Source organism: Lacerta agilis, chromosome 9, assembly GCF_009819535.1.
Source record: "Lacerta agilis isolate rLacAgi1 chromosome 9, rLacAgi1.pri, whole genome shotgun sequence".
In the NCBI taxonomy this organism is placed as follows: domain Eukaryota; kingdom Metazoa; phylum Chordata; class Lepidosauria; order Squamata; family Lacertidae; genus Lacerta; species Lacerta agilis.
In genome coordinates, this window is record NC_046320.1 from 49,811,724 (window position 1) to 49,883,812 (window position 72,089).

Here is a 72,089-nt window from a genome sequence, read left to right on the forward strand (position 1 = left end):
AAGTAGGCTCAAACTATGCGTATTTGTTGAAACACGTCCCATTATTTTTAAACTTGGGCATAATCAAGATATGTATCTGAATGAAAGCTTTTGGGGAAGATGATAGGATCTTGGCAGAAAGGCAGCTGTCACTGTGGATTGCTTGCAGGGCTTTGGTTGTACCAATTATGGTATTCTATTTTGGTGCTGTGCAAATTGGATGCATCTTCCCACAGCCCCAGGATCAGATGGGAGACATATGACATAAAAAGAAATGCCTACACAACTGACATTACAGGGGTGTGTCTCACAGGAGCACAATGAACTCATTTGGATCACTGCAATGGACTGCATGTTGGGCTGCTTTTAAAAATGGCCCAGAAACTTCAGCTGGTCCAGTAGAGGACAGCAATAATGTGGGACTGCATGATTTGAATGGATGACACCAGTGTTTTATTCTCTGTACTGACTCCCAGTTAGGGGTGGAGAGGAATTTGGTTCAGCCCACATTTTATAGCAAGCTTACACAATTCACAATTTCTGAGATACTGAACTGAGATGCACATATCCTTCAGAATCTGCACTTCTCTGAATTTTGTGGTTTAGTTTTCCAACCTCAAAATGTGTATATTGGGGGTGAGCTCCCATTGCTCAGTCCCAGCTCCTGCCAACCTAGCAGTTCGAAAGCATACCAGTGCAAGTAGATAAACAGTTACTGCTGCAGTGGAAAGGTAAACAGCGCTCTGGTTTCCGTCATAGTGTTCTGTTGTGCCAGAAGTGGTTTAGTCATGCAGGCCACATGACCCAGAAAACTGTCTGTGGACAAATGCCGGCTCCCTCAGCCTGAAAGTGAGATGAGCGCCACAATCCCATAGTCGTCTTTGACTGGACTTAACCCTCCAGGGGTCCTTTACCTTTTTACTTATATTAGGTGAAATAAAAATGCACTTAATTGTGAAAATGACATTAAAATGCATTGTATTAGGATAATTCCTTGCTACCACTTGTGCATTGGGTAAAATTGAATACAAAAGTGTTTATATTAGGAGAAATGCACACAAAAATGCTAATTTACTTTCCTTAAGGACTTAAAAATTAACAAATTCACAAACTAATTCTGAAATGTGGCAAACTGCACTTGAGATTGGAAAAAAATGATACTGACAGATTCTTCCATTCCTACTCCCTGTCCATTTCCAGACCTAATCAAAACTTTTAATTAATTGGAATCAAGGATCCAAAGTAGGGTGAGTGAGGTGAATGCCTCAGACAAGTGATTCTGGGTGTCATGAAAGGGCTGCAAATTACTATTTAATTTATTACTGTAGCATGTTTACTCCCACACAGAGACGCTTGCAGAATTTTCTGTTTTAGGTGCCAAGAATAATTTGGCCAGGTTTGGGTATTATGACTTTGACTGGGGTTTTTCCTATATTTCTGCTTCAGGCAGCAAAATCTCTTGGGCTGGCCCTGGGCCCACTAGAACAGTGAATCTGGCCCATTGATTTGCTTTTGTTTGGATAACTCATGAGGAAGCTGTTATCCCTGTGTTGCCCCTGCACTGTTTCCAGACACAGAAGGAGGCAACCAGGCACGGGAGAGATAGAGAGCAGCTATGACAATAGACAGTGGTACATGAAAACATACCTTGTCAAAAATCTTCCTTTTTGGTGCTTTTGCATGAAACAGGAATCAGGAGTGAGATGTGTTTCCAGTTTGCCTGCTTCTTTTGCAATAGGTGAAAAGAGGAGGTGCTGTAGGAAGATGTGTTTGGACACATTTGTGCTGGAAATGCCAGTGGTTGACTTCCAAACACTTGCATCAGCGGAAAAGCTTTTTTTAAAAAGATACTTGTGTGATCTCTTATGATATGGCTAAATATTATCTTACCCAACTTTTCCATAACTTGTATATGCTTATAAGAAGGGGTAGCTAGCTTGCCTTTCCTTCTTACTATGAATACTTATCTGTCTGCTTATTTTGTCTCACTATTTGTAACTCACAGCTGTAGTTACAGTACATCCTGTTGTGGGGGAGAAAGGGAAATTCCAAGGCACAGTTACCACCACTTACTAATCCTTGCTGGCTTGCTGTCACCAGGGTTGTATGTGTGTGTCCTCTAGTGACAAGGGTATCCAGGAGCACCCAGAAATTTCAAACCTGCTCCTTCAGGAGGCAATTGACCAATTATCTGGACTTCAGAACCACCAACCCATAGCACATTTGTCTTGCCAGGATTCAGGGTCAGTTTGTTGACCCTCATCAAGCCCGTCACCCTCAGGTCTTGGTACAGGGCCTTGTGTTTGTTGTCCAGTTCACAGTTAGTCCCTTGGTAACTGTGTATTGGAGCAAAATATTTTATCTGAGTAGCAACCTCGAGCAAATGGGGTGATCAAATCCTGTGCTAGCTGCAGCATCCAAGTGACCTTCAACAGTAGCTCAATGTTCAGAATATTGGAACGGTAATCCCCGTCGGAGGTCGCAAACATGGATGGCTCTGCTGCAATCTACATCCAAGAGAAACAATTGTACGAGCCCAGGCAGATGGGAAATGTGCTTCTCATTCAGCCTTCATAGATTGAGAGAGAGGGAGAGAGAACATCCGAAACAAATATTGCCTCTTTTGCTTCTTCAGCTGCTTTTGAAGAAGAATGATAGGCAGACTTATAGCGTTCAGTGAACAAGCCCTGCTCAAATTAAGCCATGGGGATTTTTATTTTGAGAATTTTAATTTCATCATGATTGATATGCTGCAAGATCTTACGAACACATGCAGAGAAAATGCCTTTTCTGTCATTAAATGGGGTTATGTGACTAGATCCATTTCTGCCTTCTGCCCCAGGATACCACCAACATCTCGGTCTGATGCTGATTCTGTTCTGCGCCTGAGAATTCCATTTATAAGTTAACAAGCGAGGGCTTGTGAGAAATTGTGACACTTCTTCCTTCCGTCTGCCTTTTCTTGAATGCTGTTCTGACTCCTGAACATGCTGCCTCATTGACTGGACTTAATGGCAGTGGTGTAAGCAGCAGTGCTACTTAAATCTTCTATGTACCCCTTGTTCTAGGTCAAAGTAAATGAAACTTGGATAGGAAAATTCCACCCACATCAGCCAAGTCAAATCAGAACAATAATTGCTAAAGTAGTTTTCCAGGCTTATAATTAGTAAGTAGAGATAAACCTCACATGTGATTAGTTGCATCACCTGTCAGAACATCTTTCATTTCCTTGACAGTCCCATAATATCAGAACTCCTCAAAACCTGGACTATATTTACCTTTGGAGCTGCTTGATACTTTATATAGGACAGGAGTGTTTGCTATGTCTACATCACTGTTACATCAATGCTTCCGGCAGAGATTTTTTTTTTTTAAAAAAAGCATATTTGTGAACTGCTCCAAGATATTTTGATGAAAGGTGGTATATATAATAAAACAGATAGACAGACAGGCAGACAGACAGACAAATAGTAGGGATGGACAAATCTGTCAATTTCACTTTCTCCATTTTTTCCAATCTTAAATTCAGTTCTCCACATCCGTCTGCATTTTTTTAAAAAAAAGATAAATCAGCATTTTTGTGCAAATTCCTCCTAAGGTACACATTTTTGGTACATTTTCCTTAATACAATGCATTTTTGTATGCTATATTTACTGATATGCACACTTCTCCTTAACACATGCTATTTCATGCACATTATTTGGTTGAAGAAATGTGGGTTCCCGGCATAGATCATTGTGTTTGCATGTTGGTTTGAGGAGTACAAGTTAGATAGTTTCTTACAACAATTCCAACAAAGTCAAATTTCTCTGCACCTCTAGCAGATGGTACAAGAGCTAGAGAATCTTCATTTTTTAAAAAAGTTAAAAGGACAGCTATAAAATGCAACACTGGGCTGAGTAGCATTGCTGGCAATATTATTCACTAAGAAGCTATATAAAGCATTAAACATACTGGTATTTTTTTTAAGTAGCAGATTCACACAGAGTCACTACAAGCAATTCATGTCAGTGCTGATTGAATGAGAGATAACCAGAGTCTTGTTTAAGCAAGCAGTCAGGAGAAATGCTAATTAGAAGTCATTTTTCTTTCTTCCCCCGCCCCCAGATTATTTTGACATTGGTTTGAATTGGTTGGCTGCCTTTACAGTACTTCCTATTTTGCATGCCCTAATGAGTTTCTTATACTGTTTCTCCTTAAATGCTGAGATTTAAAATGTTATTAACTTGCCCTTTAAGCTTGCAATGCCAACACATTGAGAACCATTGAAGAAGAGCTGATACTCGCCGCCACAGTTGCACAAGAATCACACCCTAAAAGTTCTGCATCTGCTAAGGTTTATAAAGTTTACAAACTAAATTATGAAATGTCCTTGGCTTTGGTCCAGCAGTGGTTCACAAAGGAGTCACTTCTGATCTCTCATATGTGCAAAACAGAATCGAGATGACTTCTTGGGAGTTTCAAATTTTGTGCTGGTCACACATTTTCTGCTGCAAAAAACTAAAAAGCTCACAGGGTAATATTCAGGAAACCCGAGGGAGTGCTTTTTCTTCTTCCCTTTTTTGCTCCAGGGAGCCACGTTATTCATGGATCATGTTTGGCAAACCCTGCTGATTCAATTGAGCAAATACTCAGACAACTTCCTGATATTTCCTGGGTGTAAATCATTCTGTTAGCCCCACATGACTGTAGGTGGGGCTGCGCTGAAGCTTGTCTGTCACTAGCATGCTGACATGGCATCACCTCAGGGTATCATCAGAGATGAGTCTCAGCACATTAGATTCCCACAGGTAGAGATAAGATCTTGTGCCATACAGAGGATTGCAGAATGCTCTGCATGCCCCCAAAGAGAATGTTTCTATTATGTGGAGGCATTGCCTATGGTAGGGATGTCCCTCCAGATATTGTTGGATGACAACCTCATCTCATCCCAGACCCTGACCATTGACCATGCTGGCTGGGATTGATGGGATCTAGAACGCAACAATAAATGGATTAACCATCATTTCCTTGGCTCTGGTTAAGTTCATAGTGGCCAATCAGGAGAGCATGTCCTCTCCAGGTGATCCTCTATTCCAGGCACGACCAACTCTCTAGAGACTGCGATCTACTCAGTAAATATAATAAAAATGGCAGTGATCTACCCAATGTTGACAAAAAATGGGGAAGCATTGGGAATAGTTGTTGAGCTTTTTTTGGGGGGTAGGGTAACAGATCATTGCTCAAACAACCACACGCCAATGTCCCTCCTTCCCCCACTCTGACAATGCCCCAGGGAACAAATGGGACATAGCGCCAGGGGCGGGATGTGACGCGATCAATCAGGAGCACCCAGACGAGCACTTCTTGAAATCCTGGGATCGACCTGGAGAACCCCAGCGGTCTGCCTGTCGATTGCGGTTGACCACTTGGACACATCTGCTCTATTTATTATGAATAAAGGATGGCAGCCCATGTCAATTTGAATTCAGTAAGCTATCTAAACTATGGTTAGGCATGAGTGAATGACACATTGCCCCTGATCCTTCCTTATGATTCCTTTCCTCCTATCTGGCAGGACGTATCCAATACCCATCAGGCCTATTGCTTTGCTTACTCTGGTATTGCAGAGGCTTGAGACTCTCAGAAGCTGGATGGAAAGAGACTTACCAATGGTGCTTGTGTGCACAAGTATGTTTCATTTCATGCTCTATCCTAAAAGATTAATTACCTAGCTGAGTAGAGCATGACCGAGTTCCTTCGGCTTTCATATATGTTTTTTTCCCTGTGGGAAGTGATCTTGTTCAAGTTAAGGATGTGTGCTTGATAACAGGAAATAAAAATAATAATTATCCCACTATAATAAACCTGATTACTGAAAACAAAATGCAATAATTGTCACAATAATTGGCAAGCAGGCCTTGAAAACTTATCAATCCATTGCTGTCTTTCCCTAAGAGTGTGCATGGCTTGTGAGGTTCAGAGCAGCTTTCTCATATTAATCACATATTTTGGATGTACCTAATACAGTGTTTTTTTCTGGGGGGATGCAGTGGTATGCATACCCCTAAACATTTTGTGAATCTAAGTTTGACCTCATTGAGGGGCAGTATTTCAATATGAGTAGGAAAATGAGAGTACCCCTAAACATTTTTAAAAGAAAAAAAGCACTACTAATACATATTGTATAATTTCTTTTGTGTATGGGAGCAAGCACCTCAAAAGAAACACACACACACACACACACACACACACACACACACACACACACCATAAATAAATAAATGAATAAATAAAATTATTTATTTAGGGAATTTCTACACTGACATCATTAACATCTATTAACCAGAGAGATATTGACCATCAAGGGCCCTACACACAGCAGAGGGAGCCCTGTTAGTGGTTCTGTTGCTGGGTGTGACTTACTTTGTTTATTTATTTCATAAAACCTATATACTGCTTTATTGTAGGAAAAACCTTAAAGGGATTCACAATAAGGATAAAACAATGAAATCATCATTTAAAAAAATTACAGCCAGAATCTAAAATAGACAGAAAGTTAAAAGCACTGTAGAATAGACCAACAAACAAACAAACAAACAAACAAACAAACAAACAAACAAACAAATAAATAAATAACACAATGGTTGACATTGACCCACAACAGGGACTTCTTGGTGGTAGTTCCTGATTTGTGGAATGCCCTCCCTGGTGAGTTGCAGCTACCTCACTTGCTATTAACTTCCATGAGGAATTTTAAAACTTTCCCCAGGCATGTGATGACTCAAAGATACTGCTCATGGCAACCTTGAAATCATCAGCTGTGAGAATATGGGGCTGTTTTATGAGTTTTCGGTTGTTAAGAAGGGTTTTATATATGTTTTTTATTTTATTTTGCATTGTGTTGTTTTATCACGCCACACTGGACTCCTTTGGGAGGAAGAATGGGATATACATATAACAGATAAATAACACAAACAATGGCACTTGATCCAAGAATCCATGTGTGCTACTAATTAGCAAGCTGCTCACGGTATGGAGCCACCTTGAACCTTCTTCCTTGCTGACAGTCATCTGCTCAACAGGGGAATAAGAAGTTCTGCAGATCAAAATCAGTGTGTCAAGACTTAGGATGCACATGGCTTTATTGAATTCTGAGTACTTTTCAAAGTTATATGTTAATTATTGTAGTTGTTTTATAAATGTAACATACACTTAAAATATGTTATGCGCAGCTGGAAAAAGGAAGAAAATGGCCACAAATGACTAATGACCTCCCGTTTATGTGGTGATTTCACCACCCTCCCCCTGCTTCCAAAATTCCAGATGTTGACAACTATATTTTATAGGGAACAAAACAAAACTATGTAAAGAAACTGCTGATGGGTTTTCCAGGTGAAAAAGATTTTTTTTAAAAACAAAACAAAATGTGCAACCTAATAGGTTCCATCTTTTTTCCACTACCAAATGTAAAAGAACGGTTGGTAAATAAATAGTATTTGCCTGTGAAGTAGGTTTTGCTTACATATCAGGTAAATAACTACTACTTCTTCTTCTTCTTCTTCTACTACTACTACTACTACCAGCACAAACAGGGTAGTTGGCTGATACTGGAATTTCACACAAATCTGCAATTCTTATACTATGCGACTCTCAGGAAGAAAATACAAAATATCAGCATGGGATGAAAAAGCCAACATTGGCAATTTCCACTCCTTTAGCCGCTGAAATTCTCTGACGTCATTATCTGCCGCTGAGTTATGAAAATAGGAAACTTACAGTATTCTGTATACCCAGGTGTACTATCCAAGTATTAACCAGCACCCCCCCCCCCTTAGCTTCCAAGATATGTTGGAGAATAACATAGACATATTATCAACATACAAATGACTCACAACTTGCACAGGGGTTATTTTCAAAGCCAAAATCATGTATAGTCCTAACAACCTGAGAACCACCCCAGCGCACCTGTCCCTAACTTTTTGAAGCCAATGTACCAAGCAGGACTTGCCACCCCCCCCCCCCGCAATATTGCAGGACTTGCAGGAGCATCTCAGAGCCTGTTAAGCAAGGCGGAGAGCTTAAAAGCTCTTTCCACGGTGGGAGAACTTTTGAATGCCTTGCGGACATTTAATTTGCATGATGTCAGCTGAGTGGCCGCCAAGTGCACAAAGCTGCAATTGCACAAGTTGCATGTGTGTATACATGATTGTATAATACATGGCTGTATACATGATTGTGGCTCTTATTTCATCCAACTCTTTTAAGTTTCAGAAAATAAGAAATCAGAATTGAGATGGTCAGCGTGAATACCATAGTCTCTCAATATGGTAGTTGTGGATTTTGACTCAAACTTGGCTAACTTAATCTTGGAGTCTGACTTCGGGTATAAAGCAATCCTTCCCTGTCTCCCTGAAGCTCCAAATTAATTTTCTCGTGTATTTAAGGTTAGGGCTTGTCCAGTCTCATGGCCCTAAATCCTGAAAACAATCAAAGGCTATCACAAAATCACAAGCCTTTGAGGTTTTCGGGGTAACAGATCTGCCACATTTGCTCCCAAAATAAGAAGACAACAAAAAAGGGAAACAACTTTATATTTATTATTATGGCAAAGCTGCTAGTTATAAATTATGGAGGGAAAAGAAAGGACTGAAGGATAATTGACTGAAAAACAAATGTCAGTCAGAGTAAACACAGCAGATTCTACTGAACCTATTTGCAAAATGTCAGAGGAGTTGTTTTCCTTCACAATATTTGTGCTGGTATAAAGGGACTGCAGTTTAATTAAATTTCCCCACTGACACTTGGTATTCCACTAGATGTCACTTTGAGATCTTGCTAAGATGAAGGACAGCATTCTGATTAAAGGATGCAGCAGTCTTGCTCCCCCACACCACCCAAAATGTGAAGTCTAAATTGCCTGAAAGTTAGATCTACTTTTGCCTGTTGAAAGCACTGGGAAATGTCCTAAAATATTTCCAGCAGAACAGCTCATGTTATTTTCCCATTGGCCGGAACCACTCAAGTGGGATATGATGTAGAAGGAGAACTAGAGTAGGGATCAACAATGTTGTGGATGTGCGCCCAATGAGGTCTTCCCCTGGAGTCCCCAAAGTTTATCAGGGACCCTGCTCACTAGCCCTTTGAACACTAGGTGTTGAGGGGGGTATCCTTTTTCTCCCTTGAAAAGTACATAGAGCTGACGTCAAAAGTTGAGTGATGCTCTTTCCTAGGTGGAATCTACACACATATAAAAACTGTTTTGAAAATGCTTTTTTAAAAAGCGTTTTAAAAAATATATTGGATTTTCCATAAGGCTCACCATCCAGTGTTACATTGTATATTGCACTTAAGACACACTTAAAACAGTTTATTTGCAGCTGTATAGCTGATTCTACTCCCTCTTTCAGTTCTATGGGCTTTTCAAGGCTCGAATTAATTCTGCTGGATGTGACTTTAACCTGATCCACTGAAAAACTAAGTATGTGTGCCTATTTTCTCTCTCTCTGTGCCCCTGTCTCTTTTTCTCACTGGAATGAGCCAGAGAAGCAGTGGGGGAGGGGGGAGATCACAATGGGTGGCACCCACAGCACTCGCTCAAAAATCCAAATGTGCCCATGAGCCTGAAAATTGTCTCAAGGAACTTGAATCTGAACAACTGTGACATACTGGGAGTTCTTACTGGAACTAAGACACAATCCAGCAAGGGAAGGTGTACGACAGAGAAGAACACCAGAACTGTAACTTTGCCATTAATTGCCTATGAGTAACTTACAAATGGTTCCCAGGAGGTGTCCCACCAAGACAGCTATAAGGGCAAACCTACTTATCCCCAAAGCAGCAGAACTGAGACATGTGCCTGCAGGACCATCCATCTTCTTGTAAGAGGATGTCCTATGGAGTTTAGCATACTATGAAAGGATGTCTTGGGCTCACGTAGAACAACTGGTCATTGATTGGTCACTGATAATTTTGTCATTGACTTAATAATGTGTGGACCTTCCTCTGTGGAGCAGGGGGAAAGTAATGGTGGGTGGGAGTTAGGTTATTGTATTTTGGAATATATTGTAAAGACTGTTGCCCTGCCCCATCTACCATGCTCTGATTGCTTGACTTCCTAGCCTTCCATGGATTGGAGGCTGAACTTCTGTAGTGGGAAGATCAGATTTATGAATCACATGGGGAATACTGTAGCACAGAGATTCAGCCTCCAACTCATAGAGGGCAACAGAGCTGAGTGGAGAGATGATGCTTGGGCATGGGGACAAGGGTTTTTGTGCTTACTAGCACAGCCTTGTAAAGAAGCCCACAAAAGTTACTGCCCTTCAAAGAGGCTATGAGCCTGTGTTTCCATGCTGGCTGTCAGGAAAAAAGCCCCCACCCCTCTTCAGACAGCATAGAAACACAGGATATTAGATTAGTAAAAAAGATTTAAAAAGCCTTCTACCAAGTAGATAGATAGGTAGAGGATGACCTCTTTCCACCAGACTACTCCATTTCCATGCTGGTCATAGAGAAAGACTTACTTGCTTCCAAGTAAGTGTGGTGTAGTGGTTAAGAGCGGTAGACTCATAATCTGGTGAACCAGGTTCGCGTCTCCGCTCCTCCACATGCAGCTGCTGGGTGACCTTGGGCTAGTCACACTTCTTTGAAGTCTCTCAGCCCCACTCACCTCAAAGAGTGTTTGTTGTGGGGGAGGAAGGGAAAGGAGAATGTTAGCCGCTTTGAGACTCCTTCGGGTAGTGATAAAGTGGGATATCAAATCCAAACTCTACTTCTTCTTCTATTACTAACACTGAAACTAAACAAGTTGACAGAGGAGGAATGGAGCAATCTGACTCTCTTCCTTCAGCCTGCACACTCACCTGTATGGAATTCTTGGTCACCTCTAGTAACCAAGTAAGTTTTTAAGTTACAAGGCTGAATTTGTAGGTTTTCTAAAAGTTCTGAAAATTGCAGCTTTATGCACACTTAGTAGGGGTTAATACTGTAGAAATCAAGAAGTCAAGTGGACTTGCTTCTGTGTAAAACTGCAGAGTATCTGGTTGTACATGTCCAACACAAGTAAAAAATAACACCCGATTCTGAGCTTAGCAAAGCTCATTTCCTCCAGCTCTTTGCAGCACCTGGATAGAGAAGAAAATTCATTTTAGTGGCTGTAAAGGGAAAAGCAGTGAAATAAAACATGGAAGCATGCTAGCGATTAGGTTTGCATTGGGTAATGTTACATTGGGTAATGTTATTTGGGTGTTGATAAAAATGGCAGAAATAAAATTAAGTACGGTCAGCTACTTGCTCTACGGATACACAGAAGAAAAGAGAGGGGAGGGATAAATCTCAGCTTGCAAGGCAGAATAACACCAATAAATGTGTCTGCGAAAGCTTGCTGCTCAGTGCAAAGGAAAATACATTTTGGCACAGCTAGTTTCTGGGTTTGGAACAAGCTCTTCCAATATGCCTGTGCTCAGCTGTTAAAATTGCATGCAATAAACAGCTGGGCAGCTAAGTGTCCAGGAAAAAAGTTTTTTTTTAAATAAAAAAAGTGTAAAGAAAAGAATATGCCTGTGCATTAAACATTCTGTGTTTTTCCAGTGCCTGCCAGCACAGCCTTCCGAAAGCTCTCGCAAGCTGCATTCTGTTTGTGCAGTAAACAAGCAGCAGCTTCTGCACCTATGCACATTTGTTTACTAAACACAAAGAAACAATGGAGTTCAATTAAAAGTAGATTAGTCGCACATGTACCGAAGCAACGTGTACTTAATAGACTATGGCAAATCCGACTCCAGTCAAATCCCCAGAGAGGCTGCTGCGGCATGTCTGTCTAGGCCTCGCTGGTACGCAACCCCCCCCCCCAACCACCGCCCCGCCAGCTACAGACTGAATGGTGATTCTGGAATATGTTAAGCTGAGCGTGTAATAATGGAAGGGCAGATGTTGTGCTAGCAGTAGTTTGCTGCAACTGTGCAGATGGGGTGGTCGGTGGCCATGGGATTGGAAGCATTGTCTGACGGGTCCGTTGCCATTATTGCCTAGGCCAGCACCATATGCGTCTTTGGTCTCTCTTGTGCCAGCATTTCTTTTCAGCATTTCTCTCTTTGCTTTTCAGCATTTCTCTCTTTGCCAGCTTTTCAGCATTTCTCTCTTTGCCAGCATTTCTCTCTTGTGCCAGCATTTCTTTAAGGGACCGCCTCTCCTGGTATGTCCCATGTAGGACCTTAAGGTCCTCAAGTGATAATCTTTTGGAGGTCCCGAGCAACAAAGACGTTAGGTTGGCCTCAACTAGGGCCAGGGCCTTCTCAATATTGGCCCCGACTTGGTGGAACAGCCTATCACGGGAGACCAGGGCCCTGCGGGATTTGGCATCTTTCCGCAGGGCCTGCAAGACGGAGCTGTTCCACCTGGCCTTTGGGTTGGTTTCTGTTTAATATTTATGCTTCATCTTTTATTGGTGGGTTATTTTGAAATTGAGACCTGCAGTTTTAATTGAATTTTAAATTTGTATTTTAATCTGTTATTTTAAATTGATCGTTTTTATGTTTTTTGTTGTGATTTTAATTGATGTTAGCCGCCCTGAGCCCGGTTCTCTGGCTGGGAAGGGCGGGGTATAAATAAAATTATTATTATTATTATTATTATTATTCAAAATCAAGGGCAATTGGGGGGGGGAGAGAGACAGCCAGTACCTAAAGAGAAAGAGCAGCCCAGTTCTCAGGGCCCCCATCAGAGCAATGTGTGGTTTGGGGCTACCATCAAAACCCTTTGAGGACCAGATTGGTAGTCAGTTGGCAAAGCTCCCCATTCTAGCCACTGATAAAGCACGTTGGGATAACATGGCTTGAGAGACAATTGATAGCAAGCCACAAACTTATCTGTTCTCTAGAAACATTTTGCTTTATAGTCAAGTTGTAATCTCACCTTTTCCTGTGATATCTCTTCGAGGGAAGCTGGTGTTAACTGAAATTCTGAAATCACATGGTAATTGCTTCAAATATTACTTTAAAGCAACAGGACAAAATGAAACCTTCCTAATGCTTCCGAAATGCCGACAAACAATGGGAGGAAAAGCTCTGCTCATGCGCAAAGAACTTCAAAGTGAAGATTTTGAAATGTGAACGATAGCAGGATTTGATTGTCAGCTCAGGCTTCTGAGTGGTTTTGAACACTTCTCTCACTCTTGTTACCTAGGAAAGAGCAGTAGACCATTGCCTGGATCCACTGGCCACTGCTGGAAGTGGACCTCGGTTTTCGTAACAGATTTCCATAGGGTGGAATCCAGTTGGTGTTCTTGCCCTCCTGGGAAGGAGTTTTGATTCAACAGAGGCATCTGTAATGGACAAGGATGGAAGGGGATTTCTGACAATTCTCCTTCTTCCCAAAGCCCATTGCACACTTAAAATTCATCTGCAGAAAGCTGGAGGACTCTGCAGGAGAGGGTGGGACATAGGGATGGAAAGATCTGCCAATTCTGGTTTCTCATTTTTCTACTCATAAGTTCTGTTTTCCACACAGTTTGCAATATTTTTTTAAGGACGTGATGAAAATCTGTCAACTTTTTAGCGTGCATTTTTCCTAATATACACAGTTTTGTGTGCTATTTCTCCCAGTATAAACATTTTTATATGATGTTTTTCACTAATATGTGCATTTTTGCACACTTTGCTTAGCTGGAAAACTGTATTGCAAAACAGGTAGGTAGCCGTGTTGGTCTGCCATAGTCAAAACAAAATAAAATAAAAAAATTCCTTCCAGTAGCACCTTAGAGACCAACTAAGTTTGTTCTTGGTAATTAGAGAAGTTGCAAATTTGAAAGGATGACCGTGTTTTGGTTCATCCTTTGTTTCAGAAAGTGTAAATTAAGTAGAGTCACCTTCATATGCAAAGTGAATCAAATTTCTCCCCCCTCCTTGCTGGGAGCTGGCACAAAGGGCTTCATTGTTTTGTTTGTGTTTAGTCGTTTAGTCATGTCTGACTCTTCGTGACCCCATGGACCAGAGCATGCCAGGCACTCCTGTCTTCCACTGCCTCCCACATTTCGGTCAGACTCACGTTGGTAGCTTTGAGAACACTGTCCAATCATCTCGTCCTCTGTCGTCCCCTTCTCCTTATGCCCTCCATCTTTCCCAACATCAGGGTCTTTTCCAGGGAGTCTTCTCTTCTCATGAGGTGGCCAAAGTATTGGAGCCTCAGCTTCAGGATCTGTCCTTCCAGTGAGTACTCAAGGCTGATTTCCTTAAGAATGGATAGGTTTGATTTTGCAGTCCATGGGACTCTCAAGAGTCTCCTCCAGCACCATAATTCAAAAGCATCAATTCTTCGGAGATCAGCCTTCTTTATGGTCCAGCTCTCACTTCCATACATCACTACTGGGAAAACCATAGCTTTAACTATACAGACCTTTGTTGGCAAGGTGGTGTCTCTGCTTTTAAAGATGCTGTCTAGGTTTGTCATTGCTTTTCTCCCAAGAAGCAGGCGCCTTTTAATTTCGTGACTGCTGTCACCATCTGCCGTGATCATGGAACCCAAGAAAGTAAAATCCCTCACTGCCTCCATTTCTTCCCCTTCTATTTGCCAGGACTTCAGGGCTCCAGGGGGAGCAAATGGGCAAGAATTGGACCAAGTGGATCTCTCAACTTCTTCCATGAATTGAAGGTCACCAGTTGGATTCCACGCACAGTATTTTCTTTGACACATGTCCCAAGGCAACAGGATACCAGATTTAACTTGTAGTCATATATTTACGTTGATTTGTTAAAAAGTGTGGGACAATAGTCCCATAGTCTAACCTAGAGTCCAAACTGGAGAGTAATCTCCCTTTCATCACATACTGTAATCTGCATGTATTTTTAGTTTAAGCATAATTCAGCGTTGTCTAGAATAGATGTCCCACCCCATTAAAATGTTTAAGAGTCTGCAGAATTGAGGAGAAAAACCAAAACACTCCAAAACTCTTTCCCGAGCTTTTGGCAATTTAAAAATAGACATAGCATTTGCTGAGTGAAGCCTGAAGATGGAGCTGTTGGCAAAGAATTCAAGGGAATTGTGAGACATCTACTGTAAAGCTCTAGAAATACAGGTCACATTTTATAGAAGCAAGCAAGGTAAGTTGCTTATAATGGTTACATTTGTTATAATTTCCAGCGGAAGCAAATATGTGTGGTATTACCCTAGACTAGAGTGAACAATCTCTGAGAGTAAAGGCTAGTTCACGAGGTTGCAGTGCTATTTGAAGGCACATTCACACAAGAAATGTTTCATTTGAACTGTGCTTTTCCTTTCACAGAGTTGGTTGTTCCTTGCTTGCAACATGTCTGAAAAACAACAAGCATCGACAATATTAATGGAGTTTGTGTGGCATGTCTCCTGGAATTTTCTCGTGAACATTTCATGGAGACAAAACTGGCCATGCCAACTGATCTAAAGATATCCCTGAATAGAATTCATAACATTTTGATGAGGATGAATGACAGCTATCAGGGCTCGTGTTTTGTAAGAACTTAGCAATGTGCTTATTCTCTGGCCCGTGTGGAAAAATGTACGACATGAGCCAGTGATACATGAGTGACATCAGCTACCATTTTCATGGTTCTTACAGATCCAAAAGGAGTCATCTCAACTGTGAAAATTGTTGCTGTTGTCATCACATTTATTGCCTGCCCTTCACTACAAGGCCCAAGGGTGGGTTACAGCAATTTAAAATTCAGAATTAAAAACAGTGAGCACAAATTGAAGTCACAGGAATAGAGTGGGCAGCTCCTTAGTGCCAATTGACTATGAAACATGGCAGACATAGCAAGAAAGCAATTTTTCTGGCTTTCCGTACATGATCTGTGAATGACATCACACAATAACATAAGAAGAGACCTTCTGGATCAGGCCAGTGTAGTAGTAGTAGTAGTAGTAGTAGTAGTAATAATAATAATAATAATAATAATAATAATAATAATAATAATAATAATAATTTGTTTGTTTGTTTGTTTGTTTATACCCCACCCATCTAGCTGGGTTTCCCCAGCCACTCTGGGCGGCTCCCAACAGAATATTAAAAATACGATAAAAATCAAACATTAAAAACTTCCCTAAACAGGGCTGCCTTCATATGTCTTCTAAAAGTCAGATAGTTGTTTATTTCCTTGACATCTGATGTGAGGGCGTTCCACAGGGTGGATGCCACTTCCGAGAAGGCCCTCTGCCTGGTTCCCTGTAACCTCACTTCTTGCAGTGAGGGAACCGCCAGAAGGCCCTCAGTGCTGGACCTCAGTGTCTGGGCAGAATGATGGGGGTGGAGATGCTCCTTCAGGTATACTGGGCCGAGGCCGTTTAGGGCTTTAAAGGTCAGTGCCAACACTTTGAATTGTGCTCGGAAACATACTGGGAGCCGATGCAGGTCTCTGGACTGGTGTTATATGGTCCCGGCGGCCACTCCCAGTCACCAGTCTGTTGTTGTTGTTCAGTCGTTCAGTCGTGTCCGACTCTTCGTGACATCATGGACCAGATCACGCCAGGCACGCCTATCCTTCACTGCCTCTTGTAGTTTGGCCAAACTCATGTTAGTAGCTTCGAGAACACTGTCCAACCATCTCATCTAGCTGCCGCATTCTCACAGTGCTATAGCACTTTCCTCTACTCTGGTTTCAAGCAACTGTGAATGACATTACACAATAGAAGCAGACTGCCTCCGACCATGGATTTGTCCTAATTCTCTTTTAAAGCCATTCATTCTGGTGGCCATCACTGCCTACTATGGGGAGCGATTCCAGCTATGTTCGGTGTGGCATATAGCTCAGTTGGTAGAGCATGAAACTCTTCATCTCAGGGTTGTGGGTTCGAGTCCCATGTTGGGCAAAACTTTCATGCATTGGAGTGGGTTGGACTAGATGACTCTTGTGGTCCCTCCCAACTCTACAATTCTTAGGTTTCCGACCGTATATCTGTAACTTGCTTTCTCAAGGTTGTGTTTGTTTCCCTCCCCTTTCCCTTTTATATACCTGCAAGGTAGGCTTGGTTAATATATGTGTTTACCGATAAGCAGCAGCACTTGTCAATAGATTGCCTGGCGCGAATCCCTTACAGACAGCTGCAGCACCTGGAGACAGAAAGTCAGGTTGTGCATCCACAGCAGTGACCACTGCGAGGAGCACCATGGTGCATCCGCAGCAGCGCAACTGGACGCCTTCATCTTCCCCGGCTGCAACAAAACATGTCTCTCCCATATCGGTTTCTACAGCCACAGCAGGTGCTGTAACTCTCCAATGGTTTGACTTCACCCTCGAAGGCACACTCTTCCATTGTCTCCTGAGACAAACAGATGCTGAACAACCACTTGTCAATAGATTGCCAGGAGTGGGGTTGCAGAATGCTCAATCCACTTGCTGTGTACTGGGCTCAGGAAAGTCTTTTGGCATTCCTGATCCTGTCCTTGAATTGGCTGCTTCACTCTGCCCAATGCTTGGGCTGGCCCTGCTGACGCAACAGCCATGTCTTACTGAGGATGCAGTGCTAGATGTGTGCTAAATCTTAATCTTTATTCCAAAGCAGCTGGCACCTTGCCATTAAATATGCATATCCACACCACTGTCAATCTTGTCTTAGTGGAGGATGTATAATTTACACATAATTTCAGTTTGTTGGGAGCATTGCTCTGATCAAACACATCTTAAAATTAATATAATAACAATTAGGGGAAAAACAAATCTAAGCTGTCCTCAGAGCCATTTGGAATAAACAGGCTCAACATCTCACTTCCAAACCTTGAACGGTGGGGCTCACTGCACTGCAAACTAGAATATTTTTCCTACCCCCATAAAGAACTGGGTCATATTGTAATGTCTTCTTCAAAAGCCACTGACTGCTAACTTCTTAACCATTTAATATTGGAGCAGTGCCATACATCTGAATGGGACAACTGGAGAAGGCAGCTTTCAGGATTATGGGGCTTTTATTCTTCCCATCAGTGTTACTATGAGGGCAAATGCACATCAGACCTACTCATTACTCTTTGCCTGCAACATCATTGGGCAAAGGGGCAAGTGGACCATTGCAGTCCAGGCATCCGGATGAGAAACCCCTATTTAGTGAGAGACTCTATCAAGCTGAATGCACATGATGCTGTATTTTAAATATAAAATTAAAAAGTAGGCTCGCCCTGCACCTTCATTGCATATCTTTAGGTGCCAGGTGAAATTTGGGCTGATTAACATGTGTCTGCGGAAGTGGGCGTTATTGGTTTGTTTTGCTATGGTTTCATGATGTTTATTTGTGTTTTGATTTTGTATTTTTATGTTGTGAACTGCCGTGTGATCTTGGATGAAGGCTGGTACACACACACACACACACACACACCTCGTAATAATTAAAAAATATATTTTAAGCTGTTTTGAGAATCTTGGTTAGTAGGTGGGGGATATATTTCCCTAGTTAATTAATCAGGGTGCAATCCACACCCACCCTGGTAGGGTTTTGTGGAGTAGAGGAGTCACCACTGCATGCACAGCCCAGCTGCTTATGGGAACTGTGGTGGAAGATAGTGGGCAGTATTAAGTAGTGGGTGGACATAGCAGACGACACAGTGATTCTCCAAGCAGCTCTCTTTATTCTCAGGCTGGAACAGAACTGAACTGAAGGCTGAGCCAGCCTGCTTATATATTACTCAGTAACATGCAACAGTAACAACTCTCTCTAGCTACCCAACCCGTGAACGGCACTCTCAATCCTTCATTTGCATGTGGACCTGAGTGAGAACTGCAGTCACGGTGGGCAGAGTGAAACTATATACACAACACCCCTAGTGGCCTAGGGTGAGAACTTCAATACATAACAGGAAGGATGATTGGGTCTGATCCCAGCTCCAGGCTGGTGCAGTGATTTGAGTCCAGATTGGGCCCAGTGCATCTGTGTGATGCTGCTCAGATCAGGCCCAATGCCAGTTCAGCCCCGCCTCTTCCCTATTGCAATGGGGACATCAGACCCGTCTTAAGGGGATCTGCCGCCCTGGCGCGGCTATCCCTCCGGCGCCCCCGCCATGCCGCCTCTCCGCCGCCTCCCTCCCGCGCTTGCCGCCCCTTGGGAGGGGGGTGGGCGAGCGGGGGGTGAGGGGCGTGGCGCTGGAGCGGCGCGGGGCTCTGCGCGCCCTTCCAGCGCTTCCGGGATGGGAGGCGAGGGCGGCCGGCTCGCGCTCCCGCGCAGCTCGCGCTCCGCGCGCAGCTGGACGGCGCGGCGCTGCTGGGCAGCTCGCGCTGCATCGGGCGGGCGGCCGGCTGCGCGCGGGAGCGCGAGCCGGCCGCCCTCGCCTCCCAGAGCCCCAGCTGGAGTGCTGGAAGGTCGCGCAAAGCCCCGCGCCGCTCCAGCGCTCCAGCTGGGGCTCTGGGAGGCGAGGGCGGGCGGCTTACAGCCCGCCTGCCCGTGGGGGCGGGGGCGGGTTGGGGAGGAGGAGCCCGGTATGCCGGCGGGCTCGCGGGGGCGCCCCTGGGGCGCCCAGCGCCCTGGCGCACCACGCCACCGGCTTCTATGGATGAGACGGCTCTGGGGGACATTTTTTTGCTGGTCAATGCTGGCAGAGAACCCACCAGCGTTCCTTCTGCCCTTACGTTCTGTGGCTCTTGGTTGCCAGATGAGGGGGGAGAGCTCAGCAAAGGGAACTCTGTCCTCTGTACAGCCCCCCAGCCCAGTGTGTGTGTGAGCCGCGGTGGGTGGGTTGGATTGCTCTGGCCACCAGTTTATGCCTTTCATGTATGAAACAGCCACACAAAATGAAACTCTCTAGACAGAGCTTCTGTATTATCTGGCGTCAACTCAGACACAATGGGTGGGTTGCCAGTTCCTGTAAGCAGATTTTCACTCATTGGATGCTCTCTGCCTGCAGCCCCCTGTGTTCTCTTCACATCCTTCCCTAGAATATATTCTTTTTCAAAAGCCTAATGAGAATTTTGGCCAGTTCTTGCAGAGATAAAAAGCTGTGCTTTGTTTAAAAGAGAACAACGTGGCTCCAGCCATTCATTCAAGGGCAAAGACCACCACATACGTATTGCCTGAAGGTATTCAACATATTACTTATTTGGGATGGATTACCTTGTCAAACTATAAACCATCACTGTCTTTTACAGTGTACTGCAAGTTTAGAGTTTTCAATAAATCAAAGTTCGTTCTCTCTCTCTCTCTCTCTCTCTCTCACACACACACACACACACATGCACGCGCGCGCACACACACACTCTATTTTCTGCCTTATAGGTCAGTTTTAATTAAGACATTTTAATCAAGTTCCAGGTCTGGTAGCGTAAGAATTAATCTTGGCAGTATTTTTGGATATAAACAAGCTGTCTGCTTTGTTTTTTTTCAATTTAGGTTTTAAAGAGCAAAGGATAAATAACATAAAAGATCGTCAACTCCACCTCTAATTATGAGACTTGACTAATTATGAAAGTTTTACAAAGTTTTTTTTTCTTTACCCCAAAATTAATAATTGCAAACACATCCACAGGCATTTTCAAGAAGGCCAGAGACAGGAAAAAGGACCAATAAATGGATAACAAAGAAATCATTTATTAAGCCAGTGCACCAAAAATAGAACTGATATGGATCTTCATTCCATCACCTCCAAATTCTTAATCAAAATATTTCTCTGTGAATTTTAATGTGAAATATTCTCTGGTGCTCGGATATTCTCCAGTTGTCCAAATATTGCCAATGGCCTGGTTTGCATATTAACCATGACCCAAACCATGGCTAAGTGTGAATGAGCAAGGATGTGAGGATGCAGAGTGAAAATTTTGGCTGCTTTGCTCCTTCCCAGGTCCGGCAGCTGCTGGGCAACCCAGAGCCCAATCATGGCTTGGCTAAGTGCTATGTGGGAATCCAAGCTCATGATCTTTCTTGGTCCAGATGGGCCATGGAGTTGTAGTCAAGGTTTGATCTTGGCTGGAGACATAACATGATCCTGGGTCCAGACATTCTTCTAAATCAAAGTATAGCTTATTTTGTTTTGACTATGGCAGACCAACACGGCTACCCAGCTGTAACTGGAACTATGGAAGGCACCACATTGAGCTGCATGAAATGGAAGTCCGGTATCTGAAGAAGTGTGCATGCACACGAAAGCTCATACCAAGAACAAATTCAGTTGGTCTCTAAGGTGCTACTGGAAAGAATTTTCTATTTTGTTTCGCCTATGGCAGACCAACACGGCTACCTACCTGTAACTAAAGTATAGCTTAGTTCAGGATAGTGTGACAGCAGCAGAAATAGGGGAGGAGTGAAGTGGCTGGTTGTTCACTCTGTCAACCCACATGCTTTCGTGTTCACCTGAAGGTCATGTTCACTTCAGAAGATATTTTACAATTCACAGCTGATTAGATTCCCTATGTGAAGTGTGCCAGAATCAAAATATTCAAGATATAGCAAGAAAGATTTGTATTTTTTAATCTGGGAGTTTAAAATTTCATGCTCAAAATGTGAATGCGAATTTTGCTTAGAAAACCTCTCATTTAAAAACAAAAGGCAAAATGGGAAGTTGCTGGATTTCAAATAAGAGAAAAAGTTAGCAAACAGCAAATATCTACCTTAGACCCAACACAGCCCTAGCTTATGCATTCCAGTTTGTCTTGATGGACATCATCTGCCCTTCGTGTGTTCTGTACTGTAGAAATATGCAGACTACAGCAAGTATCCAGTGAGAGAGAAGTTGTTTTACCTGATTTAATATAAGTACAGGAAAAGGATTGCTTTAAACAAATAAGAAATATCTGCATCGGGCCCATCTCCAGAGAGGGTGTGTGCCTTGCTTCTGTGGCTATCGCCAAGAGGAAGGAGAACCCTCTTATACCTGTAACACAGAGAGGTGATACTTTAATTCAGTGAAAACTGGGACTTTCCTAATCCCTGTTCTGATTAAGTGGGATTTTAAAGAGCTCTAGTTTGCAAGGCATAGTTCTTTTCCTTCCACACAGGATTCAGTAGTATCCATTCTCTGTCGTTCAAAAGGGAAATTAAGCCTCGCTAGCCTGAAGGGAGAAGTGAAGCCCTGCTAGAGATATGCAGGAAGTGGCCTTGAGTTAACTTTTCCATTATATTGAGACTAAATTTATGAACATAGGTTTCCACATATTTTTTCAGATTTCCAGGGCTATGCTTTCTTATTGAGGAGCGGCCTTTTGATTAACTCAGCTTCTTCATTTGTAGCCAGCGTTAAATTTATTGGCCTGATTTTTCAGCTGAAGTGTTTTATCAGTTGTCTTTTATGGATTTTTTAAAATAATAATAATAATAATATTGCTGATTATTAACATATTAATTAGATTGCAAGCTGCCATAGGCATTTCTTTTGAAAGGAAGGATAAAAATATTTTGAAGGAAACAAATAAAACAAACAATATCCGGAGATCTTATACTTTTATAGAGATAGTTATGTTGATAGATGCAAAACTGTTCAGAAATAAAGTGATAAAGGAAGCTACTTTCCCCTAAAATGTAAGTTTCCTTTTCTTTATCTCATGCTTTACAGACTACCGTACATCCTCCAAAAAGAGCTATGTCCATTTTTGAGACTATTCTTCAGCAGCAAGCTTAGTTCTGCCCCCTTTCATAACATGAGGACGTAGTAGCACAGAAAATGTCCAGTAGGAATAAAAATCTGGAATGGTGTGAAAGGATCAGTCAGTTTGGGTTCTCTCCATTTCCCATTTTTTCCAATCAAAAATTCAGTTCTCCACATATCTGCAATTTGCAAATTATTGTTTTTTACATCCTCCTAAAATTCTTCAGCATTTTAGGGCAAATGTCTTCTAATGAATATATTTTTTCAATGCAGTTTTGACTAGTGTGCACACTGCAAGCAACTTCTCCTAGAACTATGCATTTTTGTATATTATATTCTGTAATATATTCATTTTCTGTAAACATTGGTTGGAGAACTGTATTGTAAAAAATTGGATAAGTGAAAATTTTGAAGGACGTCCGTTTTTCAGTTCTCATATTGTTTCTGGAACATGCAAATTTGATAAATGTGAACTGAATTGATTCTTGCCCCATCGTTACTCTGGAGGAAAACGGGGTTGCTACCATGGAAGAGGACCTTTAGTTTAAGGTAAACTTTGTGCTATAGCTACCTTGGCCTTTTGGCTGAGATCAAGGTTAATTTGTGCTACTGCTAAAATAACTGAATGTTATGTCTAATAAGTCGAAGATGAGAGTTCACAGTGGTGTCAGGGCCAATAGCTGACACAAATTATCCCACAATTGTTCATAACACAGGGTCTACAAAAACATTTGTAGATGCTGACCTCCAACTCAGCATGCTATTTCCACTGACATTTGACCCTCAGGGCACTTATACAAGCTACAGTGATTCCTTCAGGTTGCTACATCCAATTTTTTTTTTTTAGCTTTTCTAATGCAGCCTCATAAGGAAAAGCAAAACTCACTTAGGCTCTCATACAGATAATTTACACAGAACATTTTGGTGGGTAATTCTGTGTATGTTAGAATACCATGAAAAGCACATGCCAAAATGTAGTTGCCTCCCAAAATTGACATAACATCTGCAACCCACCAGAAGGCATTTGAAGAAAACCTGTGATTACATATATAGAATACTCTGGAAAATGAATGATTTAATGCTATTAATGGCTACAAGCCAAAATGGCTGTGTTCTACCTCCACTGCCAGATTCTTCACTCTAAGTTTGAGCATAATAACTAATCCTATCATGGCACCCAGTTATACCAATACCAATAGTGACTGAAAGCCTGAAAGCACTTTTCATGAATTGCCCTGTTGAAACCTATAGGTATTATATTTAATACTTATGCAATGGTTTCATGATTGTGGCCATTTGGGGCATGTTGAGGCTGCTGCATGCCTTTGTCATTAGTCTTAAGTGTGGGAATGGGATGCTCTTCTGGGTAGATTAACATTTCTAATCCTTTGATTGAATAATATTAGTAAGACTCAGAATCCATACTCTCCAACATTTCTCCAAATAGGGACATTCCATTCCATAATGATATTTATACTATTTATACCCCTCACATCTTACTGGGTTGCCCCAGCCACTCTGGGCATCTTCCAACATATACAAAAACACAATATAACATTAAACATTAAAAAACCTTCCCTATACAGGATTGCCTTCAGATGGCTCGGGGGTCAGATAAATCCATATCCTACAACATTTCTCCAGTGAAAATAGAGACGTCCTAAGGAAAAGCAGGACATTCTGGGATCAAATCAGAAACCGAGACTGCTTCTCTGAATCAGGGACGTCCCTGGAAAATAGGGACACTTGGAGCGTCTGAGAATCAGTTCATAACTCTACTGACAAGGAAGAGGATGAATTCCCCTACCCAATAATACTAGAGCAATGTATTTTACAGCCTATAAGCTAGATAAAATTGTGTTGATCTCTTGATTAATCTACAGGTGAAACATTGTAGTTGGAAAGGCCATAGGCTGTGAAGAAGGTCTTAGGGAAGGTCTGTAATTCCATGGTAGAGTATCTGCCTTGCCTACAAGAAAGACCCAAATTCAATTCCTGGCATATTCAGGTGGGGCTGGGTGAAAGCCCTGCTTGAAACCCTGGAGGACTTCTGCTAGTCAGTGTGAATACTGAGCCAGATGGACCAGTCCACTGACAGCTTCCTATGCTGAGTTTGTGGTGGGTCATAATTATAATTGTATGAATTCTAACTCCTCCTCCTCTGGAAATACTATTTTGGGACACTTACCAAGTTATAGTATACTTCCTGTGCTCCTGTGCTGACTGACACTGAAAGCTCACTGTTCATAGATTTGTAAAAGGCTCACTCTTCATCAACATTTAGGCCATTGCCTAAACATCAGTCAGAAGGGCACAAGGAGAAGGGGACGACAGAGGATGAGATGGTTGGACAGTGTTCTTGAAGTGACTAGCATGAGTTTGGCCAAACTGAGGCAGTGAAAGATACATCTCACCAAACCGAAGTGACTAGCATGAGTTTGGCCAAACTGAGGCAGTGAAAGATAGGGGTGCCTGGCGTGCTCTGGTCCATGGCGTGCTCTGGTCCATGGCGTGCTCTGGTCCATGGAGTTGGACATGACTGAACGACTGAACAACAAATTAATTTGTTGATGACTGTATCAGCAAGTGATGACATGTATGTGTGAACAGGCCACAAAAAATATAACACAGTTGCTTTCCTGTCACACCAAATGCAATGCTTCTCCATGGAGTTAGTTCAGACAATCAGATGCCAGGAGTGCAGGAATCATGTTTAGAGAAATGAAATTGCAGATGTGAAGCAAGTCCCCACTACACAAATATTTCTGTAACTGCGTTCTGGAGATAGTCCATTTTCCCATTTACATATGCTGGGAAGATCGAATTTTCACATTTGAAATAAGAAATTTGTTCAAGAGCCTTGGTCTTTTTTTTAAAAAAAAGCAAAACAGTGTATAGCATACATGTCAATAAACTAGTTGATGTGTTTTTATAGGGACTAGGGACATGTATTACAAAACCTTTTTGCATGGAGTAGCTCAAGTGGGCTTGTGGATATAGTCGTATGGAGGATGTAACCCATAGAACCACCACTTCAAGGCAAACAATTGTGGACTAAAGTGATAGCTTTATCTGCATGGACCAGGCACAATGCCCTTTACATGATTGTGTTAGTGTGCTCCCCATGGCTGCCAGGACCATATAACACCGGTCCTGAGAGAGCTACATTGGCTCCCAGTACGTTTCCGAGCACAATTCAAAGTGTTGGTGTTGACCTTTAAAGCCCTAAACGGCCTTGGTCCTGTATACCTGAAGGAGCATCTCCACCCCAATCGTTCTGCCCGGACACTGAGATCCAGTGCCGAGGGCCTTCTGGTGGTTCCCTCACTGCGAGAAGCAAAGCTATAGGGAACCAGGCAGAGGGCCTTCTCGGTAGCGGCACCCGCCCTGTGGAACGCCCTCCCACCAGGGGTCAAAGAGATAAATAACTATCTGACATTCAGAAAATACCTGAAGGCAGCCCTGTTTAGGGAAGTACCTGTGATATTTTAATGTATTTTAATATCTGTTGGAGGCCGCCCAGAGTGGCTAGGGGGACCCAGCCAGATGGGCGGGGTACAAATAATTAATAATAATAATAATAATAATAATAATAATAATAATTTACTACAGAATGAGTCCTAATACAGCATTGACATAGTACAGTGATGGGGAACCTGTGGTCCTTCAATTGTGGTGGTCCTTCAACCCCAGTCAGCACAGCCAATGGTTACAGGTGATGAGTGTTGCACTTCAACACCTTCTGGAGGGCCCTCATCCCTGGCATAGGATATATCTTTAGACAATGTGGAGAATAAAGAAGGTGGCAGCTTTATTGCTTCTATCAGTAATAATAGCTGAGAGCTGACCTTGTGGTGGTGATATGCTTTATCTGTGAAATTTCAGGACAGGATGAGCCAATGTATGTCTGCACTTTCCAGGAAGGCAATGCTTAAGCCCAAACAAAACGTTGGCCAGCTCATCCCACAGTTCTGCAGACTTAGAGACAAAAGCTTAACTATTCTTAAATGGAAAAACCAACTTCATACAATAGTGGTTAGGACAATCCAGGAAGAAAGAAAAGGGAACAATGAATGTACTGATCTTCTATTCAATTCTTAGAATGACATGCACTGGAATTTCTCACAACTGATCCCTTGCAAACAGCACGGCTTTTTGGAGTCAAGATATGAAAAAATAATTAAGGTGCGGCCCTTTTACAAGCATAGGAAAAGAATACAGCTCAATGTCATTTTAGCAAACAAATTAGAATGTGATAACACTCTAGGACTCTGCAAATCTGCAAATGTTCATGATTTCTTAGTGCAATGAAGAATAGTGGAAACATGTAATTATGAGCTGATACAGTTAACTGGAAAATCGCAATGTCTGATAGCAGTGCTGACTCAAAAGGATGGGATTTATGAATAATTTTGATCACCATGAAATGCTTTTTCCTGCAGAGTTAGGCATTTTCAGAAGCTTTTATGTGCTATCACCAACAACTATTATAATACAAATGATATCTGAAACAAAATGTTGCAGTGTGAAATGATCCTATTCAGGGTTCCAGCCAGCCTACCAGCCAGACTCCATTCCAACTCACCTCAGTTCTCTGTTTCTCTTTTCCAACTGAGATTTCATGACTATTGAACATGGTCAGTCCTCATTTACCTTTCAGTTCTTCCTGCTGTATGGTTTGCATTCATCTCATGCTCTGACTAGCAGATTGTCTGAATGGCTCTGCACTTCCAGATTCAATCTTGACTCTTTCCTCTTTTTTCCTCCATGAGACAAAATATATATGAAGTCTTACTGCTTCTGTTTTGCCCCCCTCCCCCACCACCTGAGGGTGTAATTTCTCAAGCTTTTTCTTATTCTGCAAATATCAAGTTTCCTTCTACCATGTTAATATTACCCTCCCTCTTCTTTCTGGGTGCTTCTGTTTCGCCTACAGAATGACGGGCATGCATACCTGAACTTCACTATTAATTGGAAAGATTGGGAAATTGTGCAATTTTGCCAATGTGTGTGAAGGGACATTGTGCTCCACTCCTAAAGCACTGAAGAAATAAACTGATGTTTTGCTTGTTCCCAGAGCTGCCAATGTGTCTGCACACACATATGTATGAACACATACCTGAACACACACCTATTCATGGAAAATGCTGTGTGCTCACACACAGACAAGACTTCCTTGACAAAGATTTCCTTCTCACTCTGTGACATTTAGCACTAACCAATCAAAAGCCAATATTAGTGTGTTTGCTCTGGAACGCTAGAAATAAACACAATGGGGTTACAAATTTATTATTTATATATAACACATAGAACAGTTTAATAATTGTAATAAAAAAGCAATGACTTTTGCAGGTTGACATGTTGCTTCAGAAATATATTGCATTACACAAACTAACTCACCCATGTTGCCTGGACCATGCATGGCTACAACTGCAGAGATTGCAGGGGGGGGGGGCGTCCTAGAGGTGAAGAGTTGCTTTATATGGAAATAGGAGGTTGAGCTGTAGGGCTTTACTATGGGGAAAAGATGTGGAATCAGGAAGGAAGAAGCATTAGTTTTTCCAATCTTGCAGAGCTTTAGCTTTCCTAATCTTGGCAAAAGGTTTCCTCATAGTAACCTAGAGATGTACCTCCAGGTATGGACCAGGTATCTGCAGGCGATGTATTAATGGTTCTGTCCTTTCTATTTTAACCTTGGGAAAATATTCTGCTTTTAGAAAGATATCGGTGGCTGTCTCTGCCCAGAGGATTCCTGACTAGTTCAGAGGAAAATAAGAAACATGGTTCAGAGGCAGGAAAAGTGGAAGGAAGGAGGCCAGGAAGGATCTAGCTAAAGTTTAGAGAGAGAAGAGCCAATGTCTTTTAAAAAATATATATTTTTGTTTCAAAATTACAAAAATAGGTAACAATAACTATGGAGAGAGAAAATTCATCATGTATATTATACATAGTCATTTCAAAGTTATAAGCAAATTTTCACAAAGGAATACAGCATATGAAAAAATGGTTTGGAGCAGCCTCATGGTATATGTATTTGCATGTGTACATATATATATAGAATAATATAGTTTACTACAGTATAATATACTTTATATATAAACAAAAGTGATACAATTGTGAATCCAGTTATAGTAAACACCTATCGTGCAACCTCATCCTGAATCTGAAATGTCTTTTTCACAAAGGATCTCGACTTGGACCTGAGTGCCATTGCAAAACAAAAGGAAAACAAATTATGCAGCTTCACAAGGCATGCCAAAAGACACAATGACGGATTCACTCTTTAACAGCCATTTGCACCTGTATGGATTTCTATTTACGGTGCATCTGTTTGCAAAACGTAAGCCTGTCATCACACCTTACATTTTTAGGTGCACATAGAAAACATTTTAGTTCTTGAGTATGAAAATGTCTATATGTGAAGTAGCCTTTATTTGTTCCCAGCTTTAGTCAAAGAAGAATAGGCTAAACTATCTTGTACATCAGTTATTTGTTTTTGCCATTAACACTGTTCTCAAGCCTTCACGGAAGTTGCATGCTACAAGTCTGTTATTTTAATTATCACGTTTCCATTTTTCACCAGTTTGCTCAAGCGTAATACAATAAAACGATTATGAATGGGGCAGATGAGTGAACACTGACCGCATAATCATAAACAGTGGGTGATTCATACTGGGTAGACACAAAATTAAGCTTATCAGGGGGACTACTCCCAGGAGGTATCTGGTTGTCAGACAATTGGCTTTTCAGTAAGCATGATTTCTTTCCCAGAGCTACGCCTTCCTGTCATGCCAAGGCAGGTAGATCTAATCATTCTCGTTCATGGTGGTTAGGAAACCTGATGGAATAATCCATCCTGAATATTCTTCTCCAGCTCTGTATACATTTGGGAGAGCAAAATAATTCCCTTGCTTTAGCAGGCCATGATCCATCAAGACCAATATCATTCCCTCTCCACCTGTGGCAAGTGTGAGGCTGTCATGGCTACCATCCATGGACTGGCCTTATCATCAGTCAAATGGAGGTGGCCACCTCAGGAATACCTAGCGGCTTCCCCACCCCCTGCAAATTACCAACATGGCCACACAAGTAATTCCTGCTAGGTAGATGTGGTCCACCCCGCTGGAAAATGTGATGTGAGGACAAAGCATGCACAAAACCAAAGGATATATACTGCACCTTACAGCAAATGTTCAGTGTTGGCCTCCTTTCAGTTTGTTTGTGTTTCATTTTGGCTCACATATCTTCAACGCCATGGAAAGAGGTGGCAGGTGGCATGGAAATGTAGATAAGTGTTCATCAACCTTAGGTCCCCAGATGTTGTTAGGCTACAACTCATACCAACCCCAGCCAATAGTCAGGATCCAGGGATGGTGGGAGCTGTATTCCAATGACATCTAGGGATATGTTGAAGATCATCGGTGTATATTATATTTGATCTATCTTCTGATATGAAAAGAAATATTCAGGGGTTCTTTGAACCTTGATGGAAGGGATCACCATTTGCTGCTCGGTCTCAGGCAGCAAAATGTCTTAGGCCAGTGCCGCTATCATCTCTGAAAGTTTGTTGATCAGTTTGAGGCATTCAGCTGTCCTATTTTTTTACACCTTGAATTGCCAAGAAGGCCTTTGTTATAGGGATTTTTGGTGCCCACAGCTGGAGATCTGCAAAGGTGAAGGCTGCTAACCAGGCTTGCATTGTGGCCTGCCAGGTTCTTGTGGATTTGGTTCTTGCAATTCCATTAATGTTACCAAAACAGGAGAATTAATATCCCACCTTTATTCCAATGAACTCGAGGCAGCATACAACCCTAGAAAAGGCTGGGGGTTGGCCACTGGCGGAGGAAGAGGAGTGTGGGGGGAGCACACTTCCCCTGGCAACGTGATCCTGGCAGGGTGCCATCATGGCTGCTCCCTGCCCCTGCAGGCAGTGCGCCCCGCCCCCAGGACGCGTGCCAGCCCCACCCCGCCTGCTCTCCGCCCCCTGGTGCCAGAGCATGAAGCTCCGCCACTGGGGTTGGCATAACTAGAGGTCACAGCCCACCTGCTGGGGGTGAAGCCCAGTGAAGGAGATTATAATATACTAGGTGCCTTTGTATCACATACAACTAATCCGATCAGGCTAGTGATTATGCCACTGTGGGCAATTTTGTGCAACTAATAACAAGGGCAAGTGATGATGTTAGGAAAAATACTAGAAAGTCTCTTAGTACCATGTTTGGTTGTCTGGGTCAACCAGCTGGTCCAGATACCAGTCAGATCTATTAAGTGGTGTTTCTTAGCATTGCAATGCAGTCGATAACTTCCCACTTTGTCAGTGCAGTTAGTCTCACATTAGTCAGGAAAATAGTTGAAAAGGGGGTGACATTTTTCTACTCATTAGAAGACAATTATTTATTATACATTCCATGAATTCACTGTTACATTTTTAATATATTTCATTAAGATTTATATTAATAGAACATGCTAATGAAAAAGGCCTAAGAGTTATGGTTTTTTATATTCAAAACATATCTCTTCCCCCTGACACACATTTCTGGGCCATCTATTTATGGTCTATCTAGAAAAGGAAATGAGAAGGCAAACCCAGTGCTAAGGGTGAGATGTATTAAAATGCAAATGATGAGTCCCATTTTGATCAGCGGCTGTAGTTTGTGTTGGATAAAAAGGCACCCAAGCAGTTTTCCCTTTGCTACTGTGACGGGTCACTGTTTCTAATCTCAGGGTCATGTCCATGTTCTACTCTTCATAATTGCTTAGGCTGACATCTATCTTGACCTTTATTTACTTTGCCCAACTAAGGCACTGGGGGGTAAGGAGGTCACATAAGCAAGAAGTATCACAGAACGTAATGAGAGTAAAAGAAGGAGGAATCAAACTCCTTTAGCATTTGGTGCAGGTATTTGCACAATGTGCTGCAGCTTAATATTTTAACCCCTTCACAGCACAAACAATTCCCATGTTTTGTTGGGACTCAAAAGAGCTCTGCCCTCTTTCAAAAATTTTTTAAAAAATCAGGGATGGGGAAGTTGCCACCTTTTAACTCTGGCTGGGACTACAACTGCCATCATTCCTGCTACTGACTGCGACTGATAGAAGCTGAAGTCCAACAACTCCTGGAGGTCCCACAACTTGGTTTTAAATAGTAGTGACATTTGGTCTTTTATACAGGTTCCATTCACTACAGTGAGGCTGGCGCAGGAGACATTCATACTGACGCCATACTTCTGGGTCTATATATTACTATGAAACAATCACAACATTTTATGTTATTAGAAATGACTGGTAGCAAATGAGCCAACAACACACCTGTTTGTTTTTTTTAATCTCCCCATGCCTCCCAAATGGTCTCTGTTTCTTGTTAAAGGCATCCCCATTTCCATTGCTGTTCTTTATTCATCTGCATACTTAGGGTTTCGTTTTTGACATTTACTAGACATAATTTTCAGCCAACTGAGTCTTGGAGGATTTCTTCCTCATGGTATTCATTGCTTCTCCCTATGTTAATTATTGTGTACTTAAACACCCAAATCTAATCTCACAGACAAATATAATAGAGAGATTCATGGAGGCTACTAGCCATGAAGCCAATGTTCTGCTTTGATGATCAGATGCTGAAGGGGAGAGTGCCCTTGTGCTTGGGTCTTGCTTGTGGGCTTCCCATAGGCATCTGGCTGGCCAGTGTGAGAACAGGATGTTGGACTAGATGGGCTATTGGTCTCATTCAACAGGCTGTTCTTATATTCTTTTGTCAACATGGGAATGGCCAGAAGGTAGCAACAACCTTGCTACCTTCTTCACACATCGAGGAGAAACGCTGGAGAGGGCTTTTAACTATAGGATAGCCCCCTCTTTAGATATCATAATTTTGTTGTTGTCTTCAGCTACCTTATTAATCTCTATTTCCCTCTCTTCCTTTTTTTTGCCAGCATGATAAACTTTCCCAAGCATGCAGCTTTGGTTGCTGATAAATGTGGGTGGGGTGGGGGTGGGGGAAATGAATAGATTTCTCAGCTTCCCACTGAGAATTGGCTTCCCAACCAATGTGGGCAGCAGTTACTCATATAACTTGTCTGGAAGAATTCATTCTCAAACAACTGGTGGCTTTGCTCTCCTTATGCAATATGCTCATTGCCCTGATGATGTTATGGCTCCATGGGTGGTGCTATCAGACTACTGTCAGAAAAAATAGTTCTGCAATGAAATCATTGCTACTAGGAAGAAAAACTGGTTCACCTGATAAATAAAAAGTGGAATTACCATGCAGCATCTATCAGCGTCTCTGACTCTTGTGGTAAGGAATAGATACCAGGGTAGGATTAGCAATGAGATGTTTGGTATTCCACTCTGAAACAACTCAAATACAAAGACCAATTAAAAGCAACTATACGCAAAACCATCACAAAGATAAAAATCCAGACCTCTTTGGCTTTGGTTAATTTGGTTGAAATTTTATGTCTGAATATTCTATTGCAATTACCCACCTTTCTTGTCTTGAGTCTTCTTGAGTGTGTTGGCAAAGCAACTATACACAAAGTCATCACTAAAAACGAAGATAAAAAATCAGTAAAACATTTAAAAAAATATTAACTAAATCACATGTTGGGATAGGCTTGCTGGAACAGAAATGTTTCCTGATCTTCAGTCTAATGAAGGTGTCACCCAGCTCATTTTTTTTTTGGTATTCACATCCATAGGATGATAGGCAGTCATGTTATTCTGAATCAGACCATTGGTTTGTCTAGCTCAGTATTGTTGCCCTCCGGATTTTAAGGCAGAATATCTTTCCGGCCCAACTTGGAAACATGGGGATTGAAGTTGGGACCTTCTGCAGCCAAAGCAGATGCTCTGCTACTGAGCTTTGGCTCTCCCCACATACCATGGCAATGACCAGAAAGTTTCTATAATGCAACAAGAGTAGGGTTGCTGTTTTTTTGTTCATGTTAGTTGTCAAAGTTCAGGAGGGTGAGAAAAAGGACAAAAAACCAACTGCAAGGTCTCTTTTAAATGTACATAAGCAACTGACCAGGGAGCACCATGTGGACTAACCGTAAATGGATTTGATTAAAGAAATCCAGTTTAAAAAGGACTATAGATAATCTCCTGACAAACATTGCATATTGCTTCGGGTTCTCCTGTAATAAAAATGTTGTAGTAGCACAACAATCCTTGAAAGCAGGAAATGAAAGAGTCAGGGCTGGGCATTTTCCCTTTCTCAGGGCAAGGTTCCATTGTAATGTATTAAAAGGAGGAGGAGGAGAAATCTTCTGTAATATTCATATGATTCCAGCAAAGTAAATCCTATCAAAACAAAGTCATGTCATTCCAATCCCCATGCCTGACACAGGGCGGCTAAACAAACACACAGCTCTCCTGTGGCGTTTCCTTCCCTCTCCCCCTGCAAAATCTCAGTTGCTCAGCAGGACAGGTGTGTTGGCGGGGTGCCATTTTGCCCAAAGGGACAGACTGGAAGACACTCCATTTGATACAGCTTCCCACATGGATTTGAAAGCAAGAGGATGCTGAGAGGTGCTTTTGCTTCCTGATCTGGATTGTAATGCATGAGATGTTTGCGGTGGTGGAGAGGTGATGCTGTAGCTTCCTGGCAGTGATTGGCTGGACTGCCATGATGTCACTGAAGGGTGACAGCAAACAGAAAGTTTTCTAGCTTCTATTGCTAGACCTGCTTAGATCCCAGAGATGGGGCTGACTTTGCTAATACTGCACCCTGAACGGAGACAAAAGTTGGCGCCCTCCCCCCTGCCGCCTTCTGTTCTGCACATGCTCTTAAGTGCTCTACATCATAGTTTTGCACTCCCTTGGCTCAGTGCTCTGTGTGGGGGTATTTCCCACACTGCCCTAAATATGGTGCTGCTAGAGAAGGTTAGAGCAAGCAGCAAGGCATGCAGAGTAGTAAAAGTAGTAGTAGTAGACAGTGCCGGATTAAACCTGTAGAGGCCCCTAGGAAGTTGAAATCTTGGGGGCCCCCTTGCAAATTATTTTCTAATACATTTTGGATTTTACCAATAAACCAACAATTTTAATAAACCAATTTTATTACATAATTTTTAATATGCTGTTGCAGGACCCCTAAAAGGCATGGGTCCCATAGGCCAGTGCCTCCTCTGCCTATTTGGTAACCCGGCACTGGTACTAGAAGATCTAGATATAGGAAATAGATGCTAAAATGATAGCAAGTGAAGAGGTTGACAGAGGGAGTGGCTAGAACGAATAAGGGGCAGTGCAGAGGAAGAAACTGGAGAACTGTAGAGAGTGTGGGCAAAAAAGGACAGCTATACATGATCATACATGATTAGGGATGTGGCTGGCGCTGTGGGTTAAAACACGGAGCCTAGGGCTTGCTGATCAGAAGGTCGGCGGTTCGAATCCCCATGATGGGGTGAGCTCCTGTTGCTCGGTCCCTGCTACTGCCAACCTAGCAGTTTGTAAACACAAAGTGCAAGTAGATAAATAGGTACCGCACCAGTGGGAAGGTAAATGGTGTTTCCGTGTGCTACTCTGGTTTGCCAGAAGCGGCTTAGTCATGCTGGCCACATGACCCGGAAGCTGTACGCCGGCTCCCTCAGCCAGTAAAGCGAGATGAGCGCCGCAACCCCAAAGTCATCCACGACTGGACCTAATGATCAGGGGTCCCTTTACCTTTACCTCTATACATGATCAGGAGTTGGAAAGGGAAGGAAGGCTGAAGTTCACGTTCTGATTTGAAATAGTCAGCCAAACAGTTGGCTCCTGCCATTGAGTATGTGCTGGAATGCAAGGCTGCATGCACACTAGACCTTTAAAGCACATTTGATGCACACACACACACCCCTCAAATAATTCTGGACACTGTAGTTTGTTAACGGATGCTGGGAATTGTAACTCTGTGTGTGGTAAACTACAGTGTTTTGCATACAGAAGATTCTAGTTTCAATCATTGGCATCTCCCAGTGGCAGACTTTGTGCTGTTAAATTTCAGTGGCATATTGTGTGACGCTAAAATCCGGCACCACTTCAACCTCTTGGGCTCTGTTCTACAGCATGGTTTGTGGTGCCCCCTGCAGCGTGGCACCCAGTGCAGCCGAACTGGTTGTGCTACCCTAAAAATGCCTTTGCATCTCCACTTAAAATGGATCAGGGAGCAGATCATATAAAAGACCTATGATTCTATCTCTGCCCAAGACCCTGGAGTGCTGTTGCGAGTCAGAAATGACAATACTGGGCTGCATGGACAAAGATTGACTTAATATAAGGTGCTTTGTATGTCTAGCACTTAATTTGTGTTTGGATATCAGTTGTTGCACCATGGCTTGTAGGGGAAGGATAACATGCAGAAGAATGACATCTGGACATGAGAAAAATCATTGTAGTGGAGGTAGCTTGTCCGAAGGCTGCCATTTTCAGAGGCAACCTGTCTTTATTGGGCCATGTAGTTCTAAACTCCTACCTTTAAAATTGATAATGCAGAGAATTATTTATCTTTCCCCCTCCATTCCCCTGCCAACAACACAGACAGGGTCTTCTCTGGACTACCAACTGAAATGTTTTAATAATATGTTTGTCCGGGAAGAGGAAGGATAACGATAAGGGCAATCTCAAGGAGGAAGGTTGGGAGAAGGGTGAGGAAGAAAAGGAATATTAGGAACCATTTAATCAGCTAGGTTATGTTAGTTTTGGTTTCATCTTGTTTGCCTTTGTAATAACTACAGTTATTCTCACACGGTGGCATTTCTGTTTTCTCCAGGATATATGTGCTGAAATTGAAAAAAAAAATCCTATTGAATCAAAGCATGTAACGAGAAAATGTAATCCACTGATATTAAAAAAAGGAGCTTACCTTTATCTGGGTGTTAAATAGTACAAATCCGTGAGAGTCAGCGAATGTTTTGAAGTCAAAACAAAGGGCATTACGGCGGCTAAAGTGGATTTGTCGAAGAATTATATGTGATACTTTAGGAAAGGTTTAATATAAGGTCTAATACAAAGAACACAGAGAGAGGCAGAGGGAGGAAGAGAAAGCAAGGTGAAGGCCACTTATTTGTTTTCTGCAGGAAAATGAACAATGAAAAAATAGTCAACATTTATCTTGTTGGACATGTTTAGAAGAAAGGGGTTGTAAGCTCAGTGGAAGAGCATCTGTTTTGCATGCAGAATGTCCTAGGTTCAATCCCCAGCATCTTCAGGTTATGCCAGGAATGTCTCCTGCTTGAAACCCTGGAGACCCACTGCCAGTCAGTGTAGACAATACAGAGCTAAATGGACCAGTGATCTAACTCAGTATAAGGCATCTTCCTAGAATGAGAAACCGGTGAATATTCTTGTATGTTCTTGAATGCTTCTCTGGGATCCACCAGACTTCCTTTGGTTCTGCACTTTCCTGGCACAGGCCCACGCTTTCCGGGTCCAGGTCTCAGCATTTTCTTTTGGTCTTGCTGCTTTTCTGGGAAAACCTGTCGTTTACCACTGAATTAGAACAAACAACAATCTGCAGAAACCCCAATTGCCACTTATTCTGATTCAGTGGTAAACAGTGGGTTTTGGTGGGGAAAGTGATGAGATAAAAAGCAAAAAAATGGACACGGATCTGGAAAGCATATAGCAAAAGGAAGTCTGGATGAGCCCTCTGTGAAGAGTGGGTAACAATAACAATAACAATAATTTTTTTTATTATTTATACCCCAGCCACTCTGGGCAGCTTCCAGCACATATAAAAACATAATAAAACATCGAACATTAAAAGTGGGCACAATAACTTACATTGACTTTTCAGCATGTCATATTGTCAGTGAGGAACAAATGCTCAGTTGGGATGGGGGGCGGAATTGGTGTTTGGGATGGCCAGTCTGGTGGAAGATAGACTTAATCCAACCAGACCTCTAACAGCATCCTTTTCTGTTTAAAAAGGAGAGATCTGTGTGTGACATCTAATTTGCCCCTAAATGTGTTAGAAAGAGAGAGACCTCTCAGACACGAACAGATCTGTGAATTTCTTGTTCTGTTCAGTGCTATGACAGTCCCAAAATATAAGGCAGATCACTTGGACTATTCTTGCATTGTTGAAGTTTAATTGCACTAGAACAAATGCATAACATGGTGTATCTCATCTTCACAATGTTGTTATCCTCTTATTGAAATGAAAGCAAACGTGGTATTCAATTCCCAAGTAAAATGTGCTGCCATAGCACAAGCTTACTGCCAAATTGAGGGCAGCTAGTCACTTGGGCCACTTTTAGCGTAATTTAATGATCAGTTAAGAGCAATTGAGGGTGCTCAGATAAGCTACTGACCTTGATCTTTTGCCTCTTCTTGCTACATGAAAAGCCAGCGTGCCTGCACTCAAACACCACTTTATCAGTTTCCTGATAAGGTAACGATCTATTGTGCATTCTTCCTATCTACTAGCTGGGAGCTTGGGCCATGAAGAATCAAATTTGCCTATTCTATGCACACCGCTTAAAAGACTCTCAAGCAGTAAATTATGCCTGACTTCAAAGGCAAGCCTCACCAAGCCTCAAATTAAACCATAATGGAAGAAAAGACCAGAAGCAATCATTAATCTTGCTGAAGGCCATATTTTTCCGTACAGTGCATAGTTTTCAGGGACTAGGCCCATACAGAGAAAAATAGTTCACCACTGTGCATTAGATTTTGGAAACCAGCTGGGTCATTCTGCAAACAATAATTTCAAATCATATGTAGTAAAGGAACACATGATTGTCAAGATTCAATTTGGACCCTGATTCAGCACTTTAGGAAACAACTGACTTCATTCCGCGATGCTTCATAGAATGCCTGATTTGGTTTGGGGTCTGTCCAAATCTGCTTCACTTCTTCCTCCACTTCACTTTTTTTTTTGGGGGGGGGGAGGAAATGGCTTTAATTTGGTGACATTAACAGGCATGCTAGCCCTTCTAGAATGGACAAACCGCCATATTACAGGCAAATAGGTCTAGGGGCATTTGTGCTGGACAGCTTTAAACTTTGAATTTTTAAAGAGTAAACCAATGAATTGAAATGATCAACCCATGTCGGTAGTATGCCTGCAGTGCCCCCATCTCTGCCTCCTTGGTTACTGACATTCCTGGTGTTGAGCTGGCATGTTGAGTACAAACCTCCACATGATTAGGAACCCTGCTGTATCAAACAACAAAAATCAACAAATAAAATATCTCTGCAGCATCTCATAGCTTATTTCCCTCTTATCTCCTTGTTTATGCCTCCCTACATATCTAACTGATAGCAAAATATAGAAATTTGGATTTGCAGAGTCCCCATATCATGATGTAATTTAATTATTAGAAGAATAATTGGCTCTTGATAGTTTCATATCAAGAAACTGCTCCCTACCCTTATTTATTTTTTGTTCTACTTTTGTTTTGATTTGAGTTATAATTCTTTCATTTCCATTATTGCTGATAGTTACTCTTTCAAATAATGGACAAAGTTCATCAAATGCTGTCTTAAAAACGAAACAAGCCCCAAGCATGTAATTGACTGACTAGAAGGGAGAGTATGGAAGGAGCAGTTCAGGCCCCTACTTTATAATACTGGAGACCCAGTGTCAAGATTTATTATCTCTTTTGCGGCTAGGAAGTCCTCCAGCTGGTGATTGCACATATTTTTAAAATGTATGCACCATGAAAAAAGAATGAGGGAAGCAGGGAAAATAAAATAAAATAAGCCAAAGCATTGTTAGCTGCCTTTTTTATTGCAAATATTACATTTAATAAGGTTGGCATGCCCTTCAAAATTTATTTAATTAATACTATTTGATCCAAGCCCAAATTATGACTTCCCACATATATGACATATCTAATGAACTGTGAAAGGGAAGCCGTTCAGATGGTGACCAACAACCGATGCTTAGTTAATCTTTTAAATAAACTGGAGCTCACAATGTGTCCCTTTGAAGTCATAAATAATGTATATTTTTCTTTTGACTTTTAATAAGCCAGCAGAGTTCATCTCACAGTCTCCAAACACATATATTTTATTATGGGCCTCTGCAGTTTACTTTAATTAGTGTGTCTGAGTGCTTTGGGAGACTTAGCCCTACTGAAAACAAACAGAGTCTAACCATCTATAAAACATTAGCTCCCTTCAGTTTATCCTGATGCAGCCGAGCCTCAGTGAGAAACACATGGTGTAAGTAAACACTCATAATTGCATTAGAATTCCCTGGCGTATCGGTAATTCAAGCTCAGCTTCATGAGATTGTCAAAGCAGTTAGAACAGGTTTACCAATCTGAACGTCTTTGGGGATTTTGTGAAATTCCACTCGGAGAGAACTTTAAATGACAAATCTAATAGATACAGCAGATGACAGAACAAGCCCCCAGAAGCTCTGAGATGGAGGCATGGTGTTAAAAAGAAAAGCTCCTGTGGTGAAATTGGATTCCTCTCAGAGATTCTGAAAATTGCCATTCATCAGTATTTGAATGCTCTGGAGAGGGTAGGTGTTTGCCTGTCCCAATCTAACACGGCCATATAACTTCCCCACATTTCTATTTATAAATCTATCTTTCTTGAGTGTGAGAGATTATGGATCTCAAATGGTACATGGAAAATAAAACAAACATCTCATATAAAAGCATGATTCATTAGTTCTAGAGAATGGTGGGTGTAAAGGCACATGATACAGCCACCATGTGGAAGCTAAGCGGATCTTGGTCTGGTTAGTGTTTGAATGGGAGATAGCTTGGGAACCCAATGGAAAACATCTTGAGTTTCTGGGAAGAAAAGTGAACCAGGCAAGCAAGAAAATAAGATAGCTTTAAAGCAATATAAGAGTTACCACAAAGATGAAGAAACTGGGGTAGAAGTCATCTCATATAGCCAACTTTACAGTGGTACCTCTGGTTACGTACTTAATTCATTCTGGAGGTCCGTTCTTAACCTGAAACCGTTCTTAACCTGAAGCACCACTTTAGCTAATGGGACCTCCTGGTGCCGCTGCACTGCCAGAGCATGATTTCTGTTCTTATCCTGAAGCAAAGTTCTTAATTTGAAGCATTATTTCTGGGTTAGCGGAGTATGTAACCTGAAGCGTATGTAACCCGAGGTACCACTGTACTGGGTGAATAAAGTTGGCTGTTGGCTGTATCCTGAGATGACTTCTACCCCAGTTTCTTCATGTTGAATATTCACATGCAGCCAGACTTTTGCAAATTGCTCCCCTTATATCTGAATCACTGAATAACCTAAATTTGGAAACTTCCAATAAAATAAATGCCCCAATTACAGTATGGCCTATAGTCTGAACCTATATTGAACCAATGTATAAAACTGGTACACACTGATGCAGCTTCAGGGAAGTGTCCTCAGAAATCAGCAGTGGAGTGGGGAGAGAGATGTTTGCATGAGTGCATTATGGGGCAACCCGAACCTATAGCATGACCTTTAATAACTCAATGGAAGCACTTTCTATAGGGGTGCCGTTAAGGTATATACAATATGACAGGCGGCATTGGGCATGGCAAGAGAGTTGGTAGCCATCAGGTGATATTAGGATCTTATGTCAAGATGAAGGGGAAGCGAATATTGAATAAGGAGATTCCACTTTGTGTGTGGGGGGAATCATTATGCTGTATATTTGCCTTTTTATGTAAGACATTTATGTAAAATATTTTAAGCTGGCCCCCTTCATTGTGTGTGGAATGTGGACATTTTCCCATAATAAATGGAATGTGTCTCTGCATTTTAAAGAAACCTGCTGGGTTGTTAGCAAGCCTATTGTCATTATGGTATTCATACTGTAGATGTAGCTGCTTGCCAGTGGAAATAAAGAAAAGTACAAACTGACCTTGAAGTGTTTTGTCCAGGCTAGCTATTGATTAATTCTATCATACTATCATAATTATAGTGAATGTGTATTAAACTGAGGATGGTTTCGATTGCCAGTTGTTTCTATCCGATAATGTCAAAGCAATAAGCAAGATTCTTCCAAAGTTAAATATGTGTCTCATCGATTTCCATGAGAGAAAATTAAACACATCCTGATCTCGTGGAAAACAATGGCAATAAAATGTGCTTTGGGTCTGGTTGGATTATTCTGGCTCTTTATTTATCTGTCTACAGACTAGTCATCAACAAAGAAATATGATTTGCATTAAATGTAAAGATTGCACAAAACTGTTAAGAACTGCAAACACTTCAAAAGGAAATGATCCATATTCAAACTAATTGTGATGAACTGGAGTGCTGAGCTGAAAGCAATAGAGAGAGCCTCAGAAAAGGTCATGTAATGGGCAGTCAGGAAGCCTAAATGTACAAAATGGAGACAGCAGAAAAGGCACAGGAACTGGTTAGAACCTCAGGTCTTCTAAGGACAAAAGATTAATCTTGGATCTAGGACAGACACCTGATTAAACACACTAGGTTGAATCCAAACTAACTGTGCAATTCATACATGTGTACAAGGATGTAAGCCCCACTGATTTCAGTGAAACTGATTCTGAAAAGCCATTTTCCACCATGGATTTGTTAGTAACTTCCATTAAAAACCATCAACTTTAAAATAAAAATCTAGTGCCTGATTAATTGGGGGAAACATTTTAATTGATAAAAACCTTTTAATTGATTTATTCAATTGATTAATTGTCTAAATATTTCAGCCATAAGTGGAGCACAATCTAAATTATGATTTAGCGACATGTTACTATAAGACAGGCAAATTTCCATTGATTTGAAGCACTTGCTTAACTCTCGCATTAAAACCAATGGGGTCTATAAGCACCGAGCTTTGGCAGGATTATAACCTAATCTTTGTATATAAAACAGAAGCATTAATGATACTTCACAGTATTTGGCACTGCTTATACTTCAGCTCCGTTGTGGCCACCATATTGTAAGATGGATACTCACAAACCGGTAGAGTTTGTAGAGGAAATGATAGAAAGTTTGAAAGGATGCACTATGAAAGCATGTCTACAAAGGAAGCTTCTTATTCTTCTTTAAAACCTGGTATGGTTATTGAATCCCCCCTCAATATTTTAACAAAGGAAACAAATTGACATTAAATGCGTAATAAAACAATATGTGAAATTCTCCACAAAGGTAGTCATGGCAAAGGGGTGACAAGTGGTTAAGAGGTGCTGTCTCAGCAAAGGAGTCTCTTGAAACAAGAGAGAGCACTAGGTGTCCAGGTACAAGCAGATTGTGTGTTAATGTACAAATGAAATGGAACCCAGATTTCCAGGAACGACTCAGTTGACCATATTTGTCATCAGAGATAGATGACTTTGTCACTTTCGGTGGACGTTTGGTTCTTTTCTTCCAGGCTTACTGTAAGTTCACTGCTCCACATTTCCATCAGTTTGTGATTTTTTTAAAAGTAAGAAAGTCATCAAAATCCCTCAGCATTTTAGTATAATTTTCCCCTAATAAATATAGGTTGGTATGCAATTCTACTGAGTATACACAATTTTGCAAAGCAATTCCCCCTAAAAATACATTTTTGCATGTTATTTTCACAAAGCTGTTCATTCTAATGCACACTACTTCAGTATATACATTCTTACATGCATTACTTGGTTGGAGAACTGCATAGCAAAATAAGGAGAAGAGTGAATTTCGAGGCTAGTCTTAAAGAAGATGGTAAAAGAGTGAGAGAAAATGACAAAGAACAGGTGGCAAGACAAGTACCTTTCAGGTAGATCTACAAATGGTTGGAAGACCTGGGCAGTGGATCAAATTGTCTAACAGAGAAATTGATTCTCTTTGTGTGGGTTTTAAGAAGAAATTGCATAAAAATCTTTGAGTGGCTGGCTTAGTTTGAGGGAAAGGTACCATTGTTGAAAGTTGGGCAACAATTCCTGCTACCAATAATAATATACATTGAGCAGGAATAGTAAATACATAATCATGTACTTAATCAATGGTGTTTTTTCCAAAATGAGTGAGGAGTTAAGAGTGGAGTTTACCCTCTGAAGCCAGGCCACGGCTAACTGGGCAGGCTTGTGGCACATGAAATTTGGCTTGGCTGCCATAGCTTCTCCTGCCAATGGGCTAAGATGCTTCAGCCACCCAAGAGTTCTTACAGATCAAGCGACGGTTTTCATTGGATGGAGCTAAACAGTTTTGGAAGCAGTTGGTTTTCTTTGCAATGTGGACAAATGTTTTTAGTCTCCCTTCAGAAGCAGTCATATAGCTTGCCACAGGCTGCACCAACTTTCTACAACCCTAGTGCCTTCCTGCTGCCTTGGACTACATCAGCCTCTGCCTAAGTCCTCTTCTTCTTAATATGTCCCTGTGGGGAGCACTAGGTAAACTACCCAGTCTCTTTTTCAACTGCCTCAGGAAAGGCAGAGAAGCATGTCTGAAGAAATCTGACTCGCTCATGGACAGTTCCTTACACAGTAGATGAAAATACTCAAAACTCTTTATGCATAACTTTTTAACATTTTAATTTAAAATAAAAGTATTTTTCTATGCAAAGAGAGAGAGAGAGAGAGAGAGAGAGAGAGAGAGAGAGAGAGAGAGAGAGAGAGAGAGGAGTTTAGGAAGATACAGGCTCTGATTAATATATTATATAAAATGATACCGAACAGTACAGATGCTATCAGATTTCACCATGTCTCTGGAAAGCTGAGTCTGATGGGTCTGTTTCTCTAGGAGAGATAGATGCAAAATATGAGTGATTAGGTCTTGCAGTTGCTGTGACTCAAGGATCTTCCAACTCTGTAGAATATCTGTATGGGAAAGAACCAAGAGATGCACAATGAGTTATTTTCTGGTGGGGGTGGTGGGTGGGAACTTCCCTTCAAATTAATGGTTTGATAAGTAATTCTAGAGTGTTCCTGAAAAATTTCAGTTACAGGTAGGTATGAGCTTTTGTGTGCATGCACACTTCTTCAGATACCAGAAGTGTGCATGCACACGAAAGCTCATACCAAGAACAAACATAGTTGGTCTTTAAGGAAGCAATTTTTTTATTTTTTATTTTGTTTCCACTATGCCAGACCAATACGGCTACCTACCTGTAACTGGAACTATGGAAGGCACCACATTGAGCCGCATGAAATGGAAGTCCATCAGCCTCACCAAGGAACTTGCACATGTACAGACCGACATCTTCTGGTATCTGAAGAAGTATGCATGCAAACGAAAGCTCATACCAAGAACAAACTTAGTTGGTCTCTAAGGTGCTACTGGAAGGAATTTTTTTATTTTTTATTTTGTCCTGGAAAATTTGTAACCTGCCACAACATGACAGCTTCCAATTCGCTGATTTTATGATGCAATGGTTATCCTTTCTCTCTGATTGTCATTAAAATTGTTTGCTTCTACCTTGCAGAATATTCTTCCTGAAGATTTGAACCCGTCTGCATTGCAGGTTAACTTGGAGCATATGCTTCTGGTTCATTGGTTCCCACGAATTCATGCTTTTGGTTCTGATCAGTCGCCAGAAGTTTTCCCTACTTTTTCTTTTTGTATAAAAAAAAACCTAGTTAAAATTGTCAAAGCATTGATAATATCTGCTTGTAAATAAAGATTAATTCATATATCTCAGTGGACCTCAAGTGAGATTACTTCCCTGTGCTCAGAATTCTATGCTAATTTATTTCATTGGGACTCGTGCAAGAAGTCTTTCCTGTGCTTATGTTTTGACTTTTTCATTGATTGTAATTGGTTTTTTGTTTTATGAATAGCACCTGCCCAGAGTCTTTGGATTGGGACATCTAAGCATGTAAACAAATATGTAGCATATATTAATTTATGGCTCTAGGGATACACTGCGGTTTCAAACAAGAGCACAACCTTAATTTTCCTTAACAAAATATTTTTTTTTCCTTATCAGGTTTCCAGTAGACAAGGCAGCCTGCCTTGTGTGTTTGTACAATTTAAGTAGGTTCTAAGTCTGTTTGTTAAGACATCATGTTTATTTTAAACTCCTACAGGAAGTTATTAATCTGCCCCAACGCTAAAGGTCTGAGCTGATGTAGATGTGAATAATGCTAAGCAATTCTTCATGTCATATTTCAAACCCAAATCTTAGCACTCTTCTTCATGGATCCCAGGTTGCTTTGAAAATGACTCACTTGTTTGCCCACATCACATTAGTGCCAAGGACTGGGTCTGTCTGTTATGCACACCCAGTGGCTTAAGAAAGGTGCCTTCCAGACTCAAAGAGCTGGTGAAGAACCCAAAGTATGCTTTAATCCAGTTCTCATTTTCATGTCACAAAAGGTGCTATGGAATGATTGCCATTTGGAAAAAGAAGAAGGCAAGCACAATTAAAAGCTGAACCTTTAATCCCCTTTGCCTCTGGCTTAGTGCCGGAGCCAAAAGAAATATTGTCTTAACAGGTACATTTCCCCTGGAGGGAAAAACACACCCTCGACCACCTAGCAGGCAAGCTGACGAGATAATAGGATGCCGGGCTGTATCAGTGGCCAACAAATTGTGCCTTGGCTTCTGTGGCTGACAGAAGAGCATAGAATTGATGGGTGGCAAAGGGAAAGCTCTGTCTTCTGACAGTGGGTGGGTCGGCATTGTGGCAAAACCAAACAAGCACATTTTCCAGCTCCAGCCGCCAAGTCACATAGTGAGAAAATCTGTGTATGACTAACTGACATTTCTGTGGAGAGATGTTTCAAAAGTGATTGAAGGGTCCTCTAAGCAGCCAAAGCAATAATTAAGCTAATTGACACCGAGAGGGCATGACTCAGCCCTTGCAAAAACACTCTCTTCTAATCGCTGCATTATGTTTAGCTACTTGGAAAATTTCTGGATGTTACATTTTTATTTTTTTTAAAAAAGGAAGATCTATTAATTCTACCCTGTGGAGTTAAGAAATCTTCCTTTAATATTTGGGAAGTACAGATGATAGTGATGATGTTTATTTTTTTTAATTGGAAAAGGTTAATTAATATTTGGGAATTACAGATGATGATGATGATGATGATGATGATGATGATGATTTTTTAAAAAATGCACAACCTGCGGATGCACTCAGGGCTCTTCCAGCCTTCCTTTTGTGCCGTGTTTCTAGGCACAGGTCCACACTTTAAAGATCAGTGTCTGAGCACTTTCTAATTTTGCCCCAGCACTTTCCCCACAAAAACTCACTTCTTACAGCTGAAAACAGTCCTGAATTGTCATTTGTTCCGATTTAGCATTAAAGAGTGAGTTTTCCTGGCAAAAGCAGTGGAGCAAGGGGGGGGAGGAGCTTCGACCAGAATTGGGAAAGTGTGAACTTATGACTAGAAATCTTGGGTGGGGGGGGGGAGAGGTAACTGTGGATCATCCCTCAGTGGCTCAGGTTAGTGAGATTGAGTTGTAGACATTTGTGGTGCAATTTCTCTTCATTTAATTGCCAGTAAAATTACACAGAAGCCCAGGCACAATTTGAAACTCTGGGTTAATTTTGCCCCCCTCTCTGATAAGACAGAGTTAACTATCTATCATCTATCTATCTATCTATCTGCGTGCTCTGGTCCATGGGGTCACGAAGAGTCGGACACGACTGAACGACTGAACAACAACAACATCTATCTATCTATCTATCTATCTATCTATCTATCATCTATCTATCTATCTATCATCTATCTATCTATCTATCTATCTTCTATCCCACCCTTTCCCCAATGAGCGAAAAACAGTTTAGATGGAGCGTATCTAATGTTACTCTTAAAACAACTGTGTGAGGTAGCATCAAGTCTTAGAGATTGTGACTTGCTTTTGGGTGCAGCGAGCCTCATGGATTTCTGGATATTAGACCAACCACTGCCGCAAGACTGCAGGACCTTGTTTAGGATTTCATCATCTTTCGTACTACATCCAAATGAGAGGGCTATTTTAATCCTTCCAGCTCCTACAGCTTCCTTCCACAGACAATGTTAAACCGCCTTTCCAAAAACCAAATAGCCAGTAGCATCACCGACTGGAAATGTGGGATGGCCGTGAAATCAGGAAGCTTTGCTAGTCCCAGTGGACGGAACATTAAAAACCTAGCTAGTTTCAGTTACATACAGAAAAAAACCCCAGCCAGTTTTGATACATGTTTTAAATTTCAGAGCCAATTCTGAAACTTGTTAGGTTTTTTTTTTTTTTTTTAAAAAAAACCCTGTTAGTATATACTTTAAAAAAAAAGAAAAGCTAAAGTGCACATTTTCTTACTAATAAAACTTAAGAGTTGGCAGCTAAATAAATTAACCAGTTAAACATTAGCAATTTCTTTTTAATATTAATTGATTCCCAAGACTGGCAGCTGAGTAGGATGAATTGGGGACATCTGTTCTGAAACTTGTTAAGCAGAATTAGTGGCTCTAATTTCACTAAGAAATAGTTCCCATTTATTAACCAGATATTTGCTTTCATTTCAAATTAGTAAAAAAACTAGGCTGATAGGAGGAAGATGCCGGAATAGAACAGTATACAAATCTACTTCTTTGGAATAACTTGATACTCTTTTTTATTTTTTTGGAGAGAAAAAATCAATTAAGAAGTCAAAAGCTGTTGAAATTGGATGCCAGTGGAAAAGATATTACAGCCTTTCGTTAAATGAAACTTCAGCTGTTTATGTCAATACAGTGCCTTTGGAAATTATTGAATGAACCCATTTTATACAGTAAACGCAGCACCTTCTTATTGCCCCTACATCCTGGAATGAAGACCCAAGAGGCATGAACTATGAGGAAAGGTTATTATTTATTAACTATAACTTGAGAATCTGCAGCGATACAAGAAGGGAACTGAGACTTTCATCCAATTTGAAAGTGTAAGGCATGGTTAACCGAAGGTGTGTTCATCTCATACATCTGTTGCACATGGTGTCAGTTATCAAACTTTATTTCAGGCACAGACCAGCATAAGATAAAACATATGGATAAACTGAACACATAAGACTTAAAACAGGTAAGGGATAAAAACAGGTAAGGGATTAAAAACTAGTAGTTAAAAGGTGATTATATCATACATAACTTAAAAAGATATAAAAAACAAGGACAAAAGGTTAAAAGCAACTATGAGAGAGGGAGCCCAGGTCTTGCATTTTGAGCCTTCAGTTTAGGCCTAGTTTGTGGCGCAAACCACCCTTTAACGAATATCCATCATGGCAGCACAAAATCTAGCCACTGAATATATAACATCTGTGTTTTCATGCTGAAGTAGTAGGGAGGTATAAAGTTGTCCTGTGTGACCTATATGTATTATAGGCAAGATGAACCTAGCTCATATATCTGTATAGTATTGGCAGTGAAAAAAGGCATGTTCCATTGTTTCCAGTTGCCCAGAGCCACATGGGCATGATGGTGCATGTGTATATGTCGACAGCATTTTTGAATAGGAGCTTGAAGGTTGCAGGTGTGAGGAAAGAGGCCAGGCAGTCAGGCAATGGTGTGTACATAATATTAGCATGTGACCTGAAACATAGTGATGGGAAACAACCTTGCTACATTTTAAACTGCTATTGTGTACAAGCCCTTAATATGACAAGAGTTGACATTTGTGTGCAGTTGCTAAATGAGGTGGAAGTCCCTCATTCCCCAATACTACCCAGTTAATTCCTACGGTACATTGTAATTGGTCATGGGCAGAGAAATGCTGGTCGATATCTTCAATTGTGCCTTACGTAGCAGCTAGGAATATGGGCTTACCCACTTGTTGTGTTTATGTGTTAGGGTCCAGTAAGGGGTCTAGAGCTCCGCTGTAGAGCAAACACTGCGCAGGCAGAATGTTCCAGCTTCCGCCCATGGCAACCATACTGAAATAAGAAGTCAGGTAGCAGGTGATGTGTAAGACCAGTGCTTTTTTTTCTTAAAAAAAATGTTTAGGGGTACTCTCATTTTCCTACTCATATTGAAATACTGCCCCTCAATGAGGCGAAACTTAGATTCACAAAATGTTTAGGGGTATGCGTACCCCTGCGTACCCCCACAAAAAAAGCACTGGGTAAGACCATCTGTGATAGGTACCAGTGACGCCACAAAAGCTCACAATTAATCAGTGAGTAAGTCACATCATTCTTTAGTTACCAAAGGTTGTTGCCATGGGTACCACCCTGACTTTGTGAAAGGGGTGCTTTGTAAACAGCCAAAATAATTGGCAAGATGTATTTTGAAAACTGGTTTCAGATAGTTTAGAAAAACTCCATGGTTCTTTAGGAGCAAGTGTCGGTAGAGAGAGATAGTTGGGCCGTTGGCTTCTCTCATAACTGTTGATGGGGTGGACAGGTGTGTGTGTGTGTGTGTTAGGATTGTGTGGATTTGCTTCTTCAGTATACAAGCACTCCATTGGCAGACATCAGGTGACTTTAGCATAGTTAAAGAGTCAGTTTTAAGCTCCTAAGAAGATCAGAGATCTGCAGGCATGATGAGCTGCCTGATGAAAGGTGTCACTTCTGAGTCCATGACCATTAAGGAATGACGTTGTGGCAGGGCCAACCAGAGTCAAAGGTCATTTCATTTAGTGGAGGCTGGCCCAAATGGGGGCACTGCCTCACCAAGCTCACCTGCAATAGCTGTCATCTTCCTTCTCTTTAGTTTCAGTCTTACCTTTGTAGATTTCAGCAGGGAGGAGGATGAAGACAAAGCCAGAAATAAACTTGCCTTCTGCCCTACCAGCCTTCACTGATTTCAATATGTCTGGTAAGAAAACAAACAAACATTCCCCCCCCCCCGACTTATTCTTGAACATGACTTCCTGAAAATATTTTAGATTTTTCTTTTTTTAAAAAAGAGAGAAACATTAACATGTAAGCAATGTTTACAGCACTTGATCATATAATGTGGGATAAGTTCTACAACTCACCACTTTAAGAGTAGCAAAGAAACAGTCCATCAAAATCACCATGTAATTGTCAGTAATTGAAAGTAGTTTCTTTAAAACTGGAAATGGGGTGGGTGGGTGGGTGTCGGAATCCACATAAGAGTGTATGAGAACCTATAGAAATCATCTTAATCACTCAATGAAAGGAAAACCCAATCTGAATATTGTTTAGGATTAATCTATCACTATGCAGCACCTCACCCTTGCCTGTTCTTGCTGTGTTTACTTTTGACATGAAGCAATACAAAGGTGTGAATTGGGAAGGAAGATTCAAAAGCACACCTCTCAAGAGTTTATTTTGTCTTTTGGCTAAAATATTGTTGCACATCACCACAATTTCCAAGTGTGTGAGATTTCAGGGGTTTTAGGCACACTTACCCAGTGTCCGTGATTCCTTTTAGAAATGAGGCACAGTGGAGACTGTGGTGTTTTTATGATCACCCAGTGATGTTGTGGGTGGGTGCATACCAAGATAATCACCATTTCCTTTTTCATTCACCTGGGGCATGTGCTGGGAGTAAAAAGTTGGAATAACCTCATTAAGGACAGGGTTTTCAAATGTGTACAAGTACCCCTGTGGACAGCAAGATCTGGAATCAATGTAGGCTGACAGCACCATGTTTTAGATGAGCGTGAACAATTTTGGGCGGAGAAAAATAATTTTTTGTGCTACAAATATGTTAGTGTGTATACAGCCTTGGCTGTTCTCCCCCTTCTTCCTTCCCTGTAGAGATTTGTCAGGTTAGGGACAAACAAAAGGCAGTACTTCTTCAGGCAGCCCATAGCCAAATTGTGGAATTCGCCACACAGTATGTAGTGATGGCTGACAACTAGGATGGTTTTCAAAGCAGAAAAAAATTCACAGGACAGAAGGATCCCAAAGGTTTCTAGTCACTAAGGCTAGATATTACCTCCCCTACCAGTAGCTGGGGGAACAAGCAGATCCCTGCTATTCCAAGCATATCCTTCTTATGAGTTTTCAGAAGGCAACTGGCTGGACACTGTGAGAAGCAGAATATTGACCAGATAGACCTTTGGTCTGATTCATCAGGGATATCCTTATGCACTTATTGGAGTTACCACCAATTATATGCATCTTGTTTGTTGAACATGCAATCTAAATAGACAGAGTAAGCAGCCATATGACTGTTTTGGTTGGCATAGTTTTATTAAGCACACTTCTAGATGTATTTCAGAAACCAACAAATTCCTTAGAAATGTGAGGCAAAATGACTCACGAATGTTCTAGATGTAGCAAAAGTAGGTATGAATTAGTGCTAAGATTGCATCTTCCTTACTGTGTCAAGTCTAGACACCCCTAAGATCTGCAGTGCAATCTCAGAGAGCTAAAATTCTAGTTTCCCAAGACTTGCACAGCTGTAATTTAGCTTCAGGTTTCCAAAGGTCAGAAGTCAAGCCATTAATCAATTTGATATAATTCAAAGAATCCCAGGGGATGGGGGAGAGGAAATCAACAGGGAAACAAGTCCTGTTTTTCTGTAAATGACAGGCAACATCACATGATTTAAATCAGCATGTTCATAACTGTGGCATGATCCTGTTATGATTCTCCATAGCTGCTGGTCTTTCAATCATAATAGAATGGCTTCTCAAAACTCACAAGTGAAAACCAGTGTGTCTAAAGTTTTGGGTTCGTATGTAGAAAACCCAACTGCAAATCACTTTGCCGCTGTGTAGTTGATGTCGCTGAGAAAAACCTTTTCGTTAGTAGTTAGTGCCACCTTCAACATTCGTCCTATCAGAATGGCACAACTATTGACAGAGAGAGAGAGAGAGAGGTTTCAATGCAGACAAAAGATCTGTTTGCTCTCTTTAATAAAACCAGAAAATACATTCTGAAGAGAGAGAAAGTACAGAAATAGCAATTAATTTGGGGGGGGGGAGCAGCGGCATTACACTGTCTTTGTTTTGCTTTTTGCTTTTAGTAGTGTTTTCTGTTCAGACAAAATATTGCATTGGTATGAATTTCCACACATAAAATTACTTTGGAATCACCTGTCAGAGCCAGTCAATTATTAGACTATAACAAAATATATGTGTACCTGATTGGGATGGGCAAATCTGTCAATCTTGGTGTCTTTCAGTTTTTCATTTTTCAAATCTTCAATTCAGTCCTTCACATTGCCACAAAATCCTCTTGAAAATTCATCAGCATTTTTTAAAAAATTTTATTTATTACATTTGTATACCACCCTTCCTCAGAAGATCTCAGGTTGATTCATGAGTTTCTTCAAATACACACATTTTGGCAGACCAATTTCCCCTAAAAGAATGCCTTTTTATATGTGATTTTCACTTAGATTTGCATTTATATGCACATTTTACCACAGAGCATGGATTTTTGTACATATTACTTGGCTAGAGAACTGAACTGCAAAATCTGGAGATGTACTATGGCCGAATTTCAGTCTGTGTATGAATTAGGTAAGTTGTGTGAATTAGGTAAACTGAAATTTAATTGCAAAGTGCACAGAATTTCTTGCTCATCTCTTGTATCTGACAAGATCATGGTCTTCATGGGCGAGTTATTTTTGTTAGTTTATTTACTTAACATCATTTCTAAATTGCCCGTAAACAAAAAGTTCTCTGGGAGGTTCAGACACAAAAGTTAAAACCTTAAAATGTGAAAAAGAACACAGACACTATATCTTACATAGTTGTGGTGTTGGGACCATTACTATGTGAATGATGACGATCTTCAGGTGTAATTCTGAGTCTTGTGTATTAGCAGAGCACTGTTCCTATGTGAAAGTGTGGTTAGACATTGGTGTTATTGTAATGTACACTGACGTTAGATTACATAATCCTTTTGGTTTTATGAATTATTGTTAACTGATGAACTGCTGCAACTACACTTCTTCCATGGTGGATTTTTGTTTTCCTGGTTTTTCACAGAACAACTACTGCTGAATGTTACTGCCCTAATTTACTCCTAATTAGGAATTCAAAGGCTGAAGATGAATTGTTTATGGGGTGAATTAATTCTCCAAAGACTGGTTTCTCTACATATGCACTTTACAGACAGACCCCAATCTTGTAAAGATGATTTGCATATGAAGTTCATTTTTAAGCTTGGGCTTACTGTAAAATGAATTCATTTATTGCTTCTAATGATTATGCTGCTGCTTTAAAGAGCAAAGCAAGAGAGGATCCAGTGACCCAGTCAATCAAAATGTTTTGCTGAAAATCAGAGGAAGTGGTGGTGGTGAAGAGGAGAGACTCTATGTGTCTTGTCAGCTTCTTATTATGCTTTCATGGAGGAATCAATGAATGAATTAAACTAGTCTGAGGCTCACTACGTTTGTACTAATCCATAGTTTGTTAAACATCAGTACATAGCCTAAGATGATGTGCAATGATGCTTAACCAACATGCGTGATGTATTTATTTTAAAGCAAAATAATATATTAGCTGCCTTCCCAATGAATGTGAAGCAAAACGAAGTAGCCCACAAAATCAGTACAAACAATCACCAAAAAGAACAAAGCTAGAAGAACCAGAGACCAATAAAAAAGGTGCTTTTGGTACCCTTCCGGGAGGCCAATAAAGCAGGGGAATGGCAGATCTGAGTAGGAGTATAACCCCACAGCCTTGGTCAATTGATGTTAAGGCCATTATCATAATCACAGCCATTATGTATTAGCTTTATATGAATATGAGGATCTAGAGTCCAGACTAGTATGACAGTTTGAGAGTTTTTATCGCTTGGGGTACAGGTGATTTCTGGAATAGGGTCTTCCTGTTGTGATGGTGGCCTGATAGCGCGTCACCATTCCTCCTACAAACAAGCACAAGGAAAAGCATTGTGGTTTCCTTAACAGAAAACAATCATAGAAAAAACAGAGTGAAATATAGCACCCTTGAAAGGAGTTTTGAACATTAACTCTTAGACATGTTTCAAATTTAGGGCCTTACCTCAAATCATGGGCAGAAACAATCACAGAAGTACGCTAGAAATTAATATGGAGACTATGTTTGTGTCCTTTGAACTGAGTATGTTCCCTCTAAGATATTTCTACCAAATAGAATGAATTACTGTTGGAAACCAGGCATAGAGCAGGATTTAGGGTGGTGTGGTGTGGTGTGGTGTGGTGTGGTGTGGTGTGGTGTGGTGCAAGGGGAGGGGGGTTCCCTTGCACAGGGCACCAACATACCCTCCAACATTTCTCCCATGAAAATAGGGGCATTCTATTCCATAATAATAATTTTACTATTTATACCCTGCCATCTGACTGGGTTGCCTCAACCACTTGGGTCAGCTTCCAACATATATAAGAACATAATAAAACATTAAACATTAAAACACTTCCCTATACAGGGCTTCCTTCAGAAGTGTCCAACATTTCTCTAAGGGAAATAGGGACATCCTATGGAAAATTGGGATATTCCAGGATCAAATCAGAAACTGGAACGGCTTCAATAAATCTGGGACTGTCCCTGGAAAATAGGGACACTTGGAGGGTCTGCACCAAGTCAGTGTGCACTTTGATAGGGACAGCAAGTCTCAAGTTGCAACTCAGAAAGCAATATTCTGAAATCAGCACAAATTTTTGTCCTTGCTCATGCTACCAAAGCCCGCCCCTGCCAGGGTGATAACTGAGAAGCTTTCACTTGGATTCCACTTCTTCCTCCACCAAATGCCTTCCTGGCATGCAAGTAAACTGTTGGACAAACACCCTATAAAGGCACAGAGAATTCAGTTTCATGGTAAGGAGGAAGTTGTTAATCCACAATCTTCTGCTCTTTTAAAGAACTTGGATCTTCTCCCTCAAAAATATGAAGCCCTGCAGGCCATGATTATATTGAGTGGTAAGGACAGTGAGAATCAGTGCACACACTGTTTCTTCAGTCCAATAATCTGTTTGATCAATACTCTTACAAACACATTCTCGTCCAACTGCCAGCTGCCCTTAAGGCCACAAAGGGCAACACAATCTAATCAGCCAAAGTTGACTTGCGCTAATTCCATATTAATGAAGCTTTCTTTGCCTTGCATTGCCTGTTCAATAGCAGACAATGGAAAATCTATGCACCTAGAATCATGCTCTTTGGGGATGAATGGAGGAATCTTCCCACATTGGTATTTTGATGAATTAATGCCTTAAGAAGGCTGTGACGGCAATCCTGAAAGCAATCAGTTCTTTTTTGAAGACCAGTACAGCCAGTTAGCACTAGACAAATTGCTCAGCCACCTAGAGGCCTCTGCCCCTGTCTTCATCACATGATTTCCCACTTTGTAAAAATGAATTTTTAACTACTGTATTCAGCATTTCCTTAACAATGTAGGATCAGCAATATTGTGCAGCCTAGGAAGTATAATGTTGTGCGTGTGTGCTTATCTACCTAAAGCTAGAGATTCCACTTTTGCAAAGGAACCATAGCTCAGTGACAGAGCACATGCTTTTCATTCAGAATGTACCAGGGTAAAACCCTGATACCTGCATTTTATAGGAATGGGCATCAGAGAATGGGGAAGACAAAGAGCCACTGCCTGTCAGGGTAGAGAGAGTTCCCCGTGAAGAGGAATTGATTGTTAATCCGCTCTGAGAATTATAGCTCTGGGTGGTGAATAGGACACCCAGCACCATTAAAAGTACAGCTCACAGAATTCTTGGTGGGAAGCCATGAGTGCATCATGTGGTATCACAGTGCTTTAAATGATGTGAATGTGGCCTCCCTGTATTATACTCACAAACACTCACACCCCTGTACATTTTCTCTCACTCTTTATCAGATCACATATGCAGATGTCTTTATCAGTGCAGGGATTTTGGGAGCTTGGAATATATTCATCCAGCACACCCATAACCTCCATGGTCTGAGATAACCTCTTGCAGACCCACTTTCCCATCTAGTTGCTAAGCCAAATGGGGCCATCAACACAGGCTTCACAGGTCACATTACTCCCCTTTTCCCATAGCACATGCACTATTTCCCATGCTATACTGCTCCACTGTGTGCATGTGAGAACAACACTTCAGTCTGTGGTTTGGAAGTAAAATGTTGGACCAGGACCTGTAGAGATTCCTTTAGAAACATGCTCACTCACCAGTAGCTTCACATGCTGCTTCAGGAGTTAATGATTTCCCATGGAACAGAGGAACACCTTTCCCCCACTTTGAATGCTCTTGCACTAGAAAATTATCCTGATTATGGCTGCTTCCAGACTGCTGCTATTTTGGGGCGGAATTCAGCCACATACTGGAAAGACCAAGCTGTACAATTAAAGATAATTCTGAGCTCTTGCACAATAAACTTGCTTTCTCAAGAAAGAAAGAAAAAACTTGACTGTTTGCATGAAGGGAAGTGATAGGGAAAAGCAGTAGACAGTGCAGGATAACACCTGCTTTGATGCAGTGTCATTTACCGGTAGTCTCCCTCAAAACAAACCAGAGAGTACTCATTAAATAGCCAGCATCATCTAATCTATTTGCAAACAAATGAGGATGAATGCTCACTGATCAGGTTGTCTGGATCATGCCTATTTTCCAGAGAAACCAAGATGGGCAATGGGAGAGTGGGAAGGGAAGACAGAAGAGATGGAAAATGGGAGCTGAACTGACTTGGCTCTCTAGCCTGAGATTTTCCACTATTGTTACAAGGCTTGGGGTCTCATATTATACTAATAAACATACAACTGATAATCTGACCGTCAGCATGGCGATTTATTAAAGCTGGCTTTCTGAGCAATGTAAACATGGAAGCAAATATAAAGCTGTCAGCTTGTACACTGAGAAAGCATTATCAGCTGATGCCTCCACCTAGGGCAAGGCCTCTTGCAGTAATTAATTTTGGCCATTAGCTGAAAGTCAGGCTTTGTTTCAGTTCATCAGTCTTCCTCACATTCTGGCCCCCCAAAATAAAATAAAGTTATGTAAAAACAAACACTGACTTCATGTCTGTTGTGCCATCAAAGCGCCTCTGATCTGATAGATGGGTCACTAAGTACATGTACAACTCTGCTGTGACAGCAGTAACTTGCTCTGCTTGAGCTACAGCAGCTGGACATTTTGTATGCGCCAAAAGCATCAAATAAAGCATTTTGTGAAAGGTGCAAAATGTTTCACATCTGGGAAGGAAGGCTTCAAAAGGCAAAGGAAAAGTTCCAAACTTAAGTGCAAATATGTACACAGTGGTAAAATACATGAAGGGGATTCAAGGTCCGAGCAGCACATGATGTGCACCATGGATTTCCCACCACAAATGGCACCCCCATGTTGATTTTCTCCTTCCCTCATACTGGGTAGAACAACTCACTTCATGATGTGGCTTCATCATGTTGTGAGTTTCCTTGCCTGTTGCTACGAGCAACTGATGATCCCATGAATTAGAAACAGGTAAACTGACAATGTCACCATGCTCCCTGATGTGAAAGGGTCAGCAACACAATGCCTACAGTGCCGACAGTTGCCAGTGTGCATGCTAGTGCAAGAGGGTTTTATAAGCATATGATGAACAATAGTTACATTTAACTAGGGGCTGCCATCACTGCTGATGTTGCTCACCCACCTGTCCATTCTCTGCCCTCCCTCCTGCACCCTTGCCAACCCAAACCCCTCCCTTTAAATCACAGTAAGCAAGTCAGAGTTAACTCTTTATTAGCAAAAACAGGATCTGCACAGGAGTGTCAGGCCTAATGAGCTCAGCAACTCATCTCCAGCAGGTCTTGCCTCCATGAAGCAGTTGTTGAAACAGAACATCCCCATCGCCCCACAGCCCTGAGATCTTCTGATGAAGGGTAGTATATAAATTTAAATAATAATAATAATAATAATAATAATAATAATAATAATAATAATAAGTCCACCCCTCTCCATGGGTTTTTCAAAGCAATTTGAGACTGTGCCTATGTGAAGCTAACTTCTCCTCCACTCTCTTCATGCCTCTCCTGGTTCTGGGATACGGGAGCAGGAAGGGAGTTTGCCACAGCAGAAAGGGGAGACACTCCATGTCTCTTCGCCAGCTGGAATCATCTCTGCCTCTTGGTCTCTGTTTTCTCCTGCTTCAGCTTCAGCTTCTTATTCTGGACTTCTCTCTGCCAAAGACTCCCCCCCCACTCAGTAAACCCTGTACCTCTTCAGCTTCCAACACCTCCTCCCAGTCTTCTCCCTCTGACCACTCATCATCATCATCCCACCACCACTCCCTGAGCTCCAAGCCTTCTTCCCTCGGGGAATCCCAAGCTGGTTATTCCCACCATTCCTCTGCATCCAACCATGTGACATGTGGTATAGCTTTTATTGGTCTATACTGTATCCTGAAGGCATGTGGGAAAGGGCTCACATGTTTCAACAGGGGATCTGCCCGTATTTCCCCATGCTTTTTATGCTGGGTTCACATAACACCTCCCATATCATGATGAAATTTATTGCAGTTGGTGGCTGTTCACATGCATTTTCAATTTTGCCAGTGGTTGCTCATATATTCACACCAGACAGGTCAACCTGAACTCTACATACTGCATTTCTGAAGCTTGTCCAAAGCTACCTAGACTTGTGTGTGTTGAACAATTCACAGATCTTTGTGCCCTTCACCAGGAATTGACTGATAATAATCTTGGAATCCTCAAGGTGGGAAAGAACAGTCATTGTCACCTCACTTTTAGCTGATCTTTCCAACCAATGTTTTGTCTCACTTCTCTGAAAGGGAAGACCTCACAACTTTTTCCACTGTCTGCTGAGGAAAACTTTTTCCACCGTCTGCTTTAGTACAAATTGAGAAGCTACCCCTTATGGTGTGGCAAATGCGACCTCACAGTCACTGCTGGAGCCTGTTGTGCTTTTGCTGGATCAAATTCCTTGCCTTTTGTTATTTGAGCTTCCTTGTGAGAATCGCTGCAGCCTAAAGGAGTGTCAGGACATTCCCTTTCTTTGCCCTTTAATCCAATCAGACAGACCTTGCTTTCTCACACTGAGCTGGCCTGCACTCTAAATTTAGCCCAGCAGCTGTGAGGTAAACTTCAGTGAAGATTAAGATTTCTACCCTGATCGTGCATTTCAATATGAATGAAGGCAATAAAGGGGAGATTATCTTTCTGGTTACTTTTCAAATGTCTCATCTTTGAGGCATCACTTGTTTGCATAAAGTCTGATGCACCCCGGTCAGGTCTTCCCTGCCTGCCCCTCCCAGGAAGCTGAAGGCATAGGCAACTAATAATCATTAAAAAAAAATATGGAGGGGAAGCAAAGAGGTCTTTGATGGCAAGTGAGCAAATGATTCTGGCTCCTAGAAAAAATTGTGGCTGTTCAGAAAATTTTGAAGGCAAAATTCAGAAAGGTGATGTTTCAAGGGGATGAATTTTTGTTGGGATACAGTTTTCTGAATATAATAAGCAACTTTGTATTAGATGGAAAAGAGACTTATATGGAAGATTAATAGCTTAACGTACCATAAATTATTTTGGCCAATTATGCCAGACCCATTCCCATAGCACTTTGGATGCAACAGTCCTCTCCACCCTTCTATCACCAGTGTTACAAAAGGACTCCGACATGAAAATGATATGCTATGAGGGTGACCTGCAACCAAATGTTGCAGTATATCTTCACCTCCCACCTCTGGCATACTATAAGGAGATTAAGCAGAATTTCCCCCTTCCCTTTCCCCATTTTTATTTCCCTTTTAAAATATACTTCTGGAAATGTTAGATTTCCACTGAACACAGTAATCTCTCAGTGAACCCACTTTGGCTAGAATCTTGGCAGCAAATACCTCCCTGCAGAATAACAATCAATAACTATTGTAGTGACGTTGGAACTTGGAACCTCAACTCTGCAAATTATTTCATCTGTATGATGACTTATAAAGCAGCAAGAACATGGGAAATTCATAATGACAGCACCTGAAATAAAAAGGTACTGTAAAGTAGGGTTACCACATGTCCCCGGTTCCCAGCGACAGCCCCCGGATTCACCAATCTGTCCCCGGACAAAATCTGTCCCCAGAGTGTCCCCAGATTTTAATTAATGTCCCCCGATTTATGCCTGGGGACTTCTGGCGAGGCAACATGGCAGGTGCCATGGCAGTGAGCAGCACCACTGGCTGGGGGGGGGGCTATTTAAACCGAGGTGCGAGCCAGAGAGCTTATTTCTGGCTCACCTCCTCGATCAATGCTCACCCCGAACTCACGCAGAGCTGCCAGCAGCAGAAGAGCCCGTGGCTCTGTGCACCCGAGTTGGGGGGGGAGTGAGGCGCTGAGGTGGTAAAGAAGAGGATGAGAAGCATAGAAAAGAGCTGTGCTACATTGTGAAACACAGAAAGAGACAGAGCACGGTGGCAGTTTCTCACGGGAACAAAGAGGTGCGAAAGCGAAGGCTGAGGGGGAAACAGGGTGGGGGGTGGAAAGCAAGCAGGTGGGCGGGCTCCTTTGCTTTCTCTCCCTCCTCTCCCTCCAACGGCCACTGCGGAAATGGTGAGTTTAAGGGGGAGCGAGGAAGGCGCTGCGGTGCCCCTTGTCCCCAGCGCTGCTGCACTGCCTTCCCGCCAGGAGAGGGGCACAGGGGGTGGGGATTGAAATGTTCTTGGGAGACGGAGCCTCCCTCCCTCCCTCCGCACCTCCTCCACCAGCAGCAGCCTCTCTTGTGAGGAGGGCTGTGTGCGAGTCCACTGTTTGTCCACCTCTGGTAATGAGACACCACCACTGCCAGTTAAATCTCTATAGAGGCTGCACTCACCCTCCAGCAAGCTCCCGGTTATGGGAAGCCGGTGCCTTGTGTGTGTGTTTTAATGCGTGTTTTCCCAAGACCAGTGAGCACCTTTAATAGATCTCTCTCCCCCCTGCCACCAACCTCTTTTTTTGGAGTTTGTGTGTTTGTAGATGGGCTTCTTCACCTGCCTTGTGTCGAGGTTCACACCCAACAACTTTGGGGTCCCCCCTAAAAAAGGTCACGAACTCTGGGCAACCCTTTCCTAAAATAAAGCATGAAATTAAAAACAAAAAAAGTGTCCCCGGATTCCTTGAAAAAAAATCTGGTAACCATACAAAGAGCTCCAAAAGATCTATCCAAACCGAGTGAATGGGCAGTAAAATGACAAATGTGATTCAGTGTAAACAAGTGTAAAGTGATACATGCTGGGTCTGACTGACCAGGAACAAATATTGGGGTCATTGTGGATTGCTCAATGAAGCCAACAGCAGGTAAGAAAATGAAACAGAGCAACTCCCCTATGAGGAGAAGTCACAACATCTGGAGCTTTTCAGTTTAGAGACAAGGCAAGCAAGAGGATAGAGGTGTATAAAATTAAGCATGGTGTCTAATTTTTCTCCACTAGAACTTGTGGACATCCAATGAAGCCAAATGTTGGAAGATTCACAACAGACAAAAGATAGTACTCTTTCACACAGGGCATACTTGCTATGGGAATTTGTTTGCACAAGTAGGAGTGATGGCCACCAACTTGGATTAGGCAAATTCATAGAGGACAAGGCCACCAAAGGCTATGCTCTTCCTCCATGGTCAGAGGCAGGATGTCTTTGAGTGCCAATGGTTGGGAATCATAAATAGAGCTCTTTCTTGTAGGCTTCTCATTGACATCTAGTTGGCCAGGTGAGAACAGGATGCTGTACCATTGGCCTGACCAATCACATTCCTCCTACATTCCTATTTAAAATACTTTTATGTTACCTTTGATGGTGAAAATCTTCTCAAGGTGACCAATAAAACATAAAACAGTAAAATGCAATACAGGGATTCAAAGTGCATTGCAGGCATTGTCTAGTTGGAATCCTTACAATGTACCATATGGTAAGTCAGGGGAAAGTTGCTTGCCTAAGGCTGCCTAAAGGGTTCACATGGGAGGGATGAGATTTGAATGGGGACTTCCTGACTTAGAGCTATGCCAAGTCAATGATGGAAACTGTCTCTCAACCAGCCAGTGGATATGAGGAGTTGCATCCTAGGAAGTCATGGCTAACTTAAGTCCATTGATTTCACTGGACATGCTCTGAGTAAGACTCTCTAGGCTAAATATCAGTCTTGGCATATCACCAACAATTATGTGGGGATGAGCAGAGCACTGAGGAGTTATGCTTTTACTTGCGCTGCATGAGACTACTTCTTTTCTCGGACGTTAGGCCTATACCTGCATCTTTTTCTATATATTGGGACAATTTTCCCAGAGATGAGTATTGCGTTGGTGTTGACTTGTTAACGCAGCACAAAGAGCAAGAAGAGTAGGAATTAGTGTTAAAATGTCACTGTAAGCTACAATAACCTGTCAAGTTATTAATACAGCATGCTCCCCAAGCAGCAAAATTGGGCCAGTCACATTTATGGGAAATATTTATATTCAGCCTTTAAACCCCTGAGATTCAGGCATCACAATTTGGGCACCATAATTAATTATCCCTTCCCCCCAATCTGTTTGTGTAAAATTTGCACCGAGTTCAAATCCTGTGGTTTTCAAGGAGTCTCAGGATATTAGATTTTTAGCCTTGTGAAGAGAACGTCCTTGGGGAGAAAATAGTCTGAAGAACCCTTGACATGAAACTGGCTTTCAGCCCATATATTTTTAGTTGCTGAGAAATATAATCCTAGTGCACGATGTTTAAGGATTGTGTAATATGTTCCTTGATGACTCTGAGAATTTTCTGACAAAGATCGAAAAGTTCAAAAGTGTGTCTGTGTGGAGGGAATTGCATGAGATATTTGGCTATGTACAGATAAACAGTCCTTTGTAAAGCTGAATAATTAGTATTTCCCATATTTATTTTGAGTAAGATGGTAAGAAACAAAAAGGAGACATCTCCACATCAAAACACAGTAGATGCATTTCATGACAGTGATGATGATGATGATGTTAGTGTGTATGTGTGTGTGTGTGTGCATGCCCCGGCAAAATGCACTTCCTAGTTTGGAGATAATTGAGTAAAACTACAAAATGGGTCAAAAATATAATTTCTTTCAGAGTTGAGGGCAAGAAACATTGCCCTCACTGTGATGTGGCTTAATTGAAACTGGGATATAAGCTTAGCTGTCAACCTTTCTCATTATTATTATTTTTGCGGGAAATTCCCTTATTATAGCATTGAGAAACAGCAGGAAGGGTTGACAGCTATGATTATAAGTACCGGTACTGGCCATATTTATTTTGACTGAGGTGGTAGGGAACAGGAAACAACACAGAACTTTAGCTCAACCCCAAATCTTTAGTATTTTTATTTATTTATTGTTTCAGTTTCCATCCCACCCTTCATCAATTCATGATCCATGTGTGTACGAGTGTGTGTGTAAGAATTTGATTAGCTATATGGCAACATGTCACCATCACACTTGTAACCTGAAGCCTTAATAGCTGGATCACATAGCCAGAAAGCAGTTGCTGAAAAAGCCAGTGAACACAAAGAAAAACTATGCAAAAAAAAAGAGGAGAGAGGGAGGTATGGTTGGGCTGATGAATATTATGGATCTCACAAAACAATCCCCTTCACACCATGGAAATTTAGCTCCACCCCAGTCTCTCTCATTTTATTTATTATTTCAATTTCTGTCCTGCCCTTCATCAATGCATGGTCGCACCAGAGGCTGCAACATAAAATACCATCAAAATGTCCAGAAAAAAAGCTAGTTAAAGCAATTGACAACTCAGATAATATATATAAAGTAATAATCCATAGTGCAACAGCATACAATCACCAGTTTACAGCTGACACATCAGGTACTCCCTGCAAGACCTTGTTCTGAGAGGAGTGCCAAGAGGGAAGCAATGAAGCAGACCCTCCAAGTGTCCCTATTTTCCAGCGACAGTCCTAGATTTACAGAAGCCATCCCGATTTTTGGTTCGATCCCGTTATGTCCCACTTTTCCTTGGGATGTCCCTATTTTCATTGGAGAAATGTTGAAGGGTATGGCGTTCTGTGACTATCGAGCCAAGGAGATAAGTAACTATACAATCTTTAGAAGACATGTGAAGGCAGCCCTGTATCAGAAGGTTTTTTTTTAATGTTTAATGTTTTATTATGTTTTTTTTATGTTGGAAGCCACCCAGAGTAGCTGGAGCAACCTAATCATATTGGTGGGAATAATAATAATAATAATAATAATAATAATAATAATAATAATAATGGACATCCTTATTTTCACTGGAGAAATGTTGGATGGTATGATGAAGGCAGCAGCTGTATCTCACAGGGGTAGAATTCCAGAACTAAGGTAGCCATTGGAGGCTGGTGCTCATTGGGTCTGGTAGGATGGATGACAAGGAGGCCAACAGTAGACAGAGCCAGATCCATTGACAGGCAGAGTCAACTGATTCTGGTTTTGCCCCTGGACTCTTCCTCCTTTTTGAGTTTCACAAAGGCAATGCTGAGACCAAGAAGGAGGCTCACAGCCAGTGCCACCCACTAGACTGAGAGCTGTCTGAGCTTGATGGGGCAGTGTCTTGCTTGTCCTCATGGACCAGTAATCACTAGGGGGTGACACCATGTTTATTGTGAGAGGAACAAGGCTAAAATGAGGCAATTGGAGTCTCTTTATGGCTACCTCTAGACTCCCACTGCTTTGTGGGAGGGATTCGAGCACACACCGTATGTTTAGGCTTGTGCAATTAATGTGAATTAGAGCGTTCTATTGATCGAGTGTAACAAATCTACGCTAAAAGAGAAATGGACTTTTTGTGGTTAGGAAAGTGACAGTGCATTGAAAAGTGTGGGATGAACAAATGATCAACAGGAAGAAGCAAACAAACAGGATGAAATCAGGATGTTTGTTCAATAAACAAGTCATCTGGAGGACCTCAATGACTCTAGCATAGGGATTCATCCTACAGGGAAGGAAAGAGGCCTTTTGGATCTGAAACTCCTGGTTTCATTCTATGCTAGGACCTACTGACAGCTTTACTGACTGCCTCTGTGTGATGGAAATGGCAGGTGGAGTCGGCTGCAAAGAGGATTTCTGTCTCAAGCATCTACTTCATGGCACATGTGTAACTGAGAGTGTCTAGAGGTCAGGAGAGGACACATCTCTGTTGATATTGGCTTATGAAGAAACGTATATTTATTTTCTTTAATCATCCTCATGACAAGAAGCATTTTCCACTGAACTAATTATACCATGGTGTAAAATAGATGGGGAAGCAGATAGGTTCAGTGTGTGATGCATTTGTTGTTTGTTTGTTATTGCTGTTGTTAGCACTAATGGCATTCTTCACATGTGTATCTTGCCCTTCCTCTAAAGATCTCAGGGTGGCTTACAGGAGGGCTGCCTCTTTTTTGACCTTGTAAAATATTTATTTTCTCACATTATATCCCATCTTTCTTCATTCATGGAATCCAAGGCAATGTACCTGTGGTTCCCAGGGACTGACCAGAGCTAGACCTCTTTAGCATCAGTAAAGTGGTGGACTTGTGTAACTTCTGACCATATTCTGGGTAGATTAGATGGTCATTCTAACATCATCCACCAAGTTTCATGGAATCATGATCTTCTAACCTAAGCCTAGGGACGCGGGTGGCGCTATGGGTTAAACCACAGAGCCCAGGGCTTGCTGATCAGAAGGTTGGCGGTTTGAATCCCTGCGATGGGGTGAGCTCCCGTTGCTCAGTCCCAGCTCCTGCCCACCTAGCAGTTTGAAAGCACGCCAAAGTGCAAGTAGATAAATAGGTACCGCTCCGGCGGGAAGGTAAACGGCGTTTCCGTGCGCTGCTCTGGTTCACCAGAAGCAGCTAAGTCATGCTGGCCACATGACCCGGAAGCTGTACACCGACTCCCTTGACCAGTAACGTGAGCTGAGCGCCGCAACCCCAGAGTCGGACACGACTGGTCCAAATGGTCAGGGGTCCCTTTACCTTTAACCTAAGCCTAGCATTCTATGGTATCTTTTTTCCAGAACAGAGAGAACTACTAAATTATTTTTTGTTAAGTTCCCCCCTCCCCATCATTGATTAAGACTAGTGGGAAAAAGACTTTGAGTGCCTTAGAGATGGATTTGATAATCTAGCACAAAAAAATCCCTGCCCAATCACAAGTACTACATAGCAAAGCCTGATCTGCTGGAGCAGAAGATAAGGCTATAGGGATCGGGATTGGGTGTTGGTGCCACCCCTAGACTAATTCTGTGGTCCTCAGCTAAATTCATGTGAGCTGACATTTATTACCAGAATGTGCCTATGTCTTTCCCCCCCACTATCATCAACTGAAGTCAGACAGTAGTTTTTTCCAAAAGTCAAATGTGGCTTTAAAGAGTGGTTGCTGCTCACAGTATGTACGGTATATTTATCCCACATTTATTTCTGGCAAACAAGTTTGGCTGATTTTGTCTTAGCACATGATAAGCTGGTCTTATACTAGGTTAGATGATTGGTCAAGCCCAATATTGTTTACTCTGATTGGCAGAGATCTTTCCTACCCCTGCTGATCCTTTATGGAGAGGCTGAGGAAACCTGCTGCATTTACCACACATGGTCTGTCACTGAGTTATGGTGCCTTCCCGTCAATGTATGTTTGACCAAAGCTGACAACTGGACAAAACAAAGGTGTTTATACACCATGGGAAGAGAACCCAATTTTAAACCATTTCCTACTCTTTTATACATTACTATACATTACTATTTCCAGCCACAACCTGATTGGTGTGAATCTGGTTGTTTGTATTTCAATGTATTTGAAGTGTTTAATTGGGAAGAAAGGTACACAACTAAGATGGTGGTGACTATCAACATTTTAAAATAGCAGTGTAATGTTACAGCGCTAAACACTCTTTTGCTTAAGCAGTATTTCATTAATAGTTTAAGATATATATTAAAAATAGAGCCAGAAAGCCATTTTAGCACTAAATAGAAGACTGATTAAAAAAATCAATAGGGTGTGCTGGTGATACAAGTGATATAAGTAATGTGTGCTGGCCTGTAAAGGCTAGTGCTGAATGCATTTGCATTCCTTTGGAAGAAAAAAAGATGGAAGAAAAATTGGGAGGGGAGAATGCAAATGGAAAATGACATCATGTGGGCTCCCATAACATGCAAACAAATGAGACATGGTGATTCCACATTAAATGCCTAATGTGGAAGCAGCCTTGATTGGTTTCTGATTCCATTCAATCCCATGCTTGTACTCTAGGCTTTGCTGAAAGCCTCAGTGAAAAGCCGTAGCTTAGCGGTAAAGCATCTGCCTTGTGAAGGCCCATGGGTCCAATTCCCCAGAGACCCATGTCTGAAATCCTGGAGTGTTGCTGCTAGTCAGTGTAGACAACACTGAGCAAGATGAACCAATGGTCTGAGTGAGGGCAACAACTGGCAATTTGGGTTTTCTGCAGATCACCATCTGTTCAGATTCAGCTTTAAAGAGCAGGTTTTTGCGGAGAAAGCTCCAGATTAAAACAAGCAGACCAGAGAGCTCTCAGACACAGAGCTTTAAAGTGTGGACCACACATGGAAAGTTTGGAGGAAAGGTAAGTGTGGACAAGCCCTCAATAATAGGCACCTTCTTACATTCTTATGCATTTGCATTCCTATGGAGAGCCAGTGTGGTGTAGTGGTTGAGAGTGGTAGACTCGTAATCTGGGGAACCGGGTTCGCGTCTCCGCTCCTCCACATGCAGCTGCTGGGTGACCTTGGGCTAGTCCCACTTCTCTGAAGTCTCTCAGCCCCACTCACCTCAGAGTGTTTGTTGTGGGGGAGGAAGGGAAAGGAGAATGTTAGCCGCTTTGAGACTCCTTCGGGTAGTGAAAAGCGGGATATCAAATCCAAACTCCTCCTCCTCCTCCTCCTCCTCCTCCTACTCCTCCCCCCTCCTCCTCTTCTTCTTCTTCTTCTTCTTGTTGTTCTTCTTCTTCTTCTTCTTGTTCTTATTAAATTTGGTCATCTTATGGATTATTCTCTCTCTCTCTCTCTCTCTCTCTCTCTCTCTCTCTCTGCATGTATAAGTGTCTTATCATCTTTCACTTTCCATAAGCCATTTCCTTTCTTTTATAAAACACAGTAGCTCTTTTGGCAGCAAAGCATCAGAAGGCATTTGCTGTTGACAAGTGGCATCCATAGCCCACTTCCTAGATCATATAGCGCAACTTCGTGATGGTGTGCTACAACCAGATAGGGCGGCATTAACTGGCTCAAATGTGCAAAGCGACTTGGTTCCGTGAGTAATTGCACTGAAGAATGATTGCTCTCCCTGTGCCCCTGTCCCAACGCCTTGCGTTAAGACCAAAGAAACATGAATCTCTCAACATCGCCGCAGCTAACGATGACATGACTAGCAAATGCTGGGAATCAAACCACAGCCAAACAGACACCAGGATTTAAATGCCATTAACACACAAGCGAAGACCTTCTGCTTGCTAGGATTCTTATATCCCAAGGGTACTAGTCTTCAAATCACTCTGCCATCAGAAGCCCCACTTAAACTACAGTCCCTCCACTTGAGAAGAGGAAGAGAATAGACCCCCTACAATAAGAGAATAGCCTATACCAAGGGTGGGCTGACTTTAGCCTTGTGCACAGTGGCGGAGGAAGCTGCTCAGGTGCCTGGGGCAGTGCACCCAGGGGTGGGGTGAGCTGCCCATAGGGGCAGGGTGCTCCACAGGGCCTCCAGAGTCTGCCTGTCTCCTCCCACTCACCTGCCCTACAGCTGGGGGGAGGCAGCGGGCGGACTGTTTGGGCAGCGTGGAGCCTGCGTGCACCCAAGCCACTGCGTCTTGGGTGCGTTGCGGGCCCTGTAGTGAGTGCTGCCCAGCATTTTGTCACCCCCCTCAGTGGTGGCACCCAGGGCAGTTCACACTTACCGCACCCCTTCCCTCCACCCCTGCTTGTGCATCTACTAATACCTAGAATGAAAGTGTAAAAATGAGCTCAAGGCGGGGCTGAAATGCCGATCAACTCCTTCCCCCCACCTAATTAGATGCAATGATGCTCAAAGCTCATTATGAATGGCTACCAAATAATCTTACAGGAACAAATGTGTGCAGGTAATGGGGAAACCATATACAAATGTGCCCTGCTACAAACTCTAATGAAGTCCCCCACCAAAGGAGGGGCTAATTGCTACTAACCCCCCATCCCTCACCATGAAGAGAACAAGCAAACAGTATGGTGCCTATGTTGCTAAATTCCTGGTGCTCATTCTTATTTCCCAGTGTAGCACTTCATGAAAAGGAAAATACAGGAACTGTATGTGATTCTTTCTCTCACAATTTTACATGTAAATGCCTAATAAAGGTTTGATAAGTAAGTGAAAAGGAAAATAGAAACACACAAATTTCACAAAGGAATTTGCACTGTACAGTTTCCCCTCCAGGGTGATAAAACAATTACCGTATATACGCGAGTATAAGCCGACGCAAATATAAGCCGAGGCACCTAATTTGACCACAAAAAACTGGGAAAACTTATTGACTTGAGCATAAGCCGAGGGTGGGAAATGCAGCAACTACTGGTAAATTTCAAAAATAAAAATAAATAAAATTACATTAATTAAGACATCAGTAGATTAAATGTTTTTGAATATTTATTTCAAAGAAAAACAGGGGCAAGGAGTTCCATAGGCTTGACTCTGCACCACAGGAATAAGCGCTTTCTTTTATTTGCCCCCTCCCCTCTTCCAACAGTTAGGCTTTCCTTTTTATTTCTTTGGTGTATTTTATGTACAATATTTCCATCCCCCTACAACCTCTATCAATAAATGGGACTGATTCCTGATTGTGAGGGGGTTTATTTTCAGACCCTTTTCTTCCCTCCCCAAAGAACCCTCCCTTCCCAAACAGCCAAGCTGTGAATGGATCCAAAGGAAGATAAGAGTTGCAGAGCTCCTGTGACCTTGCCTCCTCCTGGGCTTTGCAGAGAGGAGGGGGGCAAGAGGCTCTGTTCCTTGACTTGGGGGTCCTCCCTGCACCCTCCCCTTCATCCCAGGGACCCCCCTCTTCTCCCCAATGGACCCTTTGCAAGATGAGCAGAGACTCACTGGATTCAGGAGGCGCCAGGGATGCAGCACATGCAGAAGAGAGAGACAAAGGCCCCCTCCTCCTTTTGTAGGTGGGCTTGGTATTTCCTGACCTCTCTAGGAATCCCACTCAATCCTTTTTAACCCTTGGCAAGCCAGTGCCCCCAGCTTCTCTGATCATGTCCTGTGCCTTTTGCAGGAAAGAGCTTCTCTCCACTTCTCTCCCCCCCCCCAACTGACAGAGGGGGAAGCATTGTGCAGTGCTTCTCCGATCCTCCATTCTGTGCCTTTCTGCTGGTGAGTGGAGGCAGAGGCGTCTTTACCCTTCCAGCTTGTGTCTGGAGGCGCTAGGACCTCGCAGACAGCTGCAAACGCACAGGATGGGATCGTGCGGGATCAGAGAAGACACTGTGTCTCAGATCTCCATCCTGCGCATTTCCTGGTGTGTGTGTGTGGGGGGGGAACGGAGAGAAACTCTTTCTCTCCGCTTTTCCTTCCCAACCACCTCGCAGACAGCTGCAAACGCACAGGACGGATCGGAGAAGATGCCCCCGTCCTGCACATTTCCCGGTGGGGTGGGGGGAGGGAGAGGAAAGCGGAGAGAAGCTCTTTCTCTCTGCTTTTCCTTCCCCACCACCCGCCTCACTTGCGCATAAGCCGAGGGCGACTTTTTCAGCCCAAAAAATGGGCTGAAAAAGTCGGCTTATGCGCAAGTATATACGGTAACTTGAAACAAACAGTTTTTAGATGGAAATAGATCTTCCTTCAGAGAACAATGGGATTTTCTAGTATATTACAGAAAGTTGTATGTTTCTTCTAAATAAGAACCCAAGGAAGGTGGAAAGGAAGGAAGGGGATAGCAAGAAAGATATCAGAGTCCCAAAAGATCAATCTATAATCATAATGAAGTGCTGGCGGCAATTTGGCAACTTTGTAGCATCTGGGAATAGAAGGTCATTGGGTCTAATTATACCGCAAAGAGAGGAAAGGAAGAAATGTAGCATGTAGCTGTATTCAGAGCCGTCTTAGATTTCAATCTGAGGGAGTGCAATAAATAAATAAATAAATAAATAAATAAATAAATAAATAAATAAATAAATAAAATGCTTTGGGAACAAGAATAGTATCAGCTGGGAAAGGCTGGGAGGCAAACGACCAAGAGGGCCTTTATATATTTCCTCAATGGTGAATATTGTGCTAGTGAAAGATGTCAGGATGAATTTGGGCAGTGGGTGGAGGGGCAGAAGAGTGAGAGGAGAATGAGTCCAGGGTTGTGAAATGTGTTTAGGTTAGAAATCCAGTATATGGGTTTACAGCTTTAGTATTACAAGCCAACAGTGATGATATCCGCAGATGTAACTGGGGGTCCCCACTTGTTTCTATTCAGGAAGACCATCATTGGTATGGGAGTCTTCATCTTCTTCAAGAACAACACTTGAGGGTACCAAGAAGGATCAGTGTGTCTCTCAGTTCTCAATAACACGTGCCCTCCCTCCAGGAAGGAATTGCAGAAGCAGGAATTGCAAAGAAGCAGGGCAGCCTGTCAAGGGCGCAGTAGCAGAAGCAGATAATCCAACTCTTTGTGAGCAAGTCCTAATCATCATGCAATGACAGATTTCTGGGGCAGACTTCAACTATTGCATGTTTCATAGCCCTGAGATGGTCCAAAGAACAAGAACAAGCCTTGGTAATGTCTTGCTGTGATATTCCTAAGAGGATAAGCAGTAGCAGAAACACAAGTTGGTTTTAAAAAAGCAAAACAAAACCAGAAACACGCACACATTTGGATCTTTCTTTCTATTTCTTGCCTATCTTATAGCAACAAAGGAATGGACAAATTATTCAAAAAACTACCGTAAGCAGAATTGATTCTAGACAGTGCCAAGATGGGGCACTGCCTGTGAATCCTATGTAAGCCACTCTGAACTTTGGAGACAATAGGTGG